General features: G+C 38.9%; 2 protein-coding genes across 2 annotated transcripts in view; one reads left to right on the top strand and one right to left on the bottom strand.

Annotated features, from left to right (window-relative positions):
• LOC140240830 (uncharacterized) overlaps window positions 1–607 on the bottom strand; it is an 8,910-nt gene extending 8,303 nt beyond the window's left edge. The window contains exon 1 of the mRNA XM_072320600.1: window positions 188–607. Coding sequence (XP_072176701.1) covers window positions 188–250 — 63 coding nt within the window. The 5' untranslated portion in view covers window positions 251–607. The remainder of the gene's footprint in view (window positions 1–187) is intronic.
• A 35,610-nt stretch (window positions 608–36,217) lies between these two features.
• On the top strand, window positions 36,218–71,730 carry LOC140241094 (uncharacterized). Its single transcript, XM_072320861.1, has 7 exons — window positions 36,218–36,477; window positions 37,017–37,093; window positions 37,885–38,078; window positions 38,450–38,764; window positions 38,900–39,049; window positions 70,976–71,168; window positions 71,438–71,730. The coding sequence occupies exons 1-7, from the start codon at window positions 36,218–36,220 to the stop codon at window positions 71,728–71,730; spliced, it is 1,482 nt and encodes a 493-aa protein (XP_072176962.1).
• The last annotated feature ends 359 nt before the right edge of the window (window positions 71,731–72,089 follow it).

Genomic DNA, 72,089 nt, shown 5'->3' with positions numbered 1-72,089 from the left:
AAATATTCGCGTGTTTTTATTTTCGCGCTAGTTTCTGGTTGCGCGAAATGCGCGAAAATTTCAACACCGCGAAAATTTCCACTTTTAGTTTACAGTACACGAAGAAGTCTTGCCTAGCTATATATAATCTTACGACATCGGAATAGTTATATCGGAAGTTTCAAGTGGAACTAGTTTACATACTTACTGAAGCTCTGGTTTCTTCTGTTACAGTTCTTGTTGATGTTGGTATGGTATGTGTACTCGTCATTGTGTTGCTTCCGTCCGGCCCGGCTAACCCCAGAGCGCCCCGTTGTACACAGTTTACGCTGCGCTTCGCGTTCGGGCTGGTTGTAGTAACCGTCCGGCCGGCTTCCCTGCTGTGGCTGAGGCGAGCTGTGTGGCCTGTGCTTCGCTCGTTTGTGGTCGCCGAAAAATGTTCTCGAATACTCACGTCAGCTGAGCCGCGGGGCCATGTCCATTAAAATTTATCTTGAAGTGATATTCTACAACACAAAAACACAGTGACTTTTGACTGGAAAGACTGTCAATGACAATGCCCGCCACAAAAAGCACGTAGATTTAGATTTTGTTCTCGGAATTCTCGTGGGCAGTCGACGTCAGTCCACCTCTCGGCTGGTACGTACACATAAAACGGAGTGCTTAGTACGTGCAATGTGTTGTTGTACTTGTGTGACGTGTGTGAAAGGCGTAACGGTGGGCCACGCACGGGTGTACGTAGCTAGCTGCACATTGATACGGCACCAACGGCACTGGCAGCAAGATCCAGCACTGCAAGCTAGCAACAAAGTGAGCCCTCTCTCGACAAATATGCAACATGCTGCCCCCATACTACATGTACTGTATGTATTTTTCAGAATTCTGAAGTAACGTGATAAATTCAATTCAATTCATTTCACTTCACATTAATTCAATTCAATTCAATTCAATTCGATTCGATTCAATTCAATTCAATTCAATTCAATTCAATTCATTTCAATTCAATTCAATTTCATTTTAGTTTGATATTACATTTTTACAACTCAATTTAGCATGAACCCCTTGTGAACGATGTAATGTTCATTGCTTTGTACATTTTTTATTATTTCATTCAAATTGAAGCAGGTGTATGTATCACATGAAAATATGTAGGCCTATTTGTGTTAAAACATGTTAAACAAAGTCCCCAAATAACGGGTGCTGTTCGTTATTCCGAAGATTCGCTATTCCAAAGGGTCGTTTTTCCGAAGGGTCGTTAATCCGAAACACGCAATTCCCTATACCTAGGGGTTCGTTAATCCGAAAATGAAAAAGGGTTCGTTCATGGACCGAAAATTTGTGGCGTATTCCGAAGGTTCGTTATTCCGAAGATTGGTTAATCCGAAAATGAAATTCGGAACAATGAACCTTCGGAATAACGAATATTAGGAATAAAGAGCCTTCGGAATAACGAGCAGTAACCAAAATAACATAATACACTGTACTCTTGTGTACATGCATGAGTTAAAAAATATTGTACAATATATTGCAGAATAAAGGGCTGAGATGAGAAATCAAAACAAGAGGGTGGTGGAGATCAGAAGGGGAAAAAAAAACAAAGGGAGTTGTGACATAGGGTATCTGATATTGAAGGGATTGTACTGTATTTACTTTTCGTTGAGACTTAACTTCAGGTTTCTAACATTTTTTTTTTTTTTTTGTGAGAAAATGAGAAAGAGGATAATTATATTGTTATATGAGGAATTCAATGTTTATCGTTGATGAAAACTGGTTTTGAAATGGCTGAGATATCCAAAAGAGAGCGATCCTAATAAAAGGTGGGTCCCACCTTTTATTACTATAGCACTTGTTTTACTATGTTTTTGGATGTCTCAGCCATTCCAAAAACCGATTTTCACCCCCCCCAAATAAAAACCCCTTTGAATTCCTCTTAGAATGGTATGCTCTGCATTATTTCATAAGTGGTTTGTTGGTATCTCGCAAAAAGTTAAAGCCCAATCCTCATCTCCATCAATACTAGACCATTCCTGTAAAAGGAGGACCATGCAAGTATAGGCACTATTGAGTTGCCACACATTTGACTATTATACAGCAGTAATAAAAGATATTAAATGCACGCACTTGGTCATTGATTAAAGGTCATATCATCAATCAACATAAGATGAAAGGATGTATGATATAAAATGAAAAATTGCGTGTATATCCATGCATGTGCCTGAAGCGGGTCTCTCTTTCAACCTTTTATCAAGTAAGATCATAATCTTTAAAATATTTCACTCATAGCGTGCACCACCACATCGTTGAATTTTCAAAAATTTCAAACACTCTCTTGCTTGGGAGGGGGATACCCCCTCCCAAAAACTCCCCCTCTGTGCCCCTTTCCCTGCACGGACTTAGCACACTTTTCAGATTAAAAAAGAAATAATTCTGAGTGCACAAGACTAATTATCACTTATATTCCGAAAACCCAAAACTTCCCTAAAGCACAATGGGAATATTCCTTTTTATTAACCCCTTTCCTCGTTCACTTCCCCCAGAGCATATTTTAAATATAATTTCCCCAATATTCATCAATCTATACGCATAGTATATATACGAGATATCTAATTTTCAACTTATTAAAGGCAAAAGCTCCCTCGTATACGGGAAGGGTGGGGATGGCACTCTCCCACGTCTTCTCCCTGCTCCCCCCCCCCCCAATGGATATAGTAGACTATATGGCTACACTTTGAACATAGACAGTTTTACAAAATATGCCACAAAATGTGTGCACCAAAACGTTTAACTGCAACAAGAAAAATATATAGAATATCCCTCGTGTGGGAGGGGGAATAGGGCTTATCCCCTCCCAAATCCTTCTGCTTTGTCTCCTTCCAACTTGCCACACTTCTGTAATTGACAAATTTCCAGATATTCCAACAAAAGTGTTCACCAGATTGTTGAATTACAGTACTGAAATGAAAAAAAAAGAAAGAAAGTTTTCTCGAAAAAGGGACAGGCATCTTGGCACCCTCCCATTGCTTATTCAACACCTAAAAGCGAATACTTTATAGGATTTCATTGAATCAAATAATTCTCGATTATAAGTTCATAAAAAATCCTACTCCCATATCTCAAAAAAGTTTTAAATTCCATGTGTATACCTTTCAGGTCTTATCCACTTTAGGCATTTGGCATCAGAGGACTATAGATAGCACATAAAAGTTCTGCAACAACTCTGCTGGGAAGTTTAATCTGTTTGAAATTTCACTACCATACATGTGTAAATTCCAAGACGTAAATTTAGCTTTTGATTTTTTTTTTTTTTGCCTTGGTAAAATGTAAGCAAAAAACAGAGTTCTAGATAGCCCAAAAGAGGGGGACATTGGGAACCCACTATGAAAACTGGTCAGTGTTCTCTATCAATCCCCTGTTTGAGAATAACTGTAAACTTTAGACAAATTTACAAGATATACTTTTGTCAAAACAACCTTGTTTTGTGATTGGTATAGGACTGGTTTATACGTGTTCGAAATCACAAAATCATGGCTGTATACGTGTTTAATTATCTGTGATGCTGTATTGTAATCTTTGGTATGTTACATTATCGTTTCAATAAATACTGAAAGCTAGAAAAAAGGATTATTTTGCATGGAGTACAAGATTATGACACTTTTGTGTATTAATGCTCTTTTTCATCCAGATGTAAAATGCTATCTGGATTCTACATATTGCATAGTAATCTTCAGGCACTTAGCAAAGTAGGCCGAGTTCCACTTTGCATTAATAAACTTTGTAATTATGATGGACTTTAATGGATATATCACGTTTGCACACAAACACACACACACACACACACACACACACACACTTGATACACACATACACATCTGCATACTGAATACTGTAGCTGGTAGTTGCTGTTTGTCCCTCTTTGCCCCAAACGCTTGTGTTCCATTGCATTTCTTCCCCCAGGGGGTGGCCCAAGATACCCCATTCAGACTCCTAAAAAAAATAAATCAATCAATACTAACACATTATATGAGATTCGTAGGGTATGAAGCATGGTAGCAACTCTTCATTCTGGATAACCAAAAAGTTTGAAAAAAAAATTATCAAACCACAATTTTTGTCCCACTTAACCCATTCTCTCCTATACACTGTGTGTCATTATAAGAATAGGTATAGCCTACTTCATAATACAGGTCAACATCCAGTAGCCTCTAATAAGTCACCGTTGATAGTGTCATGTCCCGCGTTTGATATTCCAAAGAGAATATTAGTGAAACCTACACTATCAAGAAGTCCCTTTTTCTTTCAAATCCACGGCATGCTGAGTGCCATTCACAATACTGTTGAATAATACAATAAGCGGATCATACCCTCTTTGACATGGACAAGACCGTTCCACGAATAGCAGCGATGGCAATGATTATTTTGTAAACCCCGTATAGTTCCCCATAAACGATACATTTTTGTTTTGGTACTCTATATACACAAGTCTATAGTTAGAAATGACACTGGCAACGACAATGGGTCATCAATGAACATAACAATGACAATGACTAGTCTTTGCTCTTCATATTTATTTGTCATGTGCTTGTAAATATATACTCTGCAAATAAAAACTGTCATCGTAATGCAAATAACACAGTCTGCAAGAATCTTTAGCTTATTGGAGGAGGCAGACTTAATCAGGAGAAGAAGAAGAATGCCAACGACAGAGTTTTTTGTTTTGTTTTCTTATGTCACCTAAAGTATGGGTATTGAAATGCGAGCAAACATAAGAAAATATCACTAAATAGGGCCTACACCTTGGTGAGGCCGCGTCCCTTATCCTCACACTGCGTGCAGCAAGTTATGGTGACTCTGAGCTTTTCTTCGCACGTGCAGCAGAAAATAAAATATACATCATAGTAAATAAAAGTAAAAATGCCGTGATAGGCGGTTTCGAGCTGTGCGTGCAATGATGAAACTATGGATCAGAGATTTCAAGCTGTGCATGCAAAGTTAAACTAGGGAAAAGAGGTTTTGTTTAGTTCATACAGAGTTGGAAACCTCTGATCAATAGATTTTACTTTGCAAAGAAAAAACGCTGATCAGTGACGATAATGATCTCATCATCGGTGGTTACCAAACCCAAAGAGCGATGTGGATTGGGTGAAAGTAGCAACATTAATAGTATACACATCGAGTCGATACACATCGGTGAAATTTTGACGAAAATCGGCCAATGGATGCAAAAGTTATAAATTCAAATTTTGGTTTTGGAACCGCTGGCTGTATTTGAGGAGACTAATATGACGCAGTGGACAACAATAAAAAGAAAATATCAAAAAAGAAAAAAGAAAAAAAAAAGAAAAATTCCACAAAATATTTACTTTTCTATAATACCATTATGAAAGAACACTTGACTATAGCCGCTTTCAGAAAGCACGGGGAAAATTGCTACCCATGACATGTCAGTACAGTGTATCATGTTGATGGAATATGTAATTCTCATGAAAAATTAATTTTATGGGATTTTCTTTATATTCAGTATCTTTGTATAATTGTTGTCCACTCATACGGCATAACCTCTATAGTCTCCTCATCCAGCGGTTCCAACACAAAAACGTTAAAATTCAAAACTTTTTTTTTTGCATCGATTGTCCGATTTTTCTCAAACTTTCTCTGATGAATTCTACTGAAGTTGCTGCTTTCACTCAATCCACATTACTCTTTGAGTTGTGTTCCCTTTAAACCTTTGATCAGTGCCGGGCGCTTGCGACATTTGCCAGGGCCGGTGGGGGGGGGGGGGGGGGGGGGGTTGCACCATAGGACCTGCACAGGAATACAGTGGTTGCAGGATGCCACCACTTTGCCCCCCCCCCCCCCCACCTACCCCCCTTTTTTATTTTTCTACCCGGGAGTGGCACTAGAAAAAAAAAAATAACAACAACAACAAACAAACATGAAGTGTGAGCGCGGCAAGGCCGCAAGATCAGTGATGGAAATGAGCTGCTTGGCGGAGGTCTGCGCTCTCAGAGTGCTTCTCTATTTTTTCTTCATCTACTCCGTATTTATTACTAGTAATTAATTTATTTATTTTACTTGTCAGCTGATGAAACCCGGAAGTGACAAGAAAAATGTTAAGTCCCCCCTTCCCGGAGGGCGCTCTCACCCTTTGTTCTGAAAGCATGGTTCTCACTTAGTTCGCTATATTTTACCAAATATTTGCTGGAGAGAAGTCTTGGTGATTATATACAGTGAGTAGTATTGTCAGTATTCATTTGTAGGACAGTTTGATTGCAATCATGTCAGTGAAGCGACATCTTGATCCCCTGAAAAGGGAAAATTTGCTCCGCCGAAGAAAGCGAGCGCCGTTGACGTAGTTGACGACACTCCGATGGTGTCGCAGCCCGCTGGGCCGGGCGACGCAGCTAGCTCGCCCCCGCCGGACTGGTTCGCTTCCTTCCTAGACAAATTCTACAAACTGGAGGAGCGTATAGACTCGTTGATAATAAACAGGCTCGAAGAAATAGCGCTAAAAACGAATGCCAACGAGGAGAAAATCAGTGCTTGCTGTATCCAGCTGGATACAGTTACAGAGGAAGTGAAAAAGTTGAAGAAGGAGAAGGATGACATGCTGTTGAAGATCGATGACCTAGAAAATCGTGCAAGACGGAGTAATCTGGTATTGCATGGTATCCCAGAAGTTCCCAGGGAGAACTGCTATGAAACCGTGAAGTCGTTCCTTACCGATTTTGTTGGTGTGGATGAGTATGCTATCGAACGGTCTCACCGCACCCCTACAGTACGCGAGCTGAGTGGTACAGGGAATACGAAGCCAAGAATTATCCACGTCGCTTTCTCGTCGTATGCGACCAAGGAGAGGGTGAGAAAAGCGTGCATATCCAAGCTTAAAGCCGAGGGCTCCTTCAGAGGAAGCAAGATCTACGTGTCAGAGGACTTTTCACGACGCATTCTACAGATGCGAAAGGAAAAAATGGACCAACTAAAGCAGTTGAAAGACGCGGGAAGGAAGCCCTTCTTCTTGTACCCAGCAAACTAGCTTACAGGATAAGGAAGGAAAGCTTGTCTTTGTTTAGTGAGGACATGATCTCTCATGATCAAAATAAAGAATAAGCTCTGACTTTTATGAATTTGAGACATGTATATACACTTCAAACACTTTGTGTAGGTTAGTGACTCCTTATTGATGGCAGAACTTTTTTTGGTTTACAAATTTTGGTTCCAAAGTTTTCTGACTTGTTTTTAATTGTTTTTCTCATCTTTTGATCAATGTGACATGTATTTGTAGAAAAGTAGATGGATGTTAAGTTTTAAAACCACATACATGTATTGTATAAGTGTTGTACGTTTTATTTTTCATATTTGTATACTTGTACAGTGTACATTAGTATGTATTTTATTGTGTTGCCATGCACTCTTAGAAAAAAAGGTTCTTTTGAGCACCATTAAATGGTTCTCAGCACTGTCACAATAGCGACACCCTTTTAGGTGCTCGTGAGAACCTTTTCTAAATGGTGCTTGTCGGCACCTTTTGCAAAAGGTGCCCATTAGAACCTTTTTCCCGATGAAATGGTGCTCGTGAGTACCATTTAAAAGGTGCCCATGGGCACCTTTTTGACTAAAGATGGGCACCTTTTTGACTCTTTTCAAAAGGTGCTCATGGGAACCATTTCATTGAAAAAGGTTCTAATGGGCACCAATGTTAAAAGGTGCTGACAGGCACCATTTAAAAAAGGTTCTCACAGGCTCCAAAAAAGGTGTCGCTATTGTGACAGTGCTGAGAACCATTTAATGGTGCTCAAAAGAACCCTTTTTTTTTTTCTTAGAATGTAGTATGTGAATTGATGTCTGTGTATTTTTGGTGTGTTTCACATGCAGTGCTGGTAAGGTGCTTCACTGGCACCATTCTTAAAGGTACATTACCTATCTGCATTGAAAAAATGTGCATCACAAACTCATTTGAAATGAAATGAATTCATCTGAATTTCATCTGATCAGTCAAACATACGTTCAAAACATGTATATTAGCAATACATCAGCATATCATACATTATCATTGACACTAGAAAAAAAAAGAGCAAGGATAACACACCCATGCACACACACTTTCACAAGCATGAATACATGTACATGACATTCACCAATATTTTTTCATGAAACATTACTCAATAACTGAACACGATAGAAATTTGCTCTTTCACAAATTCGCAGAAATGTATTTATTTACCTTCACTTTCACAATCTAAAGTTGAGGTTTGTATTTGTCATGTTATAATCTGTCAAATATTCTTGACAAAATATTTTCATTTGTTCACTAATTTTTCCCACAATATTTGTCATTTGTGTACCGAGCAGTTCTTGAAACACCATCACACATCTCTGTACAGATGATATGAAACAGCAAGAGGTGCATCAGGCTTTTGAAATACATAACAAAATTTCTAATTCTCTGTGAAATAATTCCTGCATGGATGAGATACAGTAATTGTGTAAGTCTTAAGATAGGCAGAAGTCAAGTACATTACCTGCTTAAAGGGGATGGCTAGTAACTGCACGGTCAGTGGGAATCAGTGGGATTGCTGAGGGATGATTGTTCCAATCCTTGTGGGATTCATTTAAGAGTACATTATATATCTATTCTTGTGTGAAAACTATTTGCTTCAGAATGGTCTCAAATTCAAGTAATGTGCAGTTTAATGTTTCCATGTAAGCGTCCCTGGTCAGTGACGGGGCATTAACCTGCACATTACTTGAATATGAGACCGTTCTGAAGCAAATAATTTTCACACAACAGTAGATATATAATGTACTCTTAAATGAATCCCACAAGGATATAGGAACAATCATCCCTCAGCATTCCCACTGATTCCCACTGATCGGTTACTAGCCATCCCCTTTAAGTAGTATAAGGAACTTTTTCCACATATTTGCTAGTTTGTTCGGTGTTGTTTGTTTGTTTGTTTTTTTTTTTTTTTTAACGCATATTATTGTCCTAAAAGCAACTACAAAGGGCAGGAAAATAATTCCATTAAACAGGACCTTTGGTATTGTCACAGAAAACACATATTATATTGCTGGTATGATACTTGGGATAGGATAAGCTTTACACTTCTTCGCTTCACTTCACTTCACATTCATAACGTCGAGTACTTGAATTGACTTATCTTTGTTTGTATACGAGTGACCTTTTTTGTTGTTGTTGTTGTTCTGCAATTTGAAAGCACCATAGACACATCTATACAACTGCAAATACAAGAAGAGTATCAATTCAGGTTAATCATGACTTCTGACAATTTACAGCATGTCCTACGAAAACACACACAAAAGAAAAGAAAAGAAAAGAAAAGAACACATTGTTTTATAATGAGAAGGATAATAAGAATCCAAAGGGGAAAAGAGCTAGGATACCACACCCACACAGTTTCACAAGCATGAATGAACAAAATTCCTCAACCATGAACTAAAATATATAACATTGGGAATCGATAAAAATTTGAAGAGTTTGATAGCAAAAACCGATAAGTCCATTTTTTAAGATTTTGAGGTACGGTCTCTGTCATAAAGTACAAAATAATACCTTTTAAATTATATATTGGTTACTACATATAAAGGTACATTTTTGAAGTTATTGTCAAAAGAAGCAAACATTTTCTTATTGTTTTCTTTATATTTCTTGACCTTTAATCGCAAATATCTCCATTTGGCAAATATGGACTTATCGGTTTTTTGCGAACAAACTCTTCATTTACACTTTTTTTTTTTAAAGCAGAGCAACAAATTCATTAGAGTAAACTTATATACAATGCAGGCCTAAAGCTGAAGTTTGAATTTGCTGTCCTATAACCTGCCTATGACAATAATATGTTGTTAGCATTTGTCATTTTGTTCACCAAATTTGCCAACAGTCTTTTAAACACCACCACCAAGTACATACACATTTTGTATTTCTGCAAAAGCAATACAAACTGGTGACAAGAGGTGCATCAGTGCTTTGAAATAAATTACATAATCTTCAATTCTCAACACAATATGTAATTCCTGCGTGGGTATAAATGCAATAAGTTTTACCAGTCTAGGTGCAAACTTTAAAAGTGTGCAGAAATCGACTACACAATGACTGGAGAAGTATAAAGAGCATTTTCCGTTTGTGCTTTTAAAGTTTAGAACTATGAATGACTCCACTTCTCAGATTGGCATCTGGTCTGATCTCATTATGTCTACCCCCCCCCCCCCCCCCATACAGTTGATTGAAAGCTGTTAAATGCAAATTATAGTGAAACATTATCACTGGTACATTGTAAGTTGCAAATACTATACTGGGATCAGTATCAGTCAGTCGCCTGACATGAATATTTGGTTGACGGCAGATTCTGAAAGAGCAGCTATAAAATACACTATAAGTCAATGCAAACGGACTTACCTACCCCATCTACATATTTCTCAAAGGTTTTCTCTGGCAGCATCAGTGTTTTTTCTTTAACTCAGCTCATTCTTGGCTAGCGTAGGTTTCTGGTCGATGCTGTCAACGGGCTATAGGGCTAAAATTGTCATTCTGATCGATGTATTCTTTTGGTCACCTAGCTCATTCTTGACTAGCCCATCGGTTCTGTTTGATGCTGTCAACGGGCTATCACAGGCTGTCATTCTGATCGATGTAACGTCTCAGCCACACAGCTCATTCTTGACTAGCCCAGGGTTCTGGCTGATGCTGCAAATGGGCTATCCCGGGCTCTTATTCTGATCGATGAATTCTTGTGGCCGCCCACCTCATTCTTGGCTAGTGTTAAGCCTACGGTTCTGGCCGATGTTGTCAACGGTCTGTCACGGGCTGTCTCTCTGATCAATGTAGAGTCTACCTTTTTCCCTAACCGCACCAGCGACCTGAACACGTACGTACTGCTTCATTGTCCCGGCCAGAGTTACTTGTTCCCTGGTTTCTGTGCTTGTTGGTGTGTCCACTTCCCTTATATATGAATTGAAAGATACAATAGACCTACACCGCGTTAATAAAACAATGTCATTGCTATATTAATTCGATAAACAGAACACGACATTACATGACGTGACTCGTTACTTAGAACAAGCCTGAAAACATACTGAAGAGATTTTGACCTAACAGTTAGGCCTACTGGGCTGTAGACAGACCTCTATTGGCTCTAACGTTAACACTGACAGTTATAACATATAGGGGCCTAAGTGCGAATATAGAACAAATTTCCTTATTGGTTAGACGGTATAGACCTTACCCCGGGGCGCTCCTTGTACACAGTTATCTTTGCGTTCGGCGTTTGGGCTATGTTTCGGAGTCAGTAGACTCTATTTTTAGTAGGCATAGAAATGTCTAAACGTTACATGCATACCTAGCTAAGTAACTTAGGCCGTCTTAGCCCTGCCCAGTCGCTGTAAAAACGTGACAGCCATGCTCCGGCCCCGCACGGCGTCTGTTCGGGCTAGCCCATGAGCCATTGCTACCGGTATGCCAAATTTCTAATTGGGAGAAGTGTCAGGCCTAACATGTTATTGTTAGATCTGGATCTACTGTACCTGGTAAACATTACACAAGATAGCAGCTTCGATCAAATTAGATCTAACATTAGGATCTAAAAGGTTAATCACTGACTGAAAACGAAAACTGAGTGATGAATCTAACAGTAGGGGCCTAACACGTAACATTCTAACTTGATTTTGTACCAACGAATGTCATCTAAAAATGAGATAAAACCACATTAAAACTAAAAAATCTTACCTCTTCTCCTAAATTGTGATGACTGCCATGGCGAAAATGGAATTGACAGTGACACGTTTCCAGTCCACTTTGTCAAAATTAATGTCTAAACGTTACCGGGTGCCGCTCGTTATGGGTGTGATGTGTTATGTGTGTTAGTGTCTACACTAAAGTGGTTAGCTAGCCGTCTGCTGCATCATGCTGCGCTGCATGCATGGGTATTGCATTGGCACTCTGCCGCTGTGCGGTGGTAGGTTTGCATAGGCGCAGGCAGGCAGCACAGGACTACATATAGCCGCGGCGCGTGCCGCCGCGGTTACATAAGTCCTACAATGCAGTACTAGTATGTGTACGTTTACGCGTACGCATATCTGATCGAGCGCTAAAATTGGATGGTGGCAGCTAGCTGCTGTCAGTTGGCACGCAGCCAAGAGAAGTCATTAGTCTACGATAAAAACAATATGTACTTTTTATTATCACAGCAGTAGAAACACATACAATATTTTTGTACCAATACCACAGTTTTGGTGATTTTCACATCTGGCATTCGAATATACAGCAAGGGGAAAAATGAAAGTGGACCTAAAGATATTGTTTGACCTGCAGGAGTACCACAAATAACACTCGGGGACTGGATCGCATACTAGCAAATGGTGACGAACGGAACCATTTCGATTGGGAACCATTTATAGGTGCTCATCGGAACCATTTTGCGAGAACCATCTGATGAGAACCATTTTGGAGCCGACGAGAACCATTTGAGAACCTTTTTTTCTTAGAGTGTGGCACGAGTATATTTTCCAAAATATTTTTTTTTCTACTTTTGGGTCTAATTCGCTGCTTAGTTATTTAAGATTCAGTGGACTCTCGTGGCGAGGTCTTTTGGGCCAGGAAGGTGTGCTTGTTGTGGTGAAACCTTGTGTTAGCATTCCAAAATAATGCGGTGCAATGGAGGATTGCAATTTGGGTCTACGGTGATTACCTTGTTGTGATGAGACCTCGTGCCAATGCTCATTATAATGGGAGACCACTGTACATGTTAAAATTGTATTGATGGGAACTGATTTGCTATATCGTGTGGTCATTGCAATTGCATTTTCACTTTTCAGATAATTCCAGGAGTAGTGTGTAATAGTTACATGTATGTACTTAGTATGAGGAATAATTTTTCCTTTTATGTATGTGTAGATTGCATTCTCATAAATCCAAAGTTATTTTTTTAAATTTACTTATACAGTATGTATTTTTAAAGTCATGTCTAGGGCGATTCTTCGTCGAGATTGGGGTATTAGTATTAGTATCATTTCTTTGATTTCTCCTTTTTCTTCCATGTAGTTCAAGTTTAATATATACCACATGTAGAATTGTAATTTCAGTAATTATAAAAGGTTATAATTTTGTTTTTTTTATGGTAAGGCTCTTTTGGTTTAATCTGGAGTGTAATTACTTTGGATCTATGTATGTGACAATACTGTATTTACCTTTTGATTTTTCCAGCTGATTTGGTTTTTTTCTGTTCCGTGCCAAACTTGTTCATTTGGTTACATGACTTTGCACTTGTCAAGACTGTTTTGCTTGATTTGAAGTCTTGACTACTTGTGCTCTTGCTCTCTTCAGTTTTTTGCCTTGATAAGTCCCCCCTTCCCCCTCCTCCCTCCCCTCCCCCTCCTCCTCCCCCCCCACCCCCATCACACACACTTTTCCTTGAAAACGTGACACCGGCCATATTTGCAACACATACGTTCCTGATGATTGATACTAGTACGTCGATCGATGGAGGGAGGGCGGCATTGCAATGAAAACACCTCAAGGAAGAATTCATGAATTTGAACACATGGCGTTCCATAGTGGACACCACGCACACACACCAGCTGGTGCAAGCGTGCAAGCCAAAAATATTTTTCTCCTCCGGGAAAATCTCTTTGGTGCAAGCTAGATTGCTTAGCCATTTGCAGCAGCTAGCGAACCAGTAATTACGCACGGAACGGCTACGGGTCCGGGGGGGGGTGGGGGGGGGGGGGGGTCGGGCTATTTAGCCTGAGCCAGCTATTTGTCTGGTGTACGCTTTTTCTTCGTGTCCGGCGACCCTACGTAGATTCACACCTTATAATTATACACCATCCTATCTACAATTTCTATGTGCTTTTCTAATCGTTATGAATCAGTTCTTGCAGTTTTGAAAGTGTGGTTTTGGATTTCTGACAAGAAGCGATACAATTCTGTCCATCCTACTAGCTAGAATTTTTGTTCGATCAAGGCTGACACTCATCGATGGGTGCTACCAGCCCGAACGCGACGCACAAGCTCCTCTGATCTGGTACCACGCACGGCACACATTGCACTGAATGTTCAACGGAGCGCCCCTGGTTAGGACGGCTGCGCTGGTAGTGGTATGAACACCGCGACATAATACAGCACAAAGGAAGAAGTGAGTCATGGATGAACATAGGCGTCGGGTGCAGTCTTTGTGTCGGTTTTGTGGCGAAAGGTTGGACACCACTAAAAGAAAAAATAATTATGGATACAAAGTGCTTGACTATGCACGAGTAGTGGACAGCAAATTTGATCTTGATGTTTCAACTGATCTGCCAGATGTTCATCCTCCTTTATTTTGCTCTTCATGCTATTGTAGAGTGGTCACTGACAAGACAACTTCATGGCAGCCTAAAAACAACTGGAAGGACATAAACGTACATCGAAGTGTACAACTTGTGACTTGTTCACACTGTCTCAACAAGGTGGTAGGCCGAAAAAAAGGAAGGTGGGTGGTCGGCCACCAAATCCCCGGCCAACCCCCACATCGCACATCATGCAGCTGGCATCTCAATCTCAGCAATCACAGGGCCAGGTTCAGGGACAGTCAAATTTGATCGATGAAGGACACTTTCATGTTAATGAATCTTTTACTTTTTTAATCTGCAGTCTTTGTCATGGTGTTTTATCACATCCTATTGAAACACCTTGTAATCACCTTTTTTGTGCAGACTGCATGTCTGCTCTCTTCTCTAAAGTGTCCATTGAATGCCCAGTGTGTAGTGTACATATTCATTTCTCACAGACTCGTAAACCAGCAGACTACATACATGCACTCATAAAGAATCTACATGTTCAATGCACACACTGTAAACAATCTCTTCACTACACCCAGTCAACCTTTCACACTTGCCACCACATTGAAAAAGATCACCCGTATGCAAAACACATGTATACAAATTCAATTCCGGAGCAAGAACTGCAGCACGCAGCCACCAATTTCATTCGGGATCAGTTTGCAAAATCCCGTGATCGGCTCACTGCAACCATCCCTGGACGTGGAAAGGTAAGAGCAAAGACCTTTTCATGATATGTAATTGGCAATGGTACCTGAAAAAGATCTGATAGACACTCATTACTTACACGTACAATAATACATTGAGTATATTTGGAATGTATTTTTCCTTTTTAACCCCCCCCCCCCTGATGCACACACACACACAAAAAAAAAACAAACAAACACACACACAAAAAAAAAACCCAGGAAAGACAAAAAAAAAAAAAATTGGAGCCTATATTTACCTCTGACATCCAAAGTTTGAAAGGTAAAGAAAATTTCGATTTATTCAAACTCAAAACTTGCAAATGCCATTGATGGTTCAATGTAACATTAAATAACTAAAATAAAACAGTGTGATACATGGAGACGGTAAGATTTCATGAATATGTGAATATGTCTTCTAATTACAAACAAAAACTGGCTCAAAAGTTTGGGAAATCAAGAATTTCTTTGGCAAACTTTGCATTTGCTAATTGGTTTTGTAAGCACTTTCTGAGAGCTGCAGATAACAGCACATATCATATACTTTATACATTGAATGCCACACCTGGGAAATATTTGACATTAGATATCTGCTGTTTTGAATGTGCACAATGCAATAATAACACATCTAATCTTCTTTTGCATACATTGTACGTTTCACTTCCAGCCTATCACAGTAAAGAGGCTTCCACGTGCCACTGTTCCAAGCAGTGAATGCTCCAGAACTACAGTCCGTAGTCGGACAAAGCTGGTGAGCAGCATAAGACAGGAAATATCACTGGGACAGGAAACCATCCATTTAAGACAAGAGTTGTCTTTGAAAAACAACCTGCGAGATATCTTGGGGCCCTCTGGCATTTGCATTCGTCCACAAGAATTGCTGGAGCTAAAGACTGTGTTTGGCCTCTCCTGGACGAAACTCAGGAAGCTGAAAAGGTTAACTTCATAAAAATTTTAATCTTATCAAAGAAGAGAAAATATACAATATGGTACTTCCATTTTGTATAGCCTCTTTTTAACTTTAAATCATTTCACAGTACTTTACATCACATCGTCATCTAAAGTGCAGCTTCCTTATGTGATATATACGTGTACATACAGTGCACTCCAATTATAACGAATAGGGCCATACGGTAATTTATAAAAATGAAAATCTGCTTGCGATGAAGTAGAAATTTAGGTCCAAAAATTATCATCTCTATATCTTTATATATTTTACCGTTTTACTATAACAAAATTTTAATCAACAAAAGAAAACAGCCAGACCCGAGGACTTCGTTATTATGGGAATGCACTGAAGATACTATAAATACGTCTGCTTAATTTCTCACTAAATTATGTACTGTATACCGTACTTGTGTTTGCCCAAAATGAGTTTGAATCTAAATCACTTTTGATAGGATGGATAGGATAAAGAGAGAAGAATAGAACAGGAAGGTACAATTATGTATGTAGAGTAGAATAATATCCGATAGTAAATTCACTATTAATGTATTAAGCAAATAATCAACGTTGGTGAAGGTGATGGGACAAACTATCACTTCCGAGGCGATCTGGATGTAGCTATCTTTCCGAAGCGCAGCTGAGGAAAGATAGTGTACACATTCAGATCGCCGAGATTGCCTGAAACTAACAGTTGATTATTTGCTTTATATTCCACATCTAGGGTTCTAGAAATTCCCATTTTATTCCACATGTGAAACCGATTTAACTGTCTTTAGGTATCCTTATATAGGGCTTAGGCTACGTGTGCGCGTAGATGACAAAACAATGAATTTGCTGCGCGCACCGCGCGGCACCGAAGTGAAAGTGCGTTGCACTGTGTACTATCAAGTGACCTAGGTCACATGATAGTCCACAGTGCAACGCACTTTTATTTCGCGCGTACTCATCTTGCGTTAGGACTGTGTGGACTGTGTAGAGATCAGCGAAACAAAAGGGACTATCAACATAGAGTGTAACGAACTTTTCTTCTCAGGTGATGTGATCGGCAAAACTACGCTTCATCACGTGATGAGCTCTAGACCAATCCTATTGCAACATTCTTAGTATGTGGAATATAATTTATATTATAAAATGGGTTCAAGAATGTAGCCAATTGGAAGCGCTGAAATGAGTCACGTGTGCGTGCGTTAATTTTTACTATCATGCACGGCCTTGCAAAAAGCGTAAAGTCACTGACGTCACAATGTTTACACTAGCAGTGCGCACTTAATCAGTTGTTACAAGTGCGTCGCGCGCTACCATACGCGCTGTCAATCCTGTAAACAACTTCTCGTTCAGGTTGCCAGCCGGCCTTTCTTGTGCACAACAATAATGTGGCGTACGTATAAGCTTATACGTACAGTACTTACATGTGCGGGATTTCCGAGTGCGACGTGCGTAAATGTTTGGGACGAACATCCTCGGACGTCTTGACCCACAAAGATACGTGAAAAACGCTGACAAATGCTGTTAGTTTTCGAATTTTCGACCCATTTTATAAAACAAATGATGCACAGGATTATTTCGTGGCGTTAGTGGAGGCGTAGCTCACTCTCGGGTATTTACAATGTAGTGCAACATGCAATCGGCTTCGCCTCGTGCATGTTTCACAATTGTAAATACCCTCGAGTGCACTATACGCCTACACTAACGCACTCTATCCTGTGCATCATTTGTATATTATATTCCACTTCTAAGAATCTTGCTATAGGATTGGTCAAGAGCTGATCACGTGATAAAGCGTAGTTTTGCCCATCACATCACCTGAGAAGAACTAAGGGTGCGTTTATAAGATTTTTCTTTTTCTGTTTCTGGCCAAACAGTGATTCTAGCTCGAAAAAAATTCTTATAAACGCTCGCCGTGATTTGAAACAGTGTTTTGAAACACTGTTTGTAAACGCACAAAATAGTGCGTTTACAAACAGTGTTTCTGTAGAATCAGTGTTTCAAAAATCTTATAAACGCAACCGCGATCGCAAACACTGTTAATGTGACGTCACAATGCCTTGCGCGCACCATGTTTGACCTTTTACCGAGGAAAAACTGCGCAGAGTGAGTTGCGCAATGGCACAGTCTGAGCGAGAGCCCCAACACGCTCGGAGAAAAAAAAAAAAATCTTATAAACGCTCTCCTGAAGAAAGTGTGATTTGAAACAGTGTTTCAAAACAGTGTTTCAAAACAGTGATTCTAGGCCCGCAAAATCTTATAAACGCACCCCGAGTCACTTGATAGTAAACAGTGCAACGCACTTTCCCTTCATTGTCGCGCGGTGCGCGCAGCAAAGTCATTGTTTTGTCATCTATAAAGACAGCTGTTTGTTTTGCTGATCTCTGGCGGTCCATACAGTCTTAACGCGAGATGAGTACGCGCGAAATAAAAGGCGTTGCACTACTTAACTAGGTCACTTGATAGTACACAGTGCAACGCACTTTCCCTTCAGTGCTGCGCGGTGCGCGCAGCAAATTCATTGTTTTTTCATCTACGCGCACACGTAGCCTAAGCCCTTAGGATACCTAAAGACAGCTAAAGCGGTTTTAGATGTGGGATAAAATGGGAATTTCTAGGACTCTAGATGTGGAATATAAAGCTAATAATCAACTTTTAGTTTCAGGCAATGAGACAAGCTATCACTTCCTCGGCGATCTGAATGTGTACGCTATCTTTCCTCAGCTGCGCTTTGGAAAGATAGCTACATCCAGATCGCCTCTGAAGTGATAATTTGTCCCATCACCTTCACCAACGATGATTATAAATTTGCTTATTCCACAAACTAAGATTCTTGCTATAGGATTGGTCAAGAGCTGATCACGTGATAAAGTGTATTCTGCCCATCACATCACCTGGGAAGAAAGTTCGTTACACTCTGGTTACACTCTATTGATGATAGTCATTTTGTTTCGCTGATCTCTTACTCCACACAGTCTTAACGCGTGATATAACTTACAATTTTGAGTACGCGCGAAATAAAAGTGCGTGGCACTGTGGTCTGTGTCAAGTGATAGACCACATGTGCCACGCTCTTTTATTCATGCCACGCGCGGGGCGCGGAGCAAATTCGTTGTTTTGTCGTCTACGCGCATACGTCTAAAGTAAAATTCATACGTAGCCTAAGCCGTGAGAATATCTAAAGACAGCTATTTAAAACGTTTTCAGATGTGGAATAAAATGGTAATATCTAGGAATCTAGATGTGGAATATAAAGCAAATAATCAACTGTTAGTTTCAGCAGTGAGACGAAATCACTCCCTCGGCGATCTTAATGTGTACGCTATCTTTCCGCAGCTGCGCTTCGGAGAGATAGCTACATCCAGATCGCCTCGGAAGTGATGATTTGTCCCATCACCTTCACCAACGTTGATTACCTTGTGTAATGATTCAAAAAGAATATTAGAATATGTAGTTATACTGAACAAACAAAAAACATTGATATGTTTCTTGAAAGCCATATACAAGTAGATTAATATGCAAATGTATATAAAATATCTAACCAATATTTCATTTGCTGAACGTTCAAATTTGTTTCGTGAAAACCTCCGGGCAATTAACATGCATACAACAGATATTTGTTGTTCCACTAGATTTACTTTTCATTATTTTCTTTTTCCAATAGCTGGTTAAGGGAGTGGCAAATACGAACACCGGCTGAAAAAAGAGTAAGAAACCTCCAGGAGAACATCATAAAGGACAACCTGACAGGGGAATACGTGCAATGCAGGTTACTTGTGCCTTGTCAAAAAATGTGGAGTTTCAGCTTGCACCATTGGTTTATGTTAAAGATGTCACGTCAATGGTGCATGAAATGCTTGATGCGTATGAACAGTAAGTACAATTCTCTTCTCAAACATTCTTATATCTGTGACTGTTGTCATATTCTTTAAAATCACTGTTGCACTTCAGTCGAATCAGTAAAAATGTATTGCTACTTGTTTTCACAACATTACAGAGAAAAAAAAATCCACATAATTATACTCACCAGACATGGGACTGGTTCCCCCACAATTCATGCTACATGCAATATAAAAGCCTACAGCTAAACACAAAAGCCTTCTGTAAGAAAGAATTGAAGATAGTTATCGAGATTACAGGTTTTGTTAGGTACCAAAGGTTCTAAGCACCTTGAGGAACACAATCAAGCTTCAGGGGGAGTACGAAGAATACGTTGATTACATAATACACAAGGTCTCATTGTTAGAGCATGGACCTAATACACACATGGGCAAATAACAATGTCTTTCTTTGATCCCATCATCACCGCCGCCACCTGATTATGTGCATCTTAGTAAGTACTTTCAGGTGCTTGGATAATAACGATTGTGCAATCGTGCATCGTCCCTGACAAAAGAACCATTTCCCTCATTGCAGTCTTATTTTGCTGAGATGCCTTTTCAGACTCAATTACCTTTGAATAAATACCGATGAAAGGGAGGAGCAGACCCAAAAACATGACAGTTTTCCTGTCACAAAATTGAAAATTACTGAAGTGGACACTTGTGGACAAGCATGTAACATGGCTTAATGATGGGATTTACATGTAATCTACGGTTACTGTCCATGTTTACTCTGGAACAACGTGCGAAAACTATGAAAATTAGCTTTCAAATCACATCCAACCTGCCAAAATAATTGCTTTCTCTTGTAAAGTATATACGCGCATTTCTCAAAATTGAAAATTTGATTGAAATTGAAATTGAGCGACAATTTCCCAATGTACACTACAAATGCACATGCATTTTTCTGGATTTAAGAGAAGTACTATCTTCTGCGCATGTACTTTTTAGAGTTCTCAAAGCGTCGTCTTGATTTTATCCAAGCTGGCTGTCGGCGGTGATGATAAGATCAAAGCAGGAAAGCATGCTTAAAATGCTTTTGTGCTACTTTTGACAGAAACGGGTGCATGAATTCATTAACGAGCGATGAACGTCCATGTATAGTAGGTCCATGGTTAGAGCCAGGGCAATTTAGGTAGAATATGGGGAAAATATGCAAATTTCTTCCTGAAACTTGAAAAAAAATACATAAGAATAGTTATACTATAAAGAGACTACGGAATTAGAGATACTGTGGTTACTTAGGAAAAAGCGATTAACGAGTATAATTAAAGAAGTTTATATATACATGTACTAAATATTATTACATGCTATTAAGCCTGGGGTGTTTCATCAATTTAGTCAGCGCTGACAAGTTGTGAGTCGCCGACAATTTCAGCAAAATCTGTGGATTTGATTGGCTGAGACGCTCTGGTCACTGCCTGTAGTTACCATGGTGATTGTCAGAGACTGACAACTTGTCACGGCTGACAACTTTCATGAAATGGTCCCCTGATGTTCTTTAGTGTAGGCCCAAGGAGGAGTTCTATGACAAGTTACCTCAGTTGTCAGAAGAATCTAAAGGCAATTTATGCTATAGACAGTCGCACACGGTCCGGTCTCAAAACGGATTTGATCTGGGTGAAAATGAGCCGGATTAGTCCCGGAATGGAGGGTAATTTATGCTACAGTCACACAAGCCGGATTTCGAGCCATGCAGGTCCATAAGGAATTAAAACGGTATCGACCCGGTTCGAGCCGTTGAGGCCCGTATTGAACCGTATAAAAATCCGCTTTAAATCCTTAACTGAATCCTTTTCGACCCCTGTCGACCCGTGTCAACCCGCTACGACCCGTACCGACCCGGATGTAAACCTTGTCATAATCCGTTGCATGAAGGCAATGCGGCATACGGCAAGGGTCCATACAGTTTTACGCTGCGGGTTGCAGCGGGTCGATGCGAGTCAATGCGGTTTGAACCGGGTCAATTCGGATATCAATATGGAATAGAAATCCGTGAGAAAATTTTGAACATGACCAAGAATTTTTCACCGCCGTATCATAGCCCCCCCCCCCCCCCCCCCATTCCACCAGGAAGTGACACGGTTTACAATGCGGGTCAAGCAGGTCTCTACGGCTCGAACCGGGGTCGATACGGTTTCAATTCCTTATGGACCCGGTTAGAAATTCAGCCGTGTATGACTGTAGCATGAGAATCTGAATCACTTTTAACACTTGAGGAGTGCACTAAAGCGGTTGAGTCAATGTCCAGAAATAAGTCACCTGGAAAGGATGGCATTATTGTTGAATTTTTTGTAGGCTTTGGAAACAAATTGCCCCAATTTTTATTGATGTGTTTAATTACGGGTTTGTGTCTGGTAAATGCCAACATCACATAGACAGGCTATAATTACAATTGTTGCTAAACTGGGGAAAGAGAAACTGATATTGGAAAATCATAGGCCTATTACATTGTTGAACATTGATTTGAAACTCAGATCAAAGGCTTTGGCAGCGAGACTTAAACCAATTTTAGCAGAGTTGTACACCCAGACCAGGTAGCTTTTCTCAAAGGAAGATTGGAGAAGCAGTACGTATACTGTTATTGATATTTTGTACAACAAAACTACAAAACTACTTCTGATTCCAGAGGTTCGAAAAAGTGTACTTTGCGATTAATGGGATGGAGTTGGGGGTGATTTGATTTTCCATAGCTATTTGGACACTAACTGTTTGAAAATTGATATTCCCCTTTGAAACATACCAGTAGATGTTTAAAAAACTTGGAAGCAATTGACCAAGGAAGATATTGTGTAAATCAAATTTTGTGGAATAATAGGGGTATATTTTTGTTTGGAAACAGTATTTCATTCTCAGATTAAAACTAAGAGTTTTGTAAAAAGTTGTAGATATGCTTAACAATAGATTGCAGCAGACCACTACACTAGAAAGATGCTGAAGACAGAGGGTTATTTTGAGCTCACCTGAGCCAAAGGCTCAAGTGAGCTATTGCGATCGCCCTTCGTCCGGCGTCCGTCGTGCGTTGTCCGTCGTGCGTCGTCTGTCTGTCGTGAGTAAACTTTTTACATTTTCTTCTTCTTGAAAACCCCAAGACCGATTTTCACCAAACTTGGCATGTAGCATACATAGGGGGTTAGGAAGTCAATTGGTTAAAATGTACACTATGCCCCACCCAGGGGGCCCCCACGGGGGCCTAAACCCCCCAAAATTAAGGAATCTTTCAAAATCTTCTTTCCTGGAACCAGAAGTGATAGCGCTAAGTTAATACTATGAGTTAGTGCATTGATGACTGAAGTTTCAAGTTTGTTCATGGAAGAATCAGGGGTGCCCCCCCCCCCCCGTGCAACCCAGGGGAGGGGGTGGGGAGGGGTCCTAATGGGGCCTAAATTGGTACATTTTCATCTTCTTCTTGAGAACCCCATGACCCATTCTCGCCAAACTTGGCAGGTAACATCCTTAGGGGGTTAGAATCTCAATTTGTTAAAATGGGCACCATGCCCCACCCAGGGACCCCCAGGGGAACCCAAACCCCCCAAAATTAAGGAATCTCAAAAATTTTCTGTAGAACCAAAAGTGATAGAGTTAAGTTAATACTATGACTTATACATTGATGACTGTGATTTTAAGTTTGTTCATGGCGGAATCAGGGGTGCCCCCCCCCCTTTTGTACATTTTCATCTTCTTCTTGAGAACCCCATGACCCATTTTCACCAAACTTAGCAGGTAGTATCCCTAAGGGCATAGGATCTCAATCTATTCAAATGGGCACCATATCCCACCTGGAGGGCCCCAAGGGGTCCAAACATCCCAAAATGAAGAAATCTTTAAGAATCTTCTCTAGAATCAGAAGTGATAGAGCTAAGAAAATACTATGAGTGAGTACATTAATGACTGTAGTTTCAAGTTTGTTTATAGCAGATCCAGGGTGCCCCTCTTGGGGGCAGGGGGGGGGGGAGGGTTGGGAAGGTCCAAATGGGGGCCTGAATTGTACATTTTCATCTTCTTCCTGAAAACCTCATGATGGATTTTCATCAAACTTGGCAAGTAGATCCTTAGGGGGTCAGGATCTCAATTTATCAAAATGGGCACCATGCCCCTCCTAGGGGGCCCCAATCCCCCCAAATTAAGGAATCTTAAAAAAATTGGGCCCTTATTGTACATTTTCATTTTCTACTTGAGAATGCATGGTCAAATTTTGGTAGAGCTGTGAATAAGTGAGATTAGTGACTGCGTGCAAGGTGAACTAGCGATCGATACTCAGGTGAGCGCTATAGACCCGCGGGTCTCTTGTTTTTTTTTTCAGAATATTTTATAATGTTGGATATGTACCGTACAAACACATGCCCAATGTATGGAAAAGATTTTTTTTTTCAAGAAAATTTCAGGTTTTTGTTAACCCTTAGGGGATGTCCCCACAGTTAAGATTAATGGGACATTTTACTCATTTAATGTACCCAAGAAGCAGTATTAACGTATGATGCTGGATCGGATGTTACTAACCCAGTGACATCATCAGTATTTGATAAGCTTACTGATCACTATGGGTATGAAGAAGAATAGGTCGCTTAAATATTGAAACTGTTAATAACTATTATGATTGATTCATTTTTATGTATCTTACACTTTAAAATTCTTATGCCTGTGAACACCTGGCACCATTTGTTTGTTAGTTTGTGTGTTTTGTATGTTGTCAAGTTGTCCGTCCGCCGTCCGTTTGTCCGTCCTTCCATCCTTCCGTCCGTCCGTAATGAATTTTGAGGACAGCGTAACTAAAAAACCGTTTGAGGTATCCTGATGAGACTTGGTATGTACATGTATATGCATGAGTAAAATGTGACCGTGCATCACAAAACAAACAAAAAGTCACACCCCCTGATTGTACGTGAGGACTCAAGAAAGGTAAAATGGGTCAACCGAGTCAATTTTGAGTTTTCCATATTTTCTGAAGATCTATTCTTCTTCTACATTATTCTTGAGTTTGAGATCATATATTGAATGGCAAAGTGGGTTTTCAGCAGTTTTTCTACAACCCCTTTTATAGTAGAGTAGTGTGATCAGGTTTTTCATAGAGGCCCCTTTCATTTCTTGAAAATCCTTTCCACCCTCTTCACTTTCAACTCTAATAACTTTTGAAAGGATGATGCTACTGCTTTGAAAGTTGACATTTATCATGGTCAGTATGTGGTTATATAGAGCATGCTCAATTTCAAAATTTCAGCTTAATCTGATACTTAGTAATCCCTGTATTGTTGCGATAATGGCTTACATCATGTTTTTGCCCCATTCATGGCACAGGTAGTACGGCTTTAGTAAAGATTAAGCACTTGAATAGACCCTGTACCTAAGAGCCTCTTTACTCAGTTCACACTTCCTGGAGTGTGTGCTTTCTTTCCAATATTATAGGAGAATCCATTTGAATTGATAACCGGAGGGCCAAACCCCAACAAGTCGCTTACTTAACGAGTGAGTTGCACTCTCTCTACAAACTAAGTAGACCATGCTTATTTTCAAGTTTTTATTGTAACAAACAACATTCCACTGGTCTACCTCAAAAAATTTGTTGCGAAGCCTCCAAATCCAAGATGGCGTCCAAGATGGCCGCCATATTTACTGAATTTGTTATTTGAAAGATAGAATTTGATTGAAACATCGGACTTCAACAAATTTGATGTCATATGAAAGAGAATAAAATTTTCTACAAGTTGATACCATTTTTATGGGTTATTGTGATAACTGGATTGAGATTTTAAGGAAAAAAACACTCATTTTTTGATATTTTTCTGAAAAAAGGAAAATCTTGAAAATGCTTGATTCAGCATAAATCAGAGAAAGACTGAAGAATAATCTTGAAACGTTTCAAGAATTTTGTTTGACATATAATTAATATTTGGAGAAAATTAGTGGTCAGTACCATTTTCGGTTCAGGAGTTATAATGTCTCAAACTTGAAAACTCACTATGTAAAAATGGCCACTTTAGTTGTGACAAGACCTTGTTGGTCGTAAAAAAAGCCTGCGCGCGTCAAGGCTACTACACGCACCACTGGCACTGGCGCTTGCAGCAGTGCCAGTGGTGCGTGTAGTAGTCTTGGCAAACGCAGACTTTTTATTTGACAAACAAGGGTTTATGCCTGCAAACTAACTTTTCATACCAAGTGGTAGCTCAGGTGACGCTGATTGCTATTATTTCAAAGTAGATTGTTCTGAAGCAGATGAGATGAAGCGAAAAATATCTTTCAAACAGAGGTAAAAGCTTGAAACACTAACCTTGCTATAGAAAGTTTACAACAAAATTTGGATCAATCACTCAAAAAATTCAAAATTGCAGGCCATCAAAGCTGACATAATGTATTGCGCCAAAGTAAATGTATCATTTCGATTTTGATACAATTTTGTCTGTTTTGCTGTCTATTTATACGGCTTTTATATATTCTGAACATTTTAATGGTATTTCAAACCATCTTAGGTTGTTAATGGAGACATTTTTCAGAATGCACCATGAATATTTCTCTAAAAAGTAGAAATAAAATAAAATCAAAAATGTTTATGAAAACCATGCAGAAATTAACATCTTTCCCATAATATAATCAATATTTGGAGAAAATTAGGGGTCAGTATTGTATTTGGTTCAGGAGATATAATGTCTAAAACTTGAAATCCAATTTTACATAATATATATTTGCACGCATCTGTTCCCAAAGAGGTCACAGAGGGTCAAATCCAAGATCGTGCTTACTTTTCGAGTTCCACTCTCTCTATAAACAAGACCACACATAATATTAAGTATACTAAGCAATGTTCCGTAAGTACACCTCAGTAGATTTGTTGCAAAAACCTCCAAAGTACAGATGCGGTCCAATAGGTCCGCCATTTTTATTGAATTTGACATTTCAAACATAAAATTTGATAGAGACATTGGATTGCAACAGATTTGATGTCATATGAAGGAGAGCAAAACTTCCTAAAAGCTGATACCACTTTAGCTGTGTATTGTGATAAATTGGGGGGGGGGGGGGGGGGGTTGTTTGCTTCTCTTTTTTTTTTTTGGGGGGGGAATACATATTTTATATTGTTTTGAAAAAAGGAAGAAATGTAAAAATGCATGATTTGATACTTATCAAAGAAGAACTGAAGAATTGTTTTGAAACCTGCGATTGAGATTGAGATTTACTGAGATTGAGACATAATTCATATTTCTGGAATTATAGGCAATATCATACACTGTTGACAAGTTAACATCTAAAACTGGAAAAATTATATTTATGCATTATAAATTTTGCATACAATGTGTTTACATGGTCACATGTAATATTGCTATGGTCTAGTGACTTGCAAGTACCTGAAAACTAACTTTTCATGCCAAGTGGTAGGTGACGCTGGTCGCTATTACTGTAGCATTTCATCATAGTAGATTGTTCTGAGGCAGATAAGATTGAACAGAAAGTATTTTCCAAAAAGAGATAGGAGCTTGGAATTTGGCACAAATTTTGCCAATGTGTAATATTTAGCGATAAAAATAGTATCCACACAAAATTCAAGATGGCGGTAATTAATCGAGGTTGTGGTTCAAGGCATTATTTACCATTAGTGCACGTAAAACAAAAACCCAGCTTTACTTAATTCCTCAAACTAGTTCTAAACTGTGAGTTAGGGATAGAACAACTAACGTACAAACATTGTTAGATATACTAAATAGATCTGTTAAGAATGTCTTTTTATATACTAAATTGTTAACAGTTATCATGGTTATGGTTTCTTGAAAAAAATGGTGTCATCTCCGTATGTTTTAGGCTTTATTATATTTTTTTTTACATGGTAGAATGTTTTGTGATACAACTAACCTTCACATATAAGTCGAATTTGATATCTCTCCCAATGGTAAACAATATCTGTAGTGTGTTGCGTGAAAGCTAAATCTCAACTTACAACTTATAATCTGATATACTTTGTTCAATCTTCTTATATTGCTGTCTATTACATGTTTCTATACATCCGAACGATATTGTACTAGTGTAAACCATATTGAGGGTCTTTTTTTTTGGGGGGGGGGGGGGGGTGGAGCTCATTCCAGTGTTTGGGTAAGGCCCAATCTTTGATAAAAAAGAAATGCTTCTGTATCAAAGATATGCTTTTTTACTTGTATGTTACTCTGCTGTTGTAGAAACGTGAATAATTATGGTATGAAATGTGTAATAATGTCTGATCCGTAGATGTCCTTGAAAGCCCTTCTGATCCGAACCCCCCCCCCCCCAAAAAAAAAAAAGAAAGAAAAAAATCCGACATGGCGGCAATTTCGCAACTTTGCTCTTAAATGTGTTGTGCGAAATTACTTTTTCAGTATATGGTTCGAATAAAATTGTCCAAATTGATTATTCGTGCTGTATATTCACATTTACAAATAAGCATGCCGAAACTGTATTTACTGTTATGAGATTTTTCTTACATTGTTTTTAGGCTGATTTCATGTGGGTTATATAGTGTCACAATTGATCTGAACTTATGCCATTGGTAGATGCTTTCCCATAATATGGATATCAGGATCACTCGAGAGTGAAAATGTTCATTTTCATTCATTTTAGAGTGACCTCGGGGATCACTCGAAGAGTGACGAGTGATCCCCTGAGGGCTCGACACTAACGGTGGTCCGGTGGCCCAGGGCCACCAAAAACGCACGTCGGGCCACCAAAATGTCAGAAATGAAGAATTTGGTGGCCTGATCGGGCCACCGAAAACGGTCGGATATTTGCCTTTGGGCCACCAAAAATAAAATTAGTGTGAAGCCCTGCCTAAGGTCACTCTAAAATGAGTGAAAATGAACATTTTCAATCAAAAGTCACTCCAATTTCACTCTAAATTCACCGTTTTCTGTTATTCACTCCTCACATCAAAAGTAAAAACTTCCACTCGATTTGTTCTTTCTTTTTCGGAGAGTAGAATATCACTGGTTTTAAAAATGTGTCCATAAAAACATAAAACGGTCTAAAATATTAGTAGCGCAACAGACAAAATTGTATCAAAATCGAAATAATACATTTAATTTGGCGCAATGCACTATGTCAACTTTGATGGCTGTTATCTTGAATTTTTTTTTTGAGCGGTTGATCTAAATTCTGTCTTAAACTATCTATAACAAGATTGGTGCCAAGTTTCAAGCTACAACCTCTATTTGAATTTTTTTTTTTGCTTCATCTCATCTGCTTCAGAACAATCTACTTTGAAATAATAGCAATCAGCGTCACCTGAGCTACCACTTGGTATGAAAAGTTAGTTTGCAGGCACAAACCCTTGTTTGTCAAATAAAAAGTTTGCATTTGCCAAGACTACTACACGCACCACTGGCACTGCTACAAGTGCCAGTGTCAGTGGTGCGTGTAGTAGTCTTGGCGCGCGCAGACTTTTTTATGACCAACAAGGTCTTGGTCACAACTAAAGTGGTCATTTTTACGTAGTGAGTTTTCAAGTTTGAGACATTATAACTCCTGAACCGAAAATGATACTGACCCCTAATTTTCTCCATATATTGATTATATGTCAAACAAAATTCTTGAAACGTTTCAAGATAATTCTTTAGTCTTTCTCTGATTTATGCTGAATCAAGCATTTTCATGATTTTCCTTTTTTTCAGAAAACTATCAAAAAATGAGTGTTTTTCCTTAAAATCTCAATCCAGTTATCACAATAACCCACAAAAATGGTATCAACTTGTAGAATTTTTTTTTTCATATGACATCACATTTGTTGAAATCTGATGTTTCTATCGAATTCTATCATTTAAATAACAAATTCAGCAAATATGGCGGCCATCTTGGACGCCATCTTGGATTTGGAGGCTTTCGCAACAAATTTTTTGAGGTAGACCAGTGGAATGTTGTTTGTTACAATAAAAACTTGAAAATAAGCATGGTCTACTTAGTTTGTAGAGAGAGTGCAACTCGACCTCTGTTTTTAGCTTTTGGCCCCCCGGTTATGAGTTATACATCATTCTAAAGCTTAGAGTCTGCTCTTTTAGAATCTGCCCTTAACTAAAAATCCATGTCTGGCGACTTTTTGTTTTGTGGTGCAGGGTCACAAATGAAGTTGTGTCTATCAACTTTTGGGTGCACATGCTCAAGGTGAAAGGTCAAAGTCAAGGTCAAATGCTCAGAATTTCACTATTCCTCCCATATCTATGCAATGACTGAAGGTATTTTCTTGAAAATTAATGTATACATGTAATACCAAAATAAAGATTCTCCGGTTAGAGTTTTGAGTCATGAGGTCCAAGGTCAAAGAAAATGCTAAAAACTTTTTTCTCCATATCTCGGAAATTGTTCAAGGTATCTTCACGGAACTTACTACATTATGCATGTAATGACTGGCAGTGGTTATCTAGGGGATTTTGGGGTCTAAGGTCAGGGGTCAAAGGTCAAGGTCAACTCTTCAAAATTTTACCGTTTCCCTCATATTTATGCGGTAATCCAGTAGGATTTTTTTTTTTAAACTTGGTGTATGTACATGTATTACCCAATAGAGATTCTCTGGGAAGTTTTTAGCCAAAAAGGTCAAAGATCAAAAGGTCAAAGATCAAGTGAAAGTGCTGAATTTCACTTTTTCCTCCATATCTCGGAAGTGGCTTAAGGTATCATCATGAAACTTAGTACATTTTATGCATGTTCTGCCTGGCTGTGATTCTTTTGGGATTTTTGGGTCATAGGGTCAAAGGTCAAGGGTCAAAGACCAGGTAAATATGCTTATAATTGTGATATTTGAAACAGAAATCATAGTTTTTCCCATACCTTAACAATTGCTCAATGCATAAACAAAAGGTCAAAAGTCAAGTACATGCTCTCTTAGAAAATATAGACATTAATCCAATTATACCTAGTTCAAGGAAAGTGTAAATTCAAAATATTTGTGACAAAACATGTCATTTTAATATTTTGCCAAATTATGTGAAACTGTCATTACACATTGTCTAGATGTAGGTCCTATTATAGACCTATTAGGAGAATCATGCTTTATGGCCGAGGCATAACAGTCATCATAGCCACATTTCTAGTTTATTGTGTGTGTGTGTATGTGGGGGGTGGGGGTGGGATTATGTGATGTGCAGGTTTGATGGTGTAAGTCTGTTTTCCTTTTTTGCTTTCACCAAAGTTTCATTTCAAGATAACCGTACACCACTGTGAGCTCATTGTCATCAAGATAGTGTATATCAAAAAATTATCCATATTTAAGTTCTCCTTTTTCACACTCAAGGTGTAGACACAGTGGCGTACCGTGGGTCAAGACATTGGGGGCACCTCGTGGAAAAGTATTAGGAGCACATGGCATAACGATTTAATGCGAGCGAGCGAGGCGAGCGAGCTTGAAAATTTTGACATTTTACAGTCCCAAAACTGCCGTTTGTAGCTATATCTTTTCGCTTTGGAAATTAAGGGGGGGGGGGCGCACCGGGCACAACTGCTGGCAATTACTGGCAGCAACATCAGGAGAATGGCATAGCAATTAAATGCGAGCGAGCGGAGCGAGCGAGCTTGAAAATTTGAAATTTTTCACTCCCCAAACTGTCGTTTGTAGCTATATCTTTTCGCTTTGGAAATTAAGGGGGGGGGGGGGGGGGAGGCCGGTGCGCCTCCTTGGATCCGCCACTGGTAGTAAAGGATGTCGCTTTATGTTCATGATTGGGGAGGTATGACCAGCGAGGGGGGGGGGGGGGTCGAAGTGACCTAGCGGGGAAAAGAAGTCCAAAATCTGCACTTTAGAGCATCCCCTAATTGTTTGTATTTGTGTGTGTGTGAGTTTTATATACATGGGAAATTTAGGGAATAACGCAGTTCAAGTCTTAATTGGCAATGCAAGGCATTTTAATATAGACTAGTATGTAAAGCAACACTGCAAAATCAATGATCTAGCTGTGACATAACAAAGCGTAAGGTACGAAGGTGTACATTATACATCACATTGCGCAATATTGCAGCGACTCTTTTTGCCGTTCGGATGTTCTGAGTACACTACATGCGCACATCCTGCTTTTATTCAGAATGCCAACCAGGAATCACACTGAATCACAATCTTTTGTCGGCTCCGGGCTTTTTGAACAATGTTTCACACCACATACCTCTTTAATTATGGTTAAAAGAAATATCTTACTTCTTGATCACCCTTTCATGTCGATTTCAAAAGCAGTTTACTAACCCTTGAATTACCTTTTTTCTTTTTTCTTTTTACCAGCGGATTGGGGGGAGGGGGGGGGGGGGCACGTGCCCCCCCATGCGCCCCCCCCCCCCCGTAGATACGCCACTGTGTAGACATTATTATCAAGAGCCGGTGACACTGATATACCTACATGACTGTATAGACATGGTCGATCGGTACCATGTATCTATGTAGCCGTATTAAAATGTTTCAGAATTACATGTGGGCGTGTAATGTTACATGAACAGTTGTATGTAGTCTTGGCGATGTGCATTCCAAAGTGGTATTTATTTTAGGAATGCCAGTACATCTAGTGATTAAAGAACAATAGGTTATTTTGGTAGAGTTGGCAGAATATGTCTCAGTCATATAAGGTACAGTCAACTTCGGATACCTCGAATTCATCGGGACTGAAGAAAATGGTTCAAGGTACGCAAAATTCGAGGTACGCGTACGTACGTCGAATCTTCTTCGACTTATCCGACGTTTATCGATGTTCAACATGGTATCTGTTATAGCGCCTACTGATTGGTTGCATGCTTGTCAGTTGGAGTTGAATCGACTTTTATATAAATGAATTGAATGAAAATCGGAATTGAAATCAAAATTTCAGAAATAAAGATTTTGGTGGTCCGATCGCGCCACCAAAAAAAGGTCGGATGTTTGCCTTTACTTTTGAAAATGAACAGCAGTAGCAATCGGCCCCGTAAGATGCTAAAATGAATGTCGGATGTTTGCTTTTAATTTTGGAAATGAATAACGGTAATATTCGACTCGGTATGATACTAATTGATATATGTCGGATGTTTGCTCATACTTTTGGAAATGAATGACGATAACACTCAGCTCCGTATTGTGCTAAAACTAATGTCAGATATTTGATTTTGCGTTCGGAAATGAATAAGGATAACATTCGGCTCCCTACGATGGTTGAATAAATGTCGGATGTTTCCTTATACAGTGTACTTTCGAAAAGAAATAGCAATAATATTCGGCTCCGGAAGATGCTAAAATAAATGTCAGATGATCGCTTTTATGTTCGGAGGTGAATAGCAGTAATATTCTGCTCCATACGATGCTAAAATAACTGTCTGATGTTTGCTTTTAAATTTCGAAATGAATTACAGTAACATTTAGCTGCGTTCAATGGTAAAATTAATGTTTGATGTTTGCTTTGACGTTCGGAAATGAGTAACAATAATATTCAACTCCTTACGATGGTAAAATAAATGCTGGGTATCTGCTTTTACGTTCGAAAGTAAATTGCAATAACATTAAGTTCCGGAAGATGCTAAAATAAATGTCGAATCTTTGCTTTGATGTTCTAAAATGAATAACAATAACATTCATCTCTGTACGATGATAAAATAAATGCCGGATGTTTGCTTTTACGTTCGAAAGTAAATGGCAATAACATTCAGCTCCGAAAGATGCTAAAATACATGTCGAATGATTGCTTTTACGTTTGGCATGTTTGGAAGTGAATAGCAGTAACATTCTGCCCCATACGATGCTAAAAAATATATTGGATATTTGCTATTACATTTCGAAATGAATAACAGTAACATTCAGCTACGTTTGATGGTAAAATAGATGTCTGATGTCTGCCTTGACGTTCAAAAATGAAAAACAGTAACATTTGGCTCCGTACGATGATGAAATAATTGTTAGATGATTCATTTCACTTTCGGAAGTGGACATCAGTAACATTCGACTCCGTTCGATAATGAATTAAATGTCTGATGTTTGAAATGAATAACGGTAATATTCTGCTCCGTACGATGCAAAAATAAATAACAGATTGTAGCTTTTACATTTGGAAATGATTAACGGTATTAATCCGCTCAGTTAGATGCTAAAACAAATAACGGATGTTTGCTTTCACGTTTGGAAATGTTTAAGGATAGCACTCAGCTCCAAGATGCTAAGATGAATGTCGGAGACGGGTTGTTTGCTTTTACATTTGAAAATGATTCACGGTAATATTCGGCTCCGTAAGGTGCTATACTAATAAATGTTGGGTGATCGCTTTTACAATAAGAAACCAATAAGGTAACTTTCAGCTCTTTACAATGCTAAAACAAATGTTGGATGCTAACAAAATTTAATGTCAGCAAATGCTCCCACTTTTTCATTTCAAACGTAAGTTTTGACCTCCTAAATATATAGGCATCAACTTTTATAATAATCTCTACGCCTATTTGCTAAATCTTGATACACAGAAAAAGACGATTGGATTTTCTATTCATTTGTTTTAGACATGGGCATCTGTATCACTTCGAAAATGTTTAATATTAATTTTTCTATGTTTAGTAGGACCGATTTAGTTTTTCTAATGTTTTTCTTGACTTTTGTGTGTGTGTGTGTGTGTGTGTGTGTGTGTCACCAGACTTTACTTCCGACCACCAAAAAATAAGAATTAATGATACTGGTGGATAAAAGTTAGTGCGGAGCCCTGTTTATTCTATTCTTTATTATGCTCGGCCTATACTTCCAGATCATATACCACACTATTTTCATAATTGCATTGCTGGTGAAAAAAATCAGTGCTTGCGTTCTCGGGGAAGAATAAATGAAACAAACTTCGTGAAAGACAAAAAAAAAAAGTAAAAAAAAAAATAGAAATTGATGTTTGGACAGTGGACCGTGATTAATGCCAAAGATATAACTGTCAACACCTAAGCAGGTGCCCCACGACGGTTAAGAAATCTACGCGCACTGTATGACTATCATGATCAAGAATTAAAACACAGAGGTTAAAGAAAAGAAGATGATGGGGCAGAGCGTAGTGCTATCGTAAGCACTCCATTGGCACGGGTGCTATGTGCATACCGTGTACGTGTGTAGGTAGGTGTCGGGGATTTTTCTTGTCAGCTGTGTACCGGGTATTTCTTCGGGCGCGCGATTGTTCTGGGCCCCATTTCATAACAGATGTTAGGATGACAACTCTTGCTGGAATGACCATTTTCCACAGCAAACAGCCAATCAGGAAGCTGTATTCTTGTCGTTACCATGACAATAGTCATTCCAGCAAAGAGTTGTCATCAAATAAACTCTTTATGAAATGGGGCCCTGGTCTCAGAATATTTACAGTCGAGTGTGAAAAGATTTGTGACATGTCTTCGCTGTCCACGCGCTAATCGGAGATACTGAGTGATTTCGCAATTTCGATTCGAGCAACATGCTGGGAAAAATAATAAGTTAATTAAGATCGGGACAGTAGATTTCACTTCGAGGTAACCGAACTTCGAGTTATTTTTTTTTTTCGAGCTACGCGTCCGACGTCGAGGTATCCGAAGTTGACTGTATGTCATCAGACATGACAGTGTCACATACGCCTTTCACTGAGTTTACGTAATAGGAATAATTATAATCTAATTCGGTTTATTTAAAGGGACGTTCCAGACGATTTTCATAATTTCACATCATGTATAGTACATAAATCAACAGCTCCATGTATAGATTTGTGGAATTTATTGTGGTTCTTGAACAGAGAAACAATACTTTGAAAAACCTTACCCAAATTACACTGAACAAGGATGATGACATAGGAGGTTCACATATTTCAGCAATGTAGCAGTGTAATAACCATCACAATACCGCTTGCTTGCAAGTTCACCTGTGTATAATCTATGCATGCCTTCTTCTTTTGTTCTGCTTCCTGGAGCCCCAACTCATGCATTCTTATAGTGACTCTGCCATGTCATCGTCCTTGTTCATTGCAATTTGTTCTAAATTTGGAAAATATTCTTATTCTTCATCCCAATTGTCACAAATTCTAAAACTCTGTCCTCAGTATAAGTAATTTATAGTTGTTCAAATGTAAAAATCTGAAAATCATCCGGAGGTCTCCTTTATTAAAGATCCACAGATTTCCCTTGCTATGTTGAGATTAATCTTTATTTTGTATGTGATCTAGTTTGGAATTTTTTTATTATGTCAGTCATGTGGACATTGTATAATGTCATCGGATGTTTATAATTGTTTGAGTTATGGATCAATAAAAGAACTGTACTATATGGTATTACATGTACCCACAGACACACACACACAAAAATATTTTGTGCACATGGGATATATCAGTAGGCCCTATTTTGTGGGCTTTTTTAAGCAATGTGGATAACAATCAAATAATTTTTGCCTATTATGTGACAACCACACCTTTTTAGTCAGTTTTAATGTGCTACATTGGCCTACTTTTGAAAAGATGGCTTAGAAATTGCAGTATCACATTGCTCATGTTGCAAAACAGACTTGATGAACTGACTTGGCATAATGGCAACATTCCTGAGGGGGAGATTTGGGTGAAGGTTGGCGGAGATAAGGGCAAGGGAACATTCAAGCTCATGATCCAGATAGCCAACGTTGGTCGTCCCAGCAGTCTCCACAATACCCGTGTGATCTTGCTATTCCCTGGAAATGATTCACCATACAATCTTCAGGTGGCATTGAAGTCGGTGCAAGCACAAATCGAGGAGTTATCGCACTCCTACTGGAGGTATGAAGTCTGGTGATACAGTGCACTCCTGCTATAATGAACACTGTGTGCACTCCCGCTATAACGAACACTGATATAATGAAATTCCAGTTACAACAAAGTAAAGACTGAGGTCGTTACATTATCAGCTCTATGTTTTTATTTTTTATTTGTTCGGATAACGAAATTTCGATGACAAAAGAAAAGGCCACTGTAATGTGAACAATATGCCTATCATGATTGTTAATTATTCTTAATGTTCTTGTGAAAATTATATATTTCACCATCACACACATTTTTGTGAAAGGTGATATTGTGCAATTTTCAAGAATGGACGATAAGTAATGTAAAATGTCACAAATCAGTCATTTTGCCAATGTGGACAATGTACTCTATTTATAAGGTTCAATGAAGGCAAACAACCCTTTACTGCTTTCTTTGTTTTGATTCTTTAGGCCTGCACTGAAACTATTGATTCATGAAGACACTCGGATACGAAATGTTGTTTTTGTGCTGCATGGCGCCATAAAATCTGTATTGTCCAATGCTTTCATCTTAAGGGAAAAGAAGATCCGGCTCTTTGCGTTTGGAGACTGTGAGTACCTGACACGCATGTACGGCCTATCTGGACCTAGTGGTAAGCAGCAAGTAAATCTATGTAATTTTTATAGATATTTGTTACCCTGGACATGTAATGAGTTTAAAAAAAATGCCCACTTTTCCTTGAATATAAATTATTTGACAAATCAAAAGACTGTATTATTGTTTTTCTGTCAAATGACCAGTAGTTGCATTATTGTAGAAGCATGACTTTTGCACACAAAACAATGACAGAAACTTAGAATTTACTTGCAAATATAGTAGATAGACAATAGCACCGCTTGATAGTCAATCACCACATAAAATGCAAGCTACATGTGACAGGAATAGAATTGCGAAGAAAAAAAAAACACTTTCATTGAACTGTGCACTCCCATTATAACGAACACGTTTATAACGAACACGTTTATAACGAAATTCCGGTTACAAGGAAGTACAATTTAGGCCGCAAAATTATCAACTCTGTTTACTGGTATTTGTAATGTTTATTCATTCGGTAATAACAAAATTTCGATATAATGAAAGAAAATTGCCGGTCCCGAGGACTTCGTTATAATGGAAGTCCACTGTATTGTGAAATTTGACGATTTATCAATCAGTTTTTTGGTGGGTTTGTGCATTTGAGCAGAATATGCGAACTTGGCACTCGGACAACTGAGTCTGGAGTGCGAACGTGACTTTTAAGTTAAATGTTCAAAGTACAGTTTTTGAAGGCTAAAATCTGCCAAGAGTATGGTCACAGGCATAGTTTCTTTTATGTCGGGTAGAAATATAGACGACAATCAATATAGCAATTGACGTTGTACTTCACACTTTGAACTCTTGCAGGGCGTCATTGCTGTCTGCACTGCTCAGCAACACGTCAAGATATGAGCATTCCACCTGCTGAGAGGAAGGCTACCCAACAAACCCGTACACTTCAGAGCTTAGACGTGTCCCTCAACAACTTCACGCAGCATGGTATTGCGAAGGAGGCTAACAATGTCATCCGTTCACCGTTTTTCCGAATCCCGATTGACCAAGTGAGCATCAATAATATCAATACACTAAACATATACTGTAAATATTTCCAAAAACAGTAAGGGGCCCAAAGAATATAAGTTTATGTTAATATGGAGACACACCTGCTTTTGAATCTCACATTTAAGGTGCACTCAGATGGTTCCATGCTTGCATCCTGCCATCTTTGTCGGTTTGTGCATGAATGCTCATCTGTGTTCAGTGATTGGGCATTTGATTCGTCTATGCAGTAAGGCTTTGCTATGAAATCCTGCTTAAAATGCAAAGAAATACAAGACATATGAGAAAGGGAGGTTCATGTATGTCTACAGCTCAGGCTTCAAACATGAAACATGGAAGGAACCTTACAAAAATCTCATTTCTTTTACACTAGGTGTGCCCACCAGGACTTCACATTTCCCTGGGTCTCTTTTTGAAACACTTTAATTCGATGAGTGGCAAATGCCATGAACTGGATGTGAAGATCATGGAGAGACTAACAGTGAGTGAAACTGAGCTGTCTAATGCCAAGACGGCTTACAAGCAAGCCATGAGGAAATTCTCACTTCAGAGCAAGGCTAAGGAGCTAGAGGAGGAGATTGATGACTTAATTCAGCAGCATACCATGATTGCCCTGTTGTATGACACTGAGCCTCCTGCAACAATTCTGGAGATGGCTGAGGAAAAGAGGAAGGAGAAATGTGAAGTGGTAATCTTTCATGACTTTATGAGAGCTATAATTTATATTTATTATGTTAATTGATTTTTCGCATTTGTTTCATAAAATTCCCAAAGCAGATCCTTTGAGAAAAGTATTGATCAAAATGATTTCTCCTTTATCTAGGACAAGGAAATCTCAAATTTGCCAGAAGTCAGATTTGGTACAGGCCCTGTCATGACCCGACTTGAAATGGTGCTCCAAAAGCTAAAGGTGTGCCGCCAAGCATACGACAGCAAATCCTTTGTGGGAAACCACGTACACAAGTGCCTTCAGGTGAGTATTTCTCTTCTGCACTAGAAAACCAGGTAGCAACAACAACAAGGGTAACGAGATATGAAACTCGTCACACTGAAGACGAGTTAGGTGATACGCTTGGGTTCATCAGATGTCGGTCATCCGTGATCGACAAAGAAAAGAAAATAATATAGCACATTGAAGTTATAATGAGATACTTAGTTGAACTGTTTTGGGCCTACATTATTCAGATCACACTTTTTTTTCTGTCACACAAACTAAGTGGAAATTCTGTGCGTGTGCGACTAAATCGATTTACGGACTTTTTGAGTACGTACAGTGCATAAACTTAGACCCCGTTTACGGTGCGGGGCTGGGCCGAGCCGCGGCTGAGCCGCGGCCAAGGCCAACCTCAATTGCGAGGCCGAGCCCCGCAATTTAGTCCGTTTACACTGCCGGGCTCGGCCGCACTTTTGATTCAAACCTTTCAATATTTTGTCGTAGTGGCGCTCTACTTTTAAACAAACGCAATTTGGTATTGTCTGGTTTTCAGATCCTTTGCCAACTGAATTCCGTGGCGACGAAGTCGCCGTTCGGGCAAAGGCCTTTGCCGAAGGAGAAAATCCTTTGCAGGACAAAACCACCTTAAACTATCCTAGTTTTCGACGTTAAAGTGGTTAATATCCTGAATAGCGAAATAGTACAGGCGAGGGTTTGGAAGCCAGACTAAAATTGGCCGCGCATTTAGCCCAGTTTGCGCTTACACTGAGAAAAAGGCCGGGCGCGACCGCGGCTCGACCGCGGCCGAGACCACCTCCAGAGCGTGGCATAATGCGAGGCCAATTTTGGCCCCGCATTTGGCCTTTTGCGCGTTTACACCGAAATGAAGGTGGGCTCGGCGCGGCCGAGCCGCGGCAGAGCCTCGCACTGTAAACGGGGTCCAAGCGATCCTCGGCACGTACAAATAAAATATGACAATTAAGTGTTTATAACCATCCTGGCATTAACAGTGGCCTTTTAAAACATGACCTTTGACCATTATTTACATAACCAATATGACTCCCTCTAATCTTGCTATTACAATGCTCAGTTCAGAGATCTCTTACAGCTATATACAAGCCTGTGAGATTTACCAGCATTAAAACCAATGAAGCCTCCGATACAAAACAAGGGATATAGAGCAAGTGAGTCTGTTTACATGAGAATGTGATTTATCCTGGACGAAAGTGATACCTCAATTAGAGAGAAAAGGGCAAAAGAAAAATGGGCCAAACGTACGGCTCCAGCGAAAGAGACATCGCCTTTAACCATGTAACTATAGGTCTCCTCTAACTAAGAGTACACTTTGAACGTAAGCTTATACGTGAATGATAATTTATGACGATCTCACGTGATCGACACACATTCAAAGGGGACAGTTAGAAGTGGAAGGAGTGCTTAATCGTTTCATTAATTCCTAATCAATGACACCCCTACTATAGGCATATCATAATTTCTCACATAAAATCAATGGTCTATATGACTCATGCACCATTACTTGTATCGTGCATTCTGTAATTCCATCGGCAGTGATTGATATAATAAAGAAGAAAGATATATCACCGTATTGAACGCTTAGAACCTAACGGGGGGGGGGGGGTATTATAGCATGATACTCGGTTCTTTACTGCCCAGATGCCAACAATATCCATTACCCACGGCTACGCATAGCGAAACAGCCATGGCGAAAATAAAACTTTGTTTTCTCGTAGGCAGAATGACACAGAACCTCGTCAAACACACTTTTATTGGCAGGGATGGACATGAAAAAGTTCATTACTAATACTAAACAGCGTATGCATTCCATTCATGTGGCGCGAGATACCTCTATAGCAACATAAAGCCTGTCTTCAACTCCGTTGGTCGAACAATGACAACCTGAAATTTGAAAGATATGAGCGAGACGCTATATACACCTGGCCTAGAGTTAATTTATTCAGTTCTCATTCCTACCTCAAGTTGGGTTATGTTATTGTAATCATTCCCATCTGCAGTATAACAAAACCAAAGTGAGGGAAAGGGGGAGAGAAAAACGAGAGGTGGCAAAAGGAAAACTGCATGCACAACTGCAATCCATATCATTGCGTGTGACAAGTGAAGCAAATGTATTAGTTGTTATAGCAGTGTTTTATGAGCATAAACTGGCAAATAGACAGACCATGTCAAATATAAAAACCATCAATTTAATGTAAGAGAAGATGGTAAACAAGATGCATTGAAACTGTAACTAAATCGCTGCTTTTCTACTCGGTCACGGAACGTCCAACTTTATATTCAACAAAAAAAAAATGTTAGGGGAAAGAAACAAATTTAGATATAACATTCTTGAATTAAAAACAAGAAAAAGAAAATGCCCACGTCAGGATTTAAAAAAAAAACGCCGCACGAACATGCATTATATTCTAGATGGGAATACGGTCTTGATGCAAAGGTCCAATGATTGTCTCATTACTTTAAAAGCAATCTATGGTTCCCTTACCATCACCAGTACCACACCACAATGACGTCTCTAAAATCAATGGTAGCACATTTATCATTGCATCGTGCAGTAACTCCCTTTTCCTAAACTACCAGTAGAACGTGTCATATTATATTGTGTGTTTCGATCAGTAATGACTGACTTTAAAGAAGAAAGATAATGCAAAAAATTGAACGCTTACCACATTGCTTATAGGACTATTCCAGTTTGGTACAGATCTGTTCTATTCTCCCAGATGCCAACAACATATGTCACCTATGGCTGAACTAGTGAAACAACCACGACGAAAATAAACGGCAGAGAACGCCGTCATAATCACTACACTTGGAAAGGTGTTGCCCGAAATTCCTCATTATGAAGCAATATCACGTCACTTCCTTCCCTGCCTGTCTTTAACTCCGTCATTTGGTCAAACAATAACAACCTGGAATTCCAAAGAGATAAGCGAGACGCCATGCACCTGGACTAGAGTTAATTAATTCAGTTCCCATTCCTGTTAATTATATAAACGTACACGTTCCTAAACATCCTGCTACAGTATAACAAGAACAAATGAAGAGAAAAGGAAAGAGAAAACGAATGGTGGCAAGCGGGGTACTGTTTTAATTCAAGGGGCAATTTACAACATTACGTGTGACAAAATTAAAGAAGCAAACCCAACCTCCAAACTCCAATACAAAACAAGGGAAATAGAGTAGCTGTGTTCATGACATCAGAGTGAAGCTGAACTGCAGAAAAAAAGAAAGCAAAAAGAAATAAAAGGAAAAAGTCCTGCGGGACTCGATTAACTTCTCTCCTTCCGGTCGGGCATTATAAACACGCAGCGTGCTAAGCAATTCTGCCACATGCAAGATCCGAAGATCTTGTGCGAAACTTAAATATATCTATGTATGCTATACATTTATATTCAGTTTTTTGGCTATATACGTCAAGTGACTGATAGCGCTATTCAACTTCCTGTGCGAAACTTAAATATATCTATGTATGCTATACATTTATATTCAGTTTTTTGGCTATTTACGTCAAGTGACTGATAGCGCTATTCAACTTCCCACGAGTGGCCGTGTGGATTCGATCAATATGCAGTTACAAAGATAAATCTTGAATCGTTTCAACCAGATTCCATTCTCATTTTCAGTGATCGACAACGAAAATAATGTAAAGTAGCGACTTGAAGTAATATTGAGAAATGTTCGTGAAGTCCAATTCTTTATACAGTCCTACATAATTCAGATGAAATTGTTTCTGTCATGCAACTAATTGAAAATTTCGTGTAGTGGTGTCGGCGTGTCCAAGTAAGTTGATTGGAAAGGATATGTGAATGAATATTTACCAATAGGTCTTTATATTGTAAAAAAAAGAATCAAACATGGCCATGCGGTCTTTTAAAAGTCATCTTCACTTTAACATTTGTAATTTCAAGTCCAAGTTGCCTGTCAAAGCAATGTGGTCTCCAACAAAAAACAAAGGGATATTGTGTGTGTGTGTGTGTGTGTGTGTGTGTGTGTACGTTTACATGAAAACGTGATTTCTACATGGACGAAGGTGAATACTCCATAAAAGGAAAAAAGCAAAAGATATAAGTATTTTGTTTCGTGCTCTTATGGGGTTCGAACCCGTACGTGTGCAACCTCACGTCTCTTGTGACGTCGCCTTTATCCTCTCGGCCATGACAGTACGTCTTGACGAGAAAATATGAGGAACGTAAGCTTATACGTGAAAGATGATTCAGGAATCGTTTTGTCCACATTCCATTCTCATTTTCAGTTTTTAGCTGCAAAATTATCAACCTGATGAGGAGATTTGAAAAAATAAAATGCATGATTACTGCAGCTTATTGTCTGAGCTACCACATACTTAAGTTTCAGAGGAAATGGAGCAAAATCAGTTGAGATAAAGGTGCTTAAACGTTGTCAAGTCAATGCATGGTTAAAAAAAAAAAATCACCTTCCATAGACATAACACGTCAACTTGTCTGATATTGAGTCTTTACCTTTAATCACAATTTGAAGTATGATGGTAAGTCTTCTCGAACTAAGAGTGTGGAACGTATACCTTCTACGTGAAAGGTGAATCATGACGATCACCCGTGACTGACACATCTTCAAAGGGATCTGTTATTAGAAGTGGAAGCCCTCGTGCCAAGATAATATTGTCTCAGCAATTCCAAAGCAATGATACCCTTACATTTAGGTATACCATAATTTCCCTCTGAAATCAATGGTATTATTCATGTACAATTGCTTGCCTTGTCCACAAACTTTGCTTTACAAACTTTCAGTGAAAGGTGTCATAACATAATTCTGTAACCGTCCATTAGCAGTGATTGACTACATAAATCAAGATGATAAATATCAATTGAACGCTTAGCGCGTATAACTAAGGGGGATTTCAGCCTGATGTTATGTTATTTACTGCTCAGATACCAACAACACTCATCACCTACGGCTACGTATAGAGAAACAGCCATGACGAAAATAAGTTTTCCTTTTCTTTGGCAGATAGACACACAACCCCTATAGCCCCTATAACTGACATGGAGGGACATGAAAAAGTTCATTACTACTACTAAACAGTGATGCCTTCTACTCATGTGGCACAAGATACCTCTATAGCAACATAAAACCTGTCTACAATTCCGCTATTGGGTCAAACAATAACAATCTGGAATTTCAAAGAGATGAGCTAGACGCCATACACCTGGCCTAGAGTTAATTTATTCAGTTGCTATTCCTGCTCCAGTTGAATTATGTAAATTATTTCCCGACCTGTCTACAGGAACAAACGTAGAGAAAAGGAAAGAGAAAACGAAAGGTGGCAAGCGGGGCACTGTATACCAAGGGCAATTTACAACATTACGTATGATAAATGAAGCAAATCCAACCTCCAGCCTCCGACAAAAAAAAGGGAACTTGAGTGACTGTGTGTCGTGGGGTAATGACATCGGAATGAAGCTGAACTGCCAAAAGAAAAACAAAGAAAGAGAGAGAAAAAAAAATAATAGCGTCCTGCGGGTCTCGAACATCTCGTCCTAAGGTAGTGCATAATGACCATGCAGCGCGCTAAGCGACTATAAAGCCACACGGCTGTCCCGAAGACTGGATGTGAAATTCATATCTTTATATCATTTACAACATGAAAAAGTTCATTACTACTACTAAACAGTGATGTATTCAATTCATGTGGCACAAGATACCTCTATAGCAACATAAAACCTGTCTACATCTCCGTTATTGGGTCAAACAATAACAACCTGGAATTTCAAAGAGATGAGCGAGACGCCATACACCTGGACTAGAGTTAATCAATTCAGCTCCCATTCCTGCAAGTTATTCAAACGTACATGTTCCTACCTATCCTGTTACAGTATAACAATAACCAATGAAGAGAAAAGGAAAGAGCAAACGAAAGGTGGCAAGCGGGACACTGTAACAAGGGGCAATTTACAACATTAAGTGTGACAAAATTAATGAAGCAAACCCAATCCGCCAAACTCCAATACAAAACAAGGGAAATAGAGCAGCCGTGTTCACGGGTTACGTACACTTGATAAAATAATATGATAAATGACATCGGAGTAAAGCTGAACTGCCGAAAAAAAGAAAGAAAAGAAAAACAAAAAGAACGGGAAAAGTCCTGCGGGAGTCGAACTTCTCACCTTCCGGTATGGCGTTATGAACACCCAGCGCTAAGCGATTACGCCACACGGATGTCCTGAAGAGTGAATGCGAAACTTAAATATATAATAATACTATCGTGACTAGTTGACTTGTGATGGCGCTATTCAACTTCTCACAAGTGGCAGCGTGGATTCGATCAATATACAGTTGCAAAGAAAAATTGGGAATCGTTCTGTACAGATTGCATTCTCATTTTCAGTTTTAAACTACAAAATTATCAACCTAATGAGGAGATTTGAAAACATAAAATGCACGATTACTAAAGCTTATTGTCTCAGCTACAACATACGTATGTTTCAGAGGAAATGGAGCAAAAACAGATGAGGTAAAGGTGCTTAAACGTTGTCAAGTCAATGCATGGTTTGAAAAAAAATCACCTCCCATAGACATAACACGTAAACTTGTCTGATTTTGAGTCTTTACCTTTAATTACAATTTCTAGTATGATGACGTCATCATATTTCAAAACCATCACATGGACTTGAGAGGCAAATGTTCAAAGTACAACATATCTGAATTTGGGATAATATTGAGCTTAAACAACAGAGATACGAGCAAATGAATGTCTGAAACAGTACCTCAAAAAAATCAATTCCACTTTTTTTATTTAAAATGACGATATGATGACGTCATCGCGTGTTCCTGGCAATATTGATACTTGGAATGTTATTTCAATTCATATACTTTTGTAATATGCAATAGAAATATGGGGTCAACGGACGATTTAAAGAGCTATGGCGAAATAAACAAAGACATGTTTTTTCACTATATTTGCAGAAAGACGCGCACGCGGAATTTCAACTTTGACGCCAGTGCATTCCTTTGTTATAGGTCGAAATCGATCGGAAATCAATGGATATTGTTACTCAGAGTATAAGGAATCCAAATCAGTCAAAAAAATTGCATTTTCATGTTGCTTACGGGCTCTGCGCGCGAAATTGCGCGGACGGACGCGCACGCGAGAAAATGTTTGAAACGCTTAAAATTGTCTGAAACTTCGAGATTTCCCATTGGGAAGTCGTTTTGAGCCTTTTAAAATTTTGACGCGCGCTTACGCGCGCGTAATGATGACCTGTGTAACTAGCGTTAAAAAGTAAGATAGAGCGTGACCTGAACTTCATGTCCACCGAAAATGATACAGAAATGACATCTAGTTATGAAGTTATGATCGATCATGTGACAAAGTCCGAAAATCACAAAATGGCGCCTAGATGACGTCATAGATATGTTACTGTCATGAAAACCTTATTGTGGCTAGATTTTGTCATGAGACATGTTGACTGAAAATGTCATGTTATTTCGTAATGTCATTCTTGAGATATTGACGACACAAAATGTGGCAGAAAGAAAGAAGAATAAAAAACGAGATATGAAACTCGTCACGCTGACGAGTTAGGTGATACGCTTGGGGTCATCAGGTGTCGGTCATCTGTGATCGACAAAGAAAAGAATGTGATATAGGCACCTTGAAGTTATATTGAGCGTGCATGCAAAACCGTTTCTCTAACCACTCGGCCACGGGACATCCCCGGACATGGTAAGGCAAAAAAGAAATGTATGGATATTACAGGGGGAAAAAGTCAATGCCCACTCAACAATCGTGGCCGCGTGAACATGTATTGCATTGCTAGACGGAAATGCGGCCTTGTAACGACTGATGTCGCTATGCCATTTCTGGCAACTTGGGAAAAATACGCGCCGTAGACATAAAGCCTATAATCGGCTAGTTTTGATACCTTGCCTTTAATCACAATTTTCAGTGTGATGACGTCATCAAAGTACAAAACAATGACATGGTCTTGAAAGACAATTGTTCAAAGTACAACACCTCCGTCGTCGTCATTACATACTATGATCGGTTTGACAAAGTCAGCCTACAAAATTGTGCAGCAGTCGAAGCAATGTGGTCTCCAACACAAAAAAAAAAGGGATATGGTGTGTGTCTGTGTATAGGTGCGTTTATACGAACGTGATTTCTACATGGACGAATATGTAATACAAAATTGAAGAAAAAAAGTAAAATAGCTAAGTGTTTTGTTTCGTGATCTTGTGGGGTTCGAACCCGCAACCTCACGTCTCTGAGACGTCGCCTTTAACCACTCGGCCATACGTCTCGGCGAGAAAATATGAGGAACGTAAACTTATGTATGTGAAAGCTGAATCGGGAATCGTTTTGTCCACATTCCATTCTCATTTTCAGCTTTAAACTGCAAAATTGTCAACCTGATGATAGGATTTCAAAAAATAAAATGCATGATTACTAAAGCTTATTGTCTCAGCTACAACATACTTAAGTTTCAGAAGAAATGAAGCAAAATCAGCTGAGATAAAGGTGCTTAAACGTTGTCAAGTCAATGCATGGTTTGAAAAAAAAAATCACCTCCCATTGACATAACACGTAGTATGGTCCGATTTTGCATCTTTACCTTTAATCACAATTTAAGGTATGATGACGTCATCAAATTTCATAACCATGACATGGACTCAAAAGGCAAATGTTCAAAGTACAACATATCTGAATTTGGGATAATATTGAGCTTAAACAACAGAGATACGAGCAAATGAATGTCAGAAACAGTACCTCAAAAAATTAATTCCACTTTTTTGATTTCAGATGATGATATGATGACGTCATAATGTATTTAGGGAAATATTGATACTTGAAACGTTATTTTCAATTCATATGCTTTTGTAATATGCAATAAAAACATAGGGTCACCTGACGTTTTAAAGAGCTATGGCGAAATAAACAAAGACATGTTTTTCGCTATATTTCCACATAGACGCGCACACGAAATTTCAACTTTGACGCCAGCGCATTCCTTTGTTATAGGTCGAAATTGATCGGAAATCAATGGATACTGTTACCTAATGTATCAGGAATCCAAATCTGTCAAAAAATGTGCATTTTCATGTTGCTTACGCGCACTGTGCGCGGAAATGCGCGGACGGACGCGAACGCGCGGAACGCTTAAAATTGTCTGAAACTTCGAGATTTCCCATTGGGAAGTCGTTTTGAGCCTCTTAAAAGTTTGACGCGCGCTAATGCGCGCGTAATGATGTCCTAGGTAATTAGCATTAAAAAGTAAGATAGAGCGTGACCTGAACTTTATGTTCAATGAAAATGATACAGAAATGACCTTTAGTTATGAAGTTATGATCGATCATGTAACATGGTCCGAAAATCACAAAATGGCGCCTAGATGACGTCATAGATATGTTACTAGGGAGTTTTCGATTGGGTGAACGAGAAGGACGTGCCGCCGAGCGCAACCGTACGTCAAGGCGTCACGTCTGTACGTTGACCCGCTGCTAAAACACATTTCGATTTCGGGCGCCGGCGTCACGTCTCGTGGCGTGTGCAGGAGGCAACCAGGCCCTGTGCCTTGCGTGCATATAAGCGGAATTTGTGACTCGTTTCTGTACTTGTAATATTTATTTTGTCTTTGACTAGATGCGTATCCTGGGAGGAATTATGTGGATTTTAAAACATGATGCATGGTAAGACTACTAGGCAAATGCACTGCTGCACTAGCTAGGCCAAAAGCACCAAAATCTGTTTGCGTACAGCATTACGTGTAAATGCATGTGTGGGACTACGGTAGGCAGTTGCAAAGTGCGAAACAGTGAAAACGGGTAAATAAAGTAGGTACCAGAGGATGTAGTTTGTATGTCAGCGCTGCTGCTGTGACGTATCAAGATTATAAGCTTTCATGTAATTAGAATATAAATATTCTCTCGAAAGAAAAAGGAAAACAGGTGAACTGAGCACGGATTTCCCGAGAGTCATCGTGCTCATTCGCACGATACACCAGAGGAGTGTGACGTCATAGCAAGGGTGGGTTAATTGAGCGCGGCGCATCCGATTTGGGTGGACGGTGATAACCGGGGTTAACGCGTTCGAAATTTGTGCGATGAGCCGAGGGTCGACACTCGCGCATGCGCAGTACGTAAAAACTACGTCATAACAGGGTGACGCCTGGCTCAACGTGCAAATCGAAAAGTCCCTACTGTCATGAAAACCTTATTGTGGCTAGATGTTGTCATGAGACATGTTGACTGAAAATGTCATGTTATTCCGTCATGTCAATGTTGAGATATTCACGACACAAAATGTGCCAGAAAGAAAGAAGAATAACGAGATATGAAACTCGTCACGCTGACGAGTTAGGTGATACGCTTGGGGTCATCAGGTGTCGGTCATCTGTGATCGACAAAGAAAAGAATGTGATATAGGCACCTTGAAGTTATATTGAGCGTGCATGCAAAACCGTTTCTCTAACCACTCGGCCACGGGACATCCCCGGACATGGTAAGGCAAAAAAAGAAATGTATGGATATTACAGGGGGAAAAAGTCAATGCCCACTCAACAATCGTGGCCGCGTGAACATGTATTGCATTGCTAGACGGAAATGCGGCCTTGTAACGACTGATGTCGCTATGCCATTTCTGGCAACTTGGGAAAAATACGCGCCGTAGACATAAAGCCTATAATCGGCTAGTTTTGATACCTTGCCTTTAATCACAATTTTCAGTGTGATGACGTCATCAAAGTACAAAACAATGACATGGTCTTGAAAGACAATTGTTCAAAGTACAACACCTCCGTCGTCGTCATTACATACTATGATCGGTTTGACAAAGTCAGCCTACAAAATTGTGCAGCAGTCGAAGCAATGTGGTCTCCAACACAAAAAAAAAGGGATATGGTGTGTGTCTGTGTGTGTGTATAGGTGCGTTTATACGAACGTGATTTCTACATGGACGAATATGTAATACAAAATTAAAGAAAAAAAGTAAAATAGCTAAGTGTTTTGTTTCGTGATCTTGTGGGGTTCGAACCCGCAACCTCACGTCTCTGAGACGTCGCCTTTAACCACTCGGCCATACGTCTCGGCGAGAAAATAATGAGGAACGTAAACTTATGTATGTGAAAGCTGAATCGGGAATCGTTTTGTCCACATTCCATTCTCATTTTCAGCTTTAAACTGCAAAATTGTCAACCTGATGATAGGATTTCAAAAAATAAAATGCATGATTACTAAAGCTTATTGTCTCAGCTACAACATACTTAAGTTTCAGAAGAAATGAAGCAAAATCAGCTGAGATAAAGGTGCTTAAACGTTGTCAAGTCAATGCATGGTTTGAAAAAAAAATCACCTCCCATTGACATAACACGTAGTATGGTCCGATTTTGCATCTTTACCTTTAATCACAATTTAAGGTATGATGACGTCATCAAATTTCATAACCATGACATGGACTCAAAAGGCAAATGTTCAAAGTACAACATATCTGAATTTGGGATAATATTGAGCTTAAACAACAGAGATACGAGCAAATGAATGTCAGAAACAGTACCTCAAAAAATTAATTCCACTTTTTTGATTTCAGATGATGATATGATGACGTCATAATGTATTTAGGGAAATATTGATACTTGAAACGTTATTTTCAATTCATATGCTTTTGTAATATGCAATAAAAACATAGGGTCACCTGACGTTTTAAAGAGCTATGGCGAAATAAACAAAGACATGTTTTTCGCTATATTTCCACATAGACGCGCACACGAAATTTCAACTTTGACGCCAGCGCATTCCTTTGTTATAGGTCGAAATTGATCGGAAATCAATGGATACTGTTACCTCAATTGCGAGGCCGAGCCCCGCAATTTAGTCCGTTTACACTGCCGGGCTCGGCCGCACTTTTGATTCAAACCTTTCAATATTTTGTCGTAGTGGCGCTCTACTTTTAAACAAACGCAATTTGGTATTGTCTGGTTTTCAGATCCTTTGCCAACTGAATTCCGTGGCGACGAAGTCGCCGTTCGGGCAAAGGCCTTTGCCGAAGGAGAAAATCCTTTGCAGGACAAAACCACCTTAAACTATCCTAGTTTTCGACGTTAAAGTGGTTAATATCCTGAATAGCGAAATAGTACAGGCGAGGGTTTGGAAGCCAGACTAAAATTGGCCGCGCATTTAGCCCAGTTTGCGCTTACACTGAGAAAAAGGCCGGGCGCGACCGCGGCTCGACCGCGGCCGAGACCACCTCCAGAGCGTGGCATAATGCGAGGCCAATTTTGGCCCCGCATTTGGCCTTTTGCGCGTTTACACCGAAATGAAGGTGGGCTCGGCGCGGCCGAGCCGCGGCCGAGCCGCGGCCGAGCCTCGCACTGTAAACGGGGTCCAAGCGATCCTCGGCACGTACAAATAAAATATGACAATTAAGTGTTTATAACCATCCTGGCATTAACAGTGGCCTTTTAAAACATGACCTTTGACCATTATTTACATAACCAATATGACTCCCTCTAATCTTGCTATTACAATGCTCAGTTCAGAGATCTCTTACAGCTATATACAAGCCTGTGAGATTTACCAGCATTAAAACCAATGAAGCCTCCGATACAAAACAAGGGATATAGAGCAAGGGAGTCTGTTTACATGAGAATGTGATTTATCCTGGACGAAAGTGATACCTCAATTAAAGAGAAAAGGGCAAAAGAAAAATGGGCCAAACGTACGGCTCCAGCGAAAGAGACATCGCCTTTAACCATGTAACTATAGGTCTCCTCTAACTAAGAGTACACTTTGAACGTAAGCTTTTACGTGAATGATAATTTATGACGATCTCACGTGATCGACACACATTCAAAGGGGACAGTTAGAAGTGGAAGGAGTGCTTAATCGTTTCATTAATTCCTAATCAATGACACCCCTACTATAGGCATATCATAATTTCTCACCTAAAATCAATGGTCTATAGGACTCATGCACCATTACTTGTATCGTGCATAAACTTTGTTTTTTAAGCTTTCAGTGAAACGTGTCATAACATAATTCTGTAATTCCATCGGCAGTGATTGATATAATAAAGAAGAAAGATATATCACCGTATTGAACGCTTAGAACCTAACGGGGGGGGGGGGTGGGGTATTATAGCATGATACTCGGTTCTTTACTGCCCACATGCCAACAACATCCATTACCCACGGCTACGCATAGCGAAACAGCCATGGCGAAAATAAAACTTTGTTTTCTCGTAGGCAGAATGACACAGAACCTCGTCAAACACACTTTTATTGGCAGGGATGGACATGAAAAAGTTCATTACTAATACTAAACAGCGTATGCATTCCATTCATGTGGCGCGAGATACCTCTATAGCAACATAAAGCCTGTCTTCAACTCCGTTGGTCGAACAATGACAACCTGAAATTTGAAAGATATGAGCGAGACGCTATATACACCTGGCCTAGAGTTAATTTATTCAGTTCTCATTCCTACCTCAAGTTGGGTTATGTTATTGTAATCATTCCCATCTGCAGTATAACAAAACCAAAGTGAGGGAAAGGGGGAGAGAAAAACGAGAGGTGGCAAAAGGAAAACTGCATGCACAACTGCAATCCATATCATTGCGTGTGACAAGTGAAGCAAATGTATTAGTTGTTATAGCAGTGTTTTATGAGCATAAACTGGCAAATAGACAGACCATGTCAAATATAAAAACCATCAATTTAATGTAAGAGAAGATGGTAAACAAGATGCATTGAAACTGTAACTAAATCGCTGCTTTTCTACTCGGTCACGGAACGTCCAACTTTATATTCAACTAGAAATGTCGCTTTGGCGACTGGTATGCCTCCGCCATAATGCATGGTTTTTCCCAATAGGTCTAGATAGTACATGTGGACAATGTGTGATTACATTTTCACAAAATTGGCAAAATATTGAAATGACAAGTTTGTCACAAATGTGTTAAATGTTCACCTTCCTTGACCTAGGTTTAATTGGATGAATAGGAGAGCATGTATCTAGGGATTTAAGGACTTTAACTTGACTTTGACCCATTCATACATTTAGGCATTGAGTAATTTTCAAGGTACAGGTGTGGAGAAAAAGTGCAATATCTGAATTGAATAGTAAATTGTTACCATTTTCATCTGGCCCTTGACCCTAAAATTCATAAAATAATTACTTTCAGGTAGAAAACGCATAATATGTACTAAGTTTCAAGATAACTTGAGCCACTTCCGCGATATGGAGGAAAAAGTTAGTTCAGCACTTTCACTTGATCTTTGACCTTTTGACCTTTGAGGCAAAAAAAGAAGAAAAAAAAAACTTTCCAGAGAGATTCTGTTAGGTTACACACGCATACACCAAGTGTAAAAAAAATAACCCTGCTGGCATTGCATAAATATGAGGGTAATAGTAAAATTTTGAAGTCTTGCACTTGACCTGTGACCCCTGACCTTTGACCCCATGAACCCTACATTCTCTAGATAATCACTTCCAGTCAGTACATGTATATACTATGTTCCATGAAGATACCTTGAACAATTTTCCAAGGTACTGAGAAAAAAAAAGAAGTTGTAATATTTTTACTTGACCTTTTGACCTTTGACCTCATGACCCAAACTTTCACCAGAGAATCTTAATTGGGTAATACATGTATACACTAAGTTTCAAGAAAATATCTTCAGCATTCAATAGATATGGTGGAAATAGTGAAATTTTATGTATTTGACCCTGACCTTTTGACCTTTGACCTCATGACCCAAACTTTCACCAGAGAATTTTAATTGGGTAATACATGTATACACTAAGTTTCAAGAAAATCTCTTCAGGCATTCAATAGATATGGTGGAAATAGTGAAATTTTATGTATTTGACCCTGACCTTTTGACCTTTGACCTTTGACCTCATGACCCAAACTTTCACCAGAGAATCTTAATTGGGTAATACATGTATACACTAAGTTACAAGAAAATATCTTCAGGCATTCAATAGATATGGTGGAAATAGTGAAATTTTATGTATTTGACCTTGACCTTTTGACCTTTGACCTTGAGCATGTGCACCCAAAAGTTGATAGGCACAACTTCACCCCCTAATACACATACATGCCAAGTTTCATTAGGATACCTCAACAGGTTTCGATAGTTACCTTGTCCACAAAATTCATTACGGACGGACGGAAGGACGGACGGACGGACGGAAGGACGGACGGACGGACGGAAGGACGGACGGACGGACGGACGGAAGGACGGACGGACGGACGGACGGACGGACGGACGGACGGACGGACGGACAACCCGAAAACATAATGCCTCCGGCACCACTTCGTGGCGGAGGCATAACAAAAAAAAAATTAGGGGAAAGAAACAAATTTAGATATAACATTCTTGAATTGAAAACAAGAAAAAGAAAATGCCCACGTCAGGATTAAAAAAAAACGCTGCAAGAACATGCATTATATTCTAGATGGGAATACGGTCTTGATGCAAAGGTCCAATGATTGTCTCATTACTTTAAAAGCAATCTATGGTTCCCTTACCATCACCAGTACCACACCACAATGACGTCTCTAAAATCAATGGTAGCACATTTATCATTGCATCGTGCAGTAACTCCCTTTTCCTAAACTACCAGTAGAACGTGTCATATTATATTGTGTGTTTCGATCAGTAATGACTGACTTTAAAGAAGGAAGATAATGCAAAAAATTGAACGCTTACCACATTGCTTATAGGGCTATTCCAGTTTGGTACAGATCTGTTCTATTCTCCCAGATGCCAACAACATATGTCACCTATGGCTGAACTAGTGAAACAACCATGACGAAAATAAACGACAGAGAACGCCGTCATAATCACTACACTTGGAAAGGTGTTGCCCGAAATTCCTCATTATGAAGCAATATCACGTCACTTCCTTCCCTGCCTGTCTTTAACTCCGTCATTTGGTCAAACAATAACAACCTGGAATTCCAAAGAGATAAGCGAGACGCCATGCACCTGGACTAGAGTTAATTAATTCAGTTCCCATTCCTGTTAATTATATAAACGTACACGTTCCTAAATATCCTGCTACAGTATAACAAGAACAAATGAAGAGAAAAGGAAAGAGAAAACGAATGGTGGCAAGCGGGGTACTGTTTTAATTCAAGGGGCAATTTACAACATTACGTGTGACAAAATTAAAGAAGCAAACCCAACCTCCAAACTCCAATACAAAACAAGGGAAATAGAGTAGCTGTGTTCATGACATCAGAGTGAAGCTGAACTGCAGAAAACAAGAAAGAAAAAAGAAATAAAAGGAAAAAGTCCTACGGGACTCGATTAACTTCTCTCCTTCCGGTCGGGCATTATAAACACGCAGCGTGCTAAGCAATTCTGCCACATGGAAGATCCGAAGATCTTGTGCGAAACTTAAATATATCTATGTATGCTATACATTTATATTCAGATTTTTGGCTATATACGTAAAGTGACTGATAGCGCTATTCAACTTCCCACGAGTGGCCGTGTGGATTCGATCAATATACAGTTACAAAGATAAATCTTGAATCGTTTCAACCAGATTCCATTCTCATTTTCAGTGATCGACAACGAAAATAATGTAAAGTAGCGACTTGAAGTAATATTGAGAAATGTTCGTGAAGTCCAATTCTTTATACAGTCCTAAATAATTCAGATGAAATTGTTTCTGTCATGCAACTAATTGAAAATTTCGTGTAGTGGTGTCGGCGTGTCCAAGTAAGTTGATTGGAAAGGATATGTGAATGAATATTTACCAATAGGTCTTTATATTGTAAAAAAAAAAATCAAACATGGCCATGCGGTCTTTTAAAAGTCATCTTCACTTTAACATTTGTAATTTCAAGTCCAAGTTGCCTGTCAAAGCAATGTGGTCTCCAACAAAAAACAAAGGGATATTGTGTGTGTGTGTGTGTGTGTGTGTGTGTGTGTGTGTGTACGTTTACATGAAAACGTGATTTCTACATGGACGAAGGTGAATACTCCATAAAAGGAAAAAAGCAAAAGATATAAGTATTTTGTTTCGTGCTCTTATGGGGTTCGAACCCGTACGTGTGCAACCTCACGTCTCTTGTGACGTCGCCTTTATCCTCTCGGCCATGACAGTACGTCTTGACGAGAAAATATGAGGAACGTAAGCTTATACGTGAAAGATGATTCAGGAATCGTTTTGTCCACATTCCATTCTCATTTTCAGTTTTTAGCTGCAAAATTATCAACCTGATGAGGAGATTTGAAAAAATAAAATGCATGATTACTGCAGCTTATTGTCTGAGCTACCACATACTTAAGTTTCAGAGGAAATGGAGCAAAATCAGTTGAGATAAAGGTGCTTAAACGTTGTCAAGTCAATGCATGGTTAAAAAAAAATCACCTTCCATAGACATAACACGTCAACTTGTCTGATTTTGAGTCTTTACCTTTAATCACAATTTGAAGTATGATGGTAAGTCTTCTCGAACTAAGAGTGTGGAACGTATACCTTCTACGTGAAAGGTGAATCATGACGATCACCCGTGACTGACACATCTTCAAAGGGATCTGTTATTAGAAGTGGAAGCCCTCGTGCCAAGATAATATTGTCTCAGCAATTCCAAAGCAATGATACCCTTACATTTAGGTATACCATAATTTCCCTCTGAAATCAATGGTATTATTCATGTACAATTGCTTGCCTTGTCCACAAACTTTGCTTTACAAACTTTCAGTAAAAGGTGTCATAACATAATTCTGTAACCGTCCATTAGCAGTGATTGACTACATAAATCAAGATGATAAATATCAATTGAACGCTTAGCGCGTATAACTAAGGGGGATTTCAGTCTGATGTTGTGTTATTTACTGCTCAGATACCAACAACACTCATCACCTACGGCTACGTATAGAGAAACAGCCATGACGAAAATAAGTTTTCCTTTTCTTTGGCAGATAGACACACAACCCCTATAGCCCCTATAACTGACATGGAGGGACATGAAAAAGTTCATTACTACTACTAAACAGTGATGCCTTCTACTCATGTGGCACAAGATACCTCTATAGCAACATAAAACCTGTCTACAATTCCGCTATTGGGTCAAACAATAACAATCTGGAATTTCAAAAAGATGAGCTAGACGCCATACACCTGGCCTAGAGTTAATTTATTCAGTTGCCATTCCTGCTCCAGTTGAATTATGTAAATTATTTCCCGACCTGTCTTGTGCAGTGTAACAGGAACAAACGTAGAGAAAAGGAAAGAGAAAACGAAAGGTGGCAAGCGGGGCACTGTATACCAAGGGCAATTTACATTACGTATGATAAATGAAGCAAATCCAACCTCCAGCCTCCGACAAAAAAAAGGGAACTTGAGTGACTGTGTGTCGTGGGGTAATGACATCGGAATGAAGCTGAACTGCCAAAAGAAAAACAAAGAAAGACGGAGAAAAAAAATAATAGCGTCCTGCGGGTCTCGAACATCTCGTCCTAAGGTAGTGCATAATGACCATGCAGCGCGCTAAGCGACTATAAAGCCACACGGCTGTCCCGAAGACTGGATGTGAAATTCATATCTTTATATCATTTACAACATGAAAAAGTTCATTACTACTACTAAACAGTGATGCCTTCAATTCATGTGGCACAAGATACCTCTATAGCAACATAAAACCTGTCTACATCTCCGTTATTGGGTCAAACAATAACAATCTGGAATTTCAAAGAGATGAGCGAGACGCCATACACCTGGACTAGAGTTAATCAATTCAGCTCCCATTCCTGCAAGTTATTCAAACGTACATGTTCCTACCTATCCTGTTACAGTATAACAATAACCAATGAAGAGAAAAGGAAAGAGCAAACGAAAGGTGGCAAGCGGGACACTGTAACAAGGGGCAATTTACAACATTAAGTGTGACAAAATTAATGAAGCAAACCCAATCTCCAAACTCCAATACAAAACAAGGGAAATAGAGCAGCCGTGTTCACGGGTTACGTACACTTGATAAAATAATATGATAAATGACATCGGAGTAAAGCTGACCTGCCGAAAAAAGAAAGAAAAGAAAAACAAAAAGAACGGGAAAAGTCCTGCGGGAGTCGAACTTCTCACCTTCCGGTATGGCGTTATGAACACCCAGCGCTAAGCGATTACGCCACACGGATATCCTGAAGAGTGAATGCGAAACTTAAATATATAATAATACTATCGTGACTAGTTGACTTGTGATGGCGCTATTCAACTTCTCACAAGTGGCAGCGTGGATTCGATCAATATACAGTTGCAAAGAAAAATTGGGAATCGTTCTGTACAGATTGCATTCTCATTTTCAGTTTTAAACTACAAAATTATCAACCTAATGAGGAGATTTGAAAACATAAAATGCACGATTACTAAAGCTTATTGTCTCAGCTACAACATACGTATGTTTCAGAGGAAATGGAGCAAAAACAGATGAGGTAAAGGTGCTTAAACGTTGTCAAGTCAATGCATGGTTTGAAAAAAAATCACCTCCCATAGACATAACACGTAAACTTGTCTGATTTTGAGTCTTTACCTTTAATAACAATTTCTAGTATGATGACGTCATATTTCAAAATCATCACATGGACTTGAGAGGCAAATGTTCAAAGTACAACATATCTGAATTTGGGATAATATTGAGCTTAAACAACAGAGATACGAGCAAATGAATGTCTGAAACAGTACCTCAAAAAAATCAATTCCACTTTTTTTATTTAAAATGACGATATGATGACGTCATCGCGTGTTCCTGGCAATATTGATACTTGGAATGTTATTTACAATTCATATACTTTTGTAATATGCAATAGAAATATAGGGTCAACGGACAATTTAAAGAGCTATGGCGAAATAAACAAAGACATGTTTTTTCACTATATTTGCAGAAAGACGCGCACGCGGAATTTCAACTTTGACGCCAGTGCATTCCTTTGTTATAGGTCGAAATCGATCGGAAATCAATGGATATTGTTACTCAGAGTATAAGGAATCCAAATCAGTCAAAAAAATTGCATTTTCATGTTGCTTACGGGCTCTGCGCGCGAAATTGCGCGGACGGACGCGCACGCGAGAAAATGTTTGAAACGCTTAAAATTGTCTGAAACTTCGAGATTTCCCATTGGGAAGTCGTTTTGAGCCTTTTAAAATTTTGACGCGCGCTTACGCGCGCGTAATGATGACCTGTGTAACTAGCGTTAAAAAGTAAGATAGAGCGTGACCTGAACTTCATGTCCACCGAAAATGATACAGAAATGACATCTAGTTATGAAGTTATGATCGATCATGTGACAAAGTCCGAAAATCACAAAATGGCGCCTAGATGACGTCATAGATATGTTACTGTCATGAAAACCTTATTGTGGCTAGATTTTGTCATGAGACATGTTGACTGAAAATGTCATGTTATTTCGTAATGTCATTCTTGAGATATTGACGACACAAATTGTGGCAGAAAGAAAGAAGAATAAAAAACGAGATATGAAACTCGTCACACTAAGGACGAGTTAGGTGATACGCTTGGGGTCATCAGATGTCGGTCATCCGTGATCGACAAAGAAAAGAATGTGATATAGGCACCTTGAAATTATTCAGCGTGCATGCAAATCCGTTTCTCTAACCACTCGGCCACGGGACATCCACGGAAATGGTTAGGCAAAAAAAAAATGTATAGATATTACAGGGGGAAAAAGTCAATGCCCACTCAACAAACGGGGCCGCGTGAACATGTATTGCATTGCTAGACGGAAATGCGGCCTTGTAACGACTGATGTCGCTATGCCATTTCTGGCGACTTGGGAAAAATACGTGCCGTAGACATAAAACCTATAATCGGCTGGTTTTGATACCTTGCCTTTAATCACAATTTTCAGTGTGATGACGTCATCAAAGTACGAAACAATAAGCCAGTTCGGGGTTCCACTTTGAGCATGAGCAGAAAAAGGTCATCTGTACCAGCAGAGCATGGTGGTTTTTTAAATTCACTGAGATAAGCATCTGTAATGTAATGATTATTCAACTGATCCCTATAAGTGGTGCTTGCCAGCACATCCACATGACAGCAAAAGCAGTGTCTGACAATATCAATAGAAAGAGATTGTTAATACATTCAATGCAAAATAATGAAATGGATGCTTTCCAAAATGTCAATGGAAGGATCATTCTGGTCACCTGGTCTATGCAAGTTCATCCTTTGTTTGAACATGACTGATGAATTCCATAAATTGTTACGTTGGGCAAGCTCATGCCTTCTGTCGCTTGAAACTAGTGGAGTGCCTAATCAACTGAGAAAGAAGAAAGGTCATTTGTACCCATGTGCCCATGAGCTAACCCCGAACTGGCTTATTGACATGGTCTTGAAAGACAATTTTTCAAAGTACAACACCTCCGTCGTCGTCATTACATACTATGATCGGTTTGACAAAGTCAGCCTGCAAAAGTTTGCAGCAGTCGAAGCAATGTGGTCTCCAACACAAAAAAGAGGGATATTGTGTGTGTGTGTGTGTGTGTGTGTGTGTGTGTGTGTGTAGGTGCGTTTATATACGAACTTGACTTCTACATGGACGAATATGTAATACACCATTGAAGAAAAAAAAGTAAAATAGCAAAGTATTTTGTTTCGTGATCTTGTGGGGTTCGAACCCGCACGTATGCAACCTCACTTCTCTGAGACGTCGCCTTTAATCACTCGGCCATACGTCTCGACGAGAAAATATGACGAACGTAAACTTATGTGTGTGAAAGATGAATCAGGAATCGTTTCGTCCACATTCCATTCTCATTTTCAGTTTTAAACTGCAAAATTGTCAACCTGATGAGGAGATTTCAAAGAATAAAATGCATGATTACTGCAGCTTATTGTCTCAGCTACAACATACTTTAGTTTCAGAGGAAACGAAGCAAAATCAGCTGAGATAAAGGTGCTCAAACGTTGTCAAGTCAATGCATGGTTTAAAAGAAAAATCACCTCCCATAGACATAACACGTAAACTTGTCCGATTTTGCGTCTTTACCTCTAATCACAATTTTCAGTGTGATGACGTCATCAAAGTACAAAACAATGACATGGTCTTGAAAGACAATTGTTCAAAGTACAACACCTCCGTAGTCGTCATTACTTATACTATAATCGGTTTGATAAAGTCAGCCTGCAAAATTTTGCAGCAATCGAAGCAATGTGGTCTCCAACACAAGAAAGAGGGATATTGTGTGTGTGTGTGTATAGGTGCGTTTCTATACGAACGTGATTTCTACATGGACGAATATGTAATACACCACTGAAGAAAAAAAAAAGTAAAATGGCTAAGTATTTTGTTTCGTGATCTTGTGGGGTTCGAACCCGCATGTGTCATGGTATACCCTACTGTAAAGTCATGTAATGTCGTTGTGTTTCTACTGTCTTGTTCTCTCCTGTCTTTGTAAAAAAAAAAAAAAAAAAAAAAGTTTAATGTATTCACAAGAATCCTTTTGAGTGGTTCACAATTTACAAGCATGCTTTTCAGTGAACCTCTCAGTTCTTTCTTTTTTTTTATCCTCCAAACATAACTTTGTATTTTGCCGGTATGCATGTATAATTTCGTATTTGTTAACCATTATCTACCATGTAAAGTCGAATACATGCCTATGTTATATCTTCTGATACATTTCGTGTTATGTTTGACGAAAAAGAAAGAAGGAATGAAATAAATGAAATGAAAATGAAAATGAATGAATGAATGAATGTGTGCAACCTCACGTCTCTGAGACGTCGCCTTTAACCACTCGGCCATACGTCTCGACGAGAAAATATGAGGAACGTAAACTTATGTATGTGAAAGATGAATCAGGAATCGTTTCGTCCACCTTCCATTCTCATTTTCAGTTTTAAGCTGCAAAATTGTCAACCTGATGAGAAGATTTGAAAAAAAATAAAATGTATGATTACTGCAGCTTATTGTCTCAGCTACAACATACTTAAGTTTCAGAGGAAATGAAGCAAAATCAAGTGAGGTAAAAGTGCTTGAGCGTTATCGTCTATGCATGGTTAAAAAAAAAAATCCCCCCATAGACATAACACATAATCTTCGCTGATTTTGATATCTTGCCTTTAATCACAACTTCTAGTATGATGACGTCATCAAATTAGAAAACATCGACATGGACTTGATAGACAATTGTTCAAAGTATAACATATTCAACGTATGTCGTCAGTTTGGTATTGACTGGACGATCAAACACAGGAACATGAGGCAGCGATTAGTAATCTTCGCTGATTTTGATATCTTGCCTTTAATCACAACTTCTAGTTTGATGACGTCATCAAATTAGGAAACATCGACATGAACTTGATAGACAATTGAAGGGGTCGATGCAATATAGTGCTAACCCACACAATGTTCATTTTGAGATAATCGCTGTTGAATGTTTGGAAAGTCCATACATTGTATATTGATAAAACATGAATGCATGCATTTTTTACCATCTTATTGGTTGAATTCAAATATGATATTTTCACGGAGGTTAGAGTGAAGGATAAGGATTATGAAAATGCTTAATCGTGTCATTAATTCCCAGTCAATGACATCCCTACTATAGGCATATCATAATTTCTCATCTAAAATCAATGGTCTATAGGATTCATGCACCATTACTTGTATAGTGCATAAACTTTGCTTTTTAAGCTTTGAGTGAAACGTGTCATAGCATAATTCTGTAATTCCATCAGCAGTGATTCAAGTTCAATTTCAAGTTCAATCATAGTTTATTTCCAATCAAAGAAAATCAAAACGTAATGCAAAGTATACATATCATAAAATGATATTGTCTACACTTTTACAAAAGGTTCATGTAATATACGAAATAAATTATATACATCAACATATGTACAATAATCAGAAGGAACGATGCGTATACATGTATACTTCGCGAGCTTTCAGAAAATAACTTCAATTTTGGAAAATAGCGATCCACAAAAAAGCAAAGCTTGTAGGACGTGGATCCCTAGATAATTGATGAGTAAGCAATATATTATTCAAGTTTGTTTTATTATTTTCTTACAGCATTTATATTAAATATAGATTACTTAAGTCGTTTGTAAAAATATAGCTATACGCTGGCTTCGACAATAATAGGAAATAAGTATCAATGCTAATGCCCAGACGGTGTTCATTGAACTGGTGTACCGGGAAAATATAAGAAGGACGACACACTCGTACAGACATTCAGTTACCCACACCCATATACGACGCGAGACAGTACCGAGAAGAGAGAAGACGGTGACAATACAAGTCTACGAGGGACAAAGACAGGAAGGAAGAGGAAAGAAGAATAAAGAGAGAAGAGAGGTCTGCATACAGAACACGCCAAGTGCTGCGACATCAGGACAGGTGAAACCTCAAGCATAAATTAAAACAATTAATTCAGATTATCTAGAATTATAAGTAGATAACAAATGTTTTCTGAATTTGTATTTAAATGTGAGGAATGAGGGTGAGTCTTTTAAGCTATTATCTAGATTATTCCAAAGTCTGGGTCCGGTATACAGAAATGTATTTTGGGCATGTACTGTTCTCATGAATGGAAGATGGAATTCGTTGGATTGACATAATGAAGAAGAAATATATATCACATTGAACGCTTAGAACCTAACGGGGGGGGGGGGGGTATTATAGCATGATACTCGGTTTTTTACTGCCCAGCTAGATGCCAACAACATCCATCACTCACGGCTACGCATAGAGAAACAGCCATGGCGAAAATAAAACTTTGCTTTCTCATAGGCACAATGACACAGAACCCCGTCAAACACACTTTTCTTGGCAGGGATGGACATGAAAAAGTTCATTACTAATACTAAACAGCGTATGCATTCCATTCATGTGGAGCTAGATACCTCTATAGCAACATAAAGCCTGTCTTCAACTCCGTTGATAGAACAATGACAACCTGAAATTTCAAAGAGATGAGCGAGACGCTATATACACCTGGCCTAGAGTTAATTTATTCAGTTCTCATTCCTACTTCAAGTTGGGTTATGTTATTGTAATCATTCCCATATGCAGTATAACAAAACCAAAGTGAGGGAAAAGGGGAGAGAAAAACGAGAGGTGGCAAAAGGAAAACTGCATGCACAACTGCAATCCATAGCATTGCGTGTGACAAGTGAAACAAATGTTTTAGTTGTTATAGCAGTGTTTTATGAGCATAAACAGACAAATAGACAGACAATGTCAAATTTAAAAACCATCAATTTAATGTCAGAGAAGATGGTAAACAAGATGCATTGAAACCGTAACTAAATCGAACATATTCAGATATAACATTCTTGAATTAAAAACAAGAAAAAGAAAAATAATGTCCACGTCAGGATTAAAAAAAAAAAAAAAACGCTGCACGAACATGCATTATATTCTTGATGCAAAGTTCCAAGGATTGTCTCATTAATTTAAAAGCAATGATTCCCTTACCACCACCAGCACCACACCACAATGACGTCTCTAAAATCAATGGTAGCACATATCATTGTATCTTGCACTGAATTAGCTCCCTTTTCCTAAACTACCAGTGAAACGTGCCATATTATATGGTGTAATTCGATCAGTAGTGATTGACTTTAAAGAAGAAAGATAATGCAACAAATTGAATGCTTACCACATTGCTTATAGGGCTATTCCAGTTTGGTACTGATCTGTTCTATTCTCCCAGATGCCAACAACACATATCACCTATGGCTAAACTAGTGAAACAGCCATGACGAAAATAAACGACAGAGAACCCTGTCAAAATCACTACACTAATTGGAAAGGTATTGCCCGAAATTCCTCATATAATATGAAGCAATATCAAGTCACTTCCTTCCCTGCCTGTCTTTAACTCCGTTTTTGTCAAACAATAACAACCTGGAATTCTAAACAGATAAGCGAGACGCCATACACCTGGACTAGAGTTAATTAATTCAGTTCCCATTCCTGTTAGTTATGTAAACGTACACGTTCCTAAATATCCTGCTACAGTATAACAAGAACAAAATCTAAATGAAGAGAAAAGGAAAGAGAAAAAGAATGGTAGCAAGCGTGGCACTGTTTCAAGGGGCAATTTACAACATTACGCGTGACAAAATTAATGAAGCAAACCCAACCTCCAAACTCCAATACAAAACAAGGGAAATAGAGTAGCTGTGTTCATGACATCAGAGTGAATCTGAACTGCTGAAAAAAAGAAAAGAAAAAAGAAATAAAAGGAAAAAGTCCTGCGGGACTCGATTAACTTCTCTCCTTCCGGTCGGGCATTATAAACACGCAGCGTGCTAAGCGATTCTGCCACACGGAAGATACGAAGATCCTGTGCGAAACTTAAATCTATCTATGTATGCTATACACAACACAAATTTACATTGATATTCAGTTTTTTGGCGATATACGTCAAGTGACTGATAGCGCTGTTCAACTTCCCACGAGTGGCCGCGTGGATTCGATCAATATACAGTTACAAAATAAATCGGGAATCGTTTCGACCAGATTCCATTCTCATTTTCAGTGATCGACAACGAAAATAATGTTAAGTAGCGACTTGAAGTATAATATAATATTGAGAAATATTCGTGAAGTCCAATTCTTTATGCAGTCCTACATAATTCAGATGAAATTGTTTCTGTCATGCAACCAATTGAAAATTTCGTGTGGTGTCGGCGTGTCCAAGTAAGTTGATTGGAAAGGATATGTGAATGAATATTTACCAATAGGTCTTTATATTGTAAAAAAAAAAATCAAACATGGCCATGCCGTGTTTTAAGAGCCATCTTCACTTTAACATTTGTAATTTCAAGTCCAAGTTGCCAGTCAAAGCAATGTGGTCTCCAACACAAAACAAAGGGATATTGTGTGTGTGTGTGTGTGTGTGTGTGTGTGTGTGTGTGTGTGTGTGTACGTTTACATGAAAACGTGATTTCTACATGGACGAAGGTGAATACTCCATAAAAGAAAAAAAGCAAAAGATGTAAGTATTTTGTTTCGTGTTCTTATGGGGTTCGAACCCGTACGTGTGCAACCTCACGTATCTTGTGACGTCGCCTTATCCTCTCGGCCATACGTCTCGACGAGAAAATATGAGGAATGTAAACTTATGTATGTGAAAGATGAATCAGGAATCGTTTCGTCCACATTCCATTCGCATTTTCAGTTTTTAGCTGCAAAATTATCAACCTGATGAGGAGATTTGAAAAAATAAAATGCATGATTACTGCAGCTTATTGTCTGAGCTACCACATACTTAAGTTTCAGAGGAAATGGAGCAAAATCAGCTGAAATAAAGGTGGTGAAACGTTGTCAAGTCAATGCATGGTTTAAAAAAAAAAATCACCTCCCTTAGACATAACACGTCAACTTGTCTGATTTTGAGTCTTTACCTTTAATCACAATTTGAAGTATGATGGTAAGTCTTCTCGAACTAAGAGTGTGGAACGGAAGTTTCTACGTGAAAGATGAATCATGACGATCACCCGTGACCGACACATCTTTAAAGGGATCAGTTATTAGAGGTGGAAGACCTCGTGCCAAGATATTGTTTCAGCAATTCCAAAGCAATGATACCCTTACATTTAGGTATACCATAATTTCCCTCTGAAATCATTGGTATTATTCATGTACAATTGCTTGCCTTGTCCATAAACTTTGCTTTATAAACTTTCAGTGAAAGGTGTTATAACATAATTCTGTAACGCCATTAGCAGTGATTGACTACATAAATAAAGATATATCAAATTGAACGCTTAGCGCGTATAAAAGGGGGATTTTAGCCTGATGTTGTGTTATTCACTGCTCAGATACCAACAACACTCATCACCTACGGTTACGTATAGAGAAATAGCCATGGCGAAAATAAGGTTTTCCTTTTCTTTGGCAGATAGACACACAACCTCTTTGAACACACTATAATTGACATGGAGGGACATGAAAAAGTTCATTACTACTACTAAACAGTGATGCCTTCTACTCATGTGGCACAAGATACCTCTATAGCAGCATAAAACCTGTCTACAATTCCGTTATTGGGTCAAACAATAGCAACCTGGAATTTCAAAGAGACGAGCGAGACGCCATACACCTGTCCTAGAGTTAATTTATTCAGTTGCCATTCCTGCTCCAGTTGAGTTATGTAAATTATTTTCCGACCTGTCTTGTGCAGTGTAACAGGAACAAACGTAGAGAAAAGGAAAGAGAAAACGAAAGGTGGCAAGCGGGGCACTGTATATCAAGGGCAATTTACAACATTACGTATGATAAATGAAGCAAATCCAACCTCCAGCCTCCGACAAAAAGAAAAAAAAGGGAACTTGAGTGACTGTGTGTCGTGGGGTAATGACATCGGAATGAGGCTGAACTGCCAAAAGAAAAACAAAGAAAGAGAGAGAGAGAGAAAAAAAAATAATAGCGTCCTGCGGGTCCCGAACATCTCGTCCTAAGGTAGTGCATAATGACCATGCAGCGCGCTAAGCGACTATAAAGCCACACGGCTGTCCCGAAGATTGGATGTGAAATTCATATCTTTATATCATTTACAACATGAAAAAGTTCATTACTACTACTAAACAGTGATGCCTTCCATTCATGTGGCACAAGATACCTCTATAGCAACATAAAACCTGTCTACAACTCCGTTATTGGGTCAAACAATAACAACCTGGAATTTCAAAGAGACGAGCGAGACGCCATACACCTGGACTAGAGTTAATCAATTCAGCTCCCATTCCTGCCAGTTATCTAAACGTACATGTTCCTACCTATCCTGTTACAATATTACAAGAACCAATGAAGAGAAAAGGAAAGAGCAAACGAAAGGTGGCAAGCGGGACACTGTAACAAGGGGCAATTTACAACATTAAGTGTGACAAAATTAATGAAGCAAACCCAATCTCCAAACTCCAATACAAAACGAGGGAAATAGAGCAGCCGTGTTCACGGGTTACGTATACTTGGTAAAATAATACGATAAATGACATCGGAGTAAAGCTGAATTGCCGGAAAAAAAAAAAAAAAAAAAAGAAAGAGAAAACTTCCGCGGGAGTCGAACTTCTCGCCTTCCGGTATGGCGTTATGAACACCCAGCGCGCTAAGCGATTACGCCATATGGCTGTCCTGGAGATTCTATGCGAAACTTAAATGTATGATTATACTGTCGTGACAGTGCTGACTGAGATGGCGCTATTCAACTTCCCACAAGTGGCCGCGTGGATTCGACCAATATACAGTTGCAAAGAACAATCGGGAATCATTCCGTACAGATTGCATTCTCATTTTCAGTTTTTAACTACAAAATTGTCGACCTGATGAGGAGATTTGAAAATATAAAATGCATGATGACTGCAGCTTATTGTCTCAGCTACAACATATTTATGTTTCAGAGGAAATGGAGCAAAATCAGATGAGGTAAAGGTGCTTAAACGTTGTCAAGTCAATGCATGGTTTGAAAAAAAATCACCTCCCATAGACATAACACGTAAACTTGTCTGATTTTGAGTCTTTACCTTTAATCACAATTTCTAGTATGATGACGTCATCATATATCAAAACCATCACATGGACTTGAGAGGCAAATGTTCAAAGTACAACATATCTGAATTTGGGATAATATTGAGCTTAAACAACAGAGATACGAGCAAATGAATGTCAGAAACAATACCTCAAAAAAATCAATTCCACTTTTTTTATATAAAATGACGATTTGATGACGTCATCGCGTTTCTCTGGCAATATTGATACTTGGAATGTTATTTACAATTCATATGCTTTTGTAATATGCAATAGAAATATAGGGTCAACGGACGATTTAAAGAGCTATGACGAAATAAACAAAGACATGTTTTTTCACTATATTTGCAGAAAGACGCGCGTGCGGAGTTTCAACTTTGACGCCTGTGCATTCCTTTGTTATGGGTCGAAATCGATCGGAAATCAATGGATACTGTTACTCAAAGTATCAGGAATCCAAATCAGTCAAAAAAATTGCATTTCCATGTTTCTTAAGCGCTCTGCGCGCGAAATTGCGCGGACGGACGCGCACGCGAGAAAATGTTTGAAACGCTTATAATTGTCTGAAACTTCGAGATTTCCCATTGGGAAGTCGTTTTGAGCCTTTTAAAATTTTGACGCGCGCTTACGCGCGCCTAATGATGATCTGGGTAACTAGCGTTAGAAAGTAAGATAGAGCGTGACCTGAACTTTATGTCCAGCGAAAATGATACAGAAATGACATCTAGTTATGAAGTTATGATTGATCATGTGACAAGGTCCGAAAATCACAAAATGGCGCCTAGATGACGTCATAGATATGTTACTGTCATGAAAACCTTATTGTGGCTAGATATTGTTATGAGACATGTTGACTGAAAATGTCATGTCATTCCGTGATGTCATTGTTGAGATATTGACGACACAAAATGTGGCAGAAAGAAAGAAGAATAAAAAAAAAGAGAAATTTTGACAATTACAATAGGTGATACGCTGATAGCGTATCACCTAAAAAGAAAGAAAGGAAGATTTTGACAAACACAATAGGTGATACGCTGAAAGCGTATCACCTAAAAAGAGAAATTTTGACAATCACAATAGGTGATACGCTGATAGCGTATCACCTAATTAAACTCAATGTCAGGGCTTCTGTTCCTTAACCCTATTCTAAGTGGGGGGGGGGGGGTCAAATTGCCCCCCTAGACATTTCGCGCCACAATTCCGCAACGCGCAAAGATTTTGCCGCGGCGTTTTGTGACTTTTTTCATTGAAGTCTCCCTCATATTTTGAGACCAAATTTGCGACGTCCGGGTACACCGTTCTGAAGTTACGCAATGTTTTGCATATGCATGTCAACCCCAAAACAGCTTAAATCCATGATTTTGTGTGCAAATCCAATGCAAATTGTGTTTTTTGTTTAATTGATATGAATTAGATTATTTCAACTTTTAACCATTGAAATTAATCAATTCTAATGTAGATCAGCTTGGAAAAGTGCCTGCAACAATTTTGGCAAAAAAAAAAAAAAAATAGAAAACAAATGGTCGAAAAAACAATAAAATACATAAGAAATTAACAAAACAATACAAAACAAAAGAAACTGACTTTGATTGCGATATTTTTTTATAAGAAAATTGTTCGATATGTCTTGAGGAACTCTGACACAAAAATTTAGCAATCCTTCAATCTTTTTAATTGAGTAATAGGTGGAAATTATGATTTCATGCGTTAATTTGCATAATTAATGTATTAACGAATATAAAATCAAATTTTTTCTATTGTATGACCATATAATCTTGTAGTTGACATCCGGCTCTATGTACAGGCAAAATTTTGCGGCGATCGCGCGATCGGCGGCCGAGATCTGAAGGGGGGGGGGGTCAAATTGACCCCCCCCCCCCTAGTAAAAACTTGGTCTCAAATAGCCCAGTTAGAATAGGGTTAAGTATCATTGGCATTAGTAAGCTTTGTAAGTGATATGCACCGTGAATAGTATCTTTTAATCTATATCCTCTCTTTCATTCATTGAGTCCTAATGCATATAAAAAACAAATGGGCTGTACACAAATTTGATTTCCAGGGTATTGGTACACTTAACAAGAGCTATTTCACAAGTCCAAGAAATAATGCAAGTCCAGAGTCAACTTCGCCAAAAATATGTGCAATAATGATACTGTCTTATCATTTCCTTTGTTAAAGTTTATACAGTCATTCATCTATTGGCAACTCTACTACTATCCTCCATGATATTGTGATTTACTACAGTAAATACTTCATGTATTCTTGTAATTTCTCTGTCTGAAGAAGCAGCTGTAATTTTGTTTGGTTCATATTTTGACCTCGATTGATTTCCTACTATCTCGTAACAAACAACAACACAGCATTATATTAAATCCTAGTTCACCTAGCACTGTCTTATAATCTCTGAAGCTGCATTTCCTCTCCTATTGTATATATACAACAGCCCCAAAACGTGGATTTGCTTACCGCTTCAATCACTGAGACTGTACAAGAAGCTTGTCCACATGACCAGTCTCTCCATCAAGAAGCCTTTGATGTCGAGTGCAAGTACAACAAGGTCTTCAAGCTCTATGGCCAATGTCACAAGGCCATGAACAGGGCTGGCTTCATGAATGAAGAAGAAATACATCAACTAGGTGAGAGAAAGTGTCTTTTTTTTTGGGCATTAGCATTTACTCTGTCTAAAAAAAAAATAAGAGAAATCGTATACATTGTAGATGTATCTTCTTATAAGCCAATAATGGTGGAAAAGACAAAAAAAAAATCACTATGCACAGAGTATAAACTCCTTTGTTTCCACACATTTGTATTATCTGGAATGAGAACCTGTTTCTGATTTTGACGGGAAGACTAATGAAAGTAACAGCTTTGGCATAATGTTAAAATGTAATTATTTCCTCTACAGATGGGAACATCAAGGCATACATGACATTTTGTAGACACACCTTCCCTAATGAGACGGTTACTCCAAAACAGCATCTCCTAGAGGAGCATGTTGTTCCCTTCCTGAGTCAGTGGAAAGCTCCAGCTGGGCTCCTAGGAGAACAGGGAGGGGAGGCTGTTCACAGTCAACTCAACAACATCCTTGACGATCTGCGCGGGTATCATGACGCCCTAAAGCGTCAACTTCAGTGCGTTAAAAATCAGTGGGTTGTCAGCAGCCCTCAAACATACAACAAGTTCAGCAAAGACCGTTAGATGGTAAGTTCAGTACATAATAGATTGTATAGATTATATTCATATCTGTCATTTCACTTACACCTTGTACTGGAATGGAATCCAGTTTTAGCAATCCAGTTTTAGCAATAGCACTTCAATAGAACAGTCTATAGATGTCTTTAAAGGAAACTTTTCACAGAATACTCTTCCTGTGCAAAGAATATTCTATCCAAAAGATGGCGGCGCACACTAATGCGTGAACACGTGTGGATTTTCCAGAGTCGTGCCCTGAATTTATTTCAATTTGCTATTTTTTACATCGTATGGACAGTTGTGAACGCAAGAATGGACCCAACCTCCAGCCCGGCGAAGAAAAAGGTAAAAACAGGCACACTTTC

Source organism: Diadema setosum, chromosome 17 (assembly GCF_964275005.1).
Source record: "Diadema setosum chromosome 17, eeDiaSeto1, whole genome shotgun sequence".
In the NCBI taxonomy this organism is placed as follows: Eukaryota; Metazoa; Echinodermata; class Echinoidea; order Diadematoida; family Diadematidae; genus Diadema; species Diadema setosum.
The sequence above is the reverse complement of the archived record's forward strand: the minus strand, read 5'-3'. Positions and strand labels throughout refer to the sequence as shown.

What these genes read in the sequence shown, in the direction of transcription:
- LOC140241094 (XM_072320861.1), top strand. Translation starts at nt 36,218, where the DNA reads ATGTTGCAAAACAGACTTGATGAACTGACTTGGCATAATGGCAACATT. An exon ending in TTATCGCACTCCTACTGGAG is followed by an intron (nt 36,478 to 37,016) that starts GTATGAAGTCTG and finishes TTTCATCTTAAG; the next exon opens with GGAAAAGAAGATCCGGCTCT. An exon ending in CGGCCTATCTGGACCTAGTG is followed by an intron (nt 37,094 to 37,884) that starts GTAAGCAGCAAG and finishes GAACTCTTGCAG; the next exon opens with GGCGTCATTGCTGTCTGCAC.